This window comes from Centroberyx affinis, unplaced genomic scaffold (assembly GCF_046629955.1).
Source record: "Centroberyx affinis isolate AG114_WGS23_722 - 3 ecotype Tasmania unplaced genomic scaffold, CSIRO-AGI_Caff_v1 ptg002370l_1, whole genome shotgun sequence".
Lineage (NCBI taxonomy): Eukaryota > Metazoa > Chordata > Actinopteri > Beryciformes > Berycidae > Centroberyx > Centroberyx affinis.
In genome coordinates, this window is record NW_027280628.1 from 290038 (window position 1) to 345822 (window position 55785).

Genomic DNA, 55785 nt, shown 5'->3' on the forward strand with positions numbered 1-55785 from the left:
TGCGCTTTGGCTGCGTGGAGGACTGTTGTGAATAATACTATAAGGATAAAACACTGGTGTTTGTCTCGGTTACTGCTGGGTACATGCAAATTTTGATAAAATTCTACAGTAACTCTCTCTCATCATGATAAATGGAATGTGGTTGAAATATGAAAACACTATATGTACATTTTAACTACTCAGAATATGCTTTTATGAGTGCTGTTTTCCACTCATCGAGGCATCCTTAAACCTGCGCAGCCACCCAATGGAGTCCAGCTGTTCAGCATTGATCCCTCCGTGTTTTCTGAGGCACTGGCCCGGAATGTGATGTTATTTCATTACTGAGGCAGAAGAGACAAGCTCGGTCTCCTCCCCCAGGGTACCGGCCACTCTCTTGGACAGGAGCACAGTATGTGATCATAACTGAATGGCTTAGTCAGGCTAGCTCAGTCGCCTATGGAAACTCCAAATCAAGCGTGGAGCAGGGAGAAACTCTGGAGTGAGGAGAGAGGACTGGAGTACGCAGCAGTGACAGAGGCTTGAAAGGCCCGGGCAGGACAAACTGAGACAAGTGCTACATTAAAAACCTCATCGTCATCAGCAATGGACCAAGACGACAGAGAACTTGGAGTCTTTACTGTCATTCAGTGAGTAATGTGCTGTGGATCGGAGTTGTTTTGTAGCCTAATCACTTTCAAGGTCAATCTGTGTTGATTTGTCACAACTGTCGTATCCCTAACAGGGAAGGAGGAGTGCACTGATGGCATGGCAGTTACTGTATATAAAGTTTAACTGTAATGCAGGGATGTAGCAGAGGGTAATCCCATTTTATCTCAGTTTACTTACCTCTTTATAGAGTTTACCCACCTTTGTAGATGTGGATTTTTATGATATGGATTAATGATCTTTTAAGGGAAAAAGGCATAAATTAATGCTTTTTAAAACAGATATATAATTAGTTTTTGTTTATATTAGTGATTATGTTGTTTGTGGATAATAACTGACTGGAGGTCATGGATTACCCACCTTGTTATTTACAACTACGTCACTGATAATGGCATATGTTTCTGTTTGATCTGCAAGTTTTTCATTTGAGATTCAGAGCTCTTGCCTTTTGAAAATAATTCAGAATATTGAATTAACCTGGTATCTAAAATTTTTACAAAAACTATTTGTGTATCTCCACACGTGATTGACACTAATTGCATGGTTATACAATATTCTCCTCTAAAAAGATGGTGGTGTGACATTGTTGATTATGGGTGTTTAATGGAATGGCAGTAATTGGCTTTATCATTGCACCCTCCACTTGGCTAATGCAAATGTGTTCTGTTGGTTAATACAGCAACAAAACTGCTATCCACAGCATTAAGTTTGAGAAAAGTTAGAAATCAGTTAGTAATTTATCACTTAGTAGAATAATTTACATAAGAATTTTATGAAGTAGGGAACAGTTTGCACCAAACCTTGACCCATCATTAACTCACATGAGCATGTTTAGTAGGCTGCACATTAAACAGGGATGGCTTCAGGTGTCAACAGACAGAGGCACTTTGAGAGATTTATCATCTTGGCAATATCTCCATTATGTTGTTTTATTCATTACATATAGAAAGGGCTTTAGCCTCCCAACAGTTACTTTGAACTTTATCAGCAGGTGTACTGAAAATGGCAAACCAAATCCGTAATCTTTTTGAAGCATAGCTATGAACCGAGCCAGGTAACACTTCACTTCTTATCCCAATTAGTCACACCACTCAATATTCATGACAAACCACTGTTCAGATCTTTAAACTTCCTCCCAAAAGCTATTTAATTCAGTGAATAAATCAGCAGTGGCACATGCATAATTAGTGTGGCACTAACAGATTGGGCATGTTGAGTTGCTGGGGTTGCTCATAGGCAGATGGATGTCAACGAACACACACAAACACACCGACACACTGCACAATGAGACATTAGGGGCGAGTGTGGTGTCAGAGAGCAGTGTGCTGTGACGGCTGCTGACACACATCTGGTGGAGGTCCAGGGGGCACTAGTGTCAGGTTAGGATGAGAGGGCAGCCTATAAAAAACTGACAAAGTGACACATTATCTCCGTACAGCACAATCAAGTGCAGGCCTCCATGGTGGTGTATGATACATTATAACACTTTATATGAAAAGATTTGGCTTCACAATCTCATTCTATTTTAAATTTCTGAATAAAATCCAGTGTTCTGATATTTTTGAATGTTAAGTATAAGTGTATACCTATAATACTTAGCATACTGAGTGATTTAAGCAAAGTGATTATGCTCTGCTTATTTTGGCTTTTCAAGGCGAGCAACGTGATCCAAAGGCTGGACTTGCAAAATTTAAGCACTGTTGGGTTTTAAGTTTCCAAGCGTGGTCAAATGACTGAAATCAGCTGTTTTCAAATGAGCTCAGAGAGAGGAAAGTTAGGGATCGGAGGGGCAGCAGGATTTTATTGGTCAAAGCTTGAGCCATAGTCTCCTTAGATCTCGCTTCTGCCTGACCCTAATATCCTCTGCCACTCATGCTGGCCTCTGGGCCACAAGCCCAAACAGGCAAACAGAACTGGCCAGAATGCGCTGAGTCTCTCAATCCTACAGCCATAGGACACTGTGTGCAGTTAAAGCAAATTGTCAGATATGTTCTACTCACTGATCAGTGCAGCCTTGAAGTCCTGTTTATGCTTCAGAAAAAGATGACTGCCCATACCATTCCAGAGATGTATCATCAGCTGAAATGTTGCGTGTGACGTGATTGACATCATGATTCATTGCACTTTTTAAAAATGTTGTTTTTTGAACTTTTGGATCATTTCATTCCTCAGAATTACTGACAGCCTGATGGTGAGAATCAAGAGTCCTACTACTAGTGCTACTAATACTTAATACCTAAAGAAAGGATATGTTTTTTCAGCAGAGGTTCAACTTCTCAGCCATCTTGTTGCATCTCATCAATGACAGCAAACAAATCATGAGCCTGACTGGAGTGGAAATGACAACGTTTTTTATTGCATGTATCACTCTTAGCAAAGGCACATTGAGTCACCCTACAGAGGCTAACAAGTTGTGGCATTTTAATATAGAATGGTTGCTACTTGTCTGGGAAAGCAGTTACAAATCATAGCTTTAAATGCCTTAATCTGAACCTCCAAATATTCCTATTCTATCTATCTATCTATCTATCTATCTATCTATCTATCTAGCTATCTATCTATCTATCTATCTATCTATCTATCTATCTCTGTCTGTCTTTCTGTCTTTCTATCTATCTATCTATCACCACGTTGAGTGTTGTTATTGATGAGATTATTATTATTCTCTCCATCAGAGAATCACACTCATGGTTTTCTCGAATGTCGGTATCTCGACTATAGAGGTGATACACTGTATCATGTTGAGCCTATGCAAATCTAGACTCAAGACTGGTTTCCACAGTTTTAGAGGAGACCAGTAGGCCATATTTACGAATAACAGTAGGGAAAAATCACTGCATTCAAACAGATCGTTTCACAAGTGGCTTAATGAGAATTAGCATTAGAATGTTGAATATCTTTTTTGGGCAAATGTGAAGTCAGGTTTGTTTAACTGTGTGTTTCTTGTTGACACATCATGGGGCAGAGTAACAGAATAAATTGCCTTTACTACTGTGAGAAGTTCCTTTTATCAAAACTGTCTGAGGAAAAGAAGAAGTATCAAACCGCCTTGGATCAAAGAGGAGCCTAACTGGCTCTTGCTGGTTTTTGACAGAGGTGCCTCATCTATGGACTTTGATTTATGTGGGTGATTCCTCCTCTGTTGGATAACAGACATGGTGATTCCTCATGTGGAGGTGGGGCTGAGAAGGGTGATGTTTCTGAAGTTATAGTTTGTTGGATGATGTCTGTTTTTAAATATTCAGATCTCTACTACTTATTTGCTAATATCTCCAAATCAAAAATGATCAAAATACTACAAAAATCTAAAAATGACAATGTGAAAATGAGTTTGCCAAGTAGATGGAGAATGATATGAAAATTTATGGAAATGTATTACAATCTGTGAAAATATCACAGAGTAAATGAGATGCTTGAAGCGTGCCACTAACATGCAGCTGACTAGTTGAATAGCTATGAATCACAGTAGTCCTCCTCTCCTCCCCTCTGGACATTGATTAATCACACATACTCAGCTCTTAATATCCTTCATGAAATTTCATGCTGCATATGGCCGGCTAACAATCCTGGTGTTCTTTGGAAAGGCAACAGTGCCTTGATATCATTGTATCACTGTGTGTGTGCCTGTGTGTGAGTGTGTGTGTGTGTGTGTGTGTGTGTGTGTGTGTCTGTGTGTTGGGTGTTGCTAAAATGGATTTGGAAGCCTCTTCTTATGAATAGCCCCATTGAGAGTTAACATTTAGTAGTTAAACTGGTTTGAAAGGTCAGAACAAATTCAATTCATGGGCATCTTAAGGTGCAGCTGTGCAGCGGAGACCTTGGCGAGGCAGGAGAATACTGTAGGCTCCTCCTGTCTCTCCAGCTGCTCCCCCTGCTCCTCTGTGGCCTTGGTGCTCATATGCATGTGCACATCATCATCCTGTCAGTCTCTCTGTCTCGCTCTCTCTCTCTCTCTTTGCCACACCTCACCTCACCTCAGTACCCATGCTCCTGTGGACCCTCTTCTTCCTCTTCTTTCTTTCTGAAAACACACTAGATGGTTGGGGATTGATGAGGCTGGCCTTTGCGCAAAGAGAGGGGGGATTCTATAGGGAGCTGGCTGCATCCATCAGCAGTAATTCATGTGCCTCTACAACCCCTGCTTCCATACCCCCCCCCCCCCCCCCCCCCAACGTCCTCTTGCATTCCTCCTTCCTCTCTTTACCACTGTCACCCCTCATCCCTCCCTCCCTCCCTCAGCCCCTCTCTCTCTCTCTCTCTCTCTCTCTCTCTCTCTCTCTCTCTCTCTCTCTCTCTCTCTCTCTCTCTCTCTCTCTCTGGCTCCCTACAAAGCTGTTGTTACTGTGCGGCTCCTGCACATCATTCCACTGCAATGGAAATTAAATGAAGGTGGCTTAACGCAGCTAACAGAGGCATGCTTTGAAGGATGTAACCGGGGGAAGCTGCACTGCCAGATCCTTTTCCATGGGCTGTGGATTTGCGCTGCTGAGGCGAGGACACAGCAATCACTCAGCCATGCAGAAGCCCAGACAACAGGACTAATCTCTCCACCTGACTTGTGGAAGCTCCGCTTTTTTTCTGAATTATTTATTCCCTACTGTTAAAGACAGTGGGACAATGGAGCCGGAGTGAAGTAGATGGTAGATTTGTAGCTCTGACTGCAGTCTGCAGCACACATGGATGTGTTCAGCTTTGTGAAGATGCCAAAGCTGTCAGGGTGAGTCCGATGGATGCTGCTGTGTATGTGCCTGTCTACCCCTGCATGGCATTTGTTTAATAGGTGCTGTGTGAAGCATCATTTAGAGAGTAAGACAGGAATTAGATAAACGTGTAGAACGGGTTGGTGCGTAATTTAGGTAGAAATTGATGAATGCGGAGTTCATTGAATGATTATGAGAATAACTTGTGCAGTCATGTATGGTGTTATGTGGGATGAATGAGCAAGTGAGGTAGATGGGAGTGGGGGAACAGGGTGGGTGTACTCACCCACCCACTGGATGGTGCTTCATGGGTATAAACTTGGCACTCTATTTTGTATGTCCGTTTCGTTATTGTTATTTTAAGGTTTTTCGATGTCATGCCAACCAAGGATGCACTATGAAAAGCAACTGGAGATGCTTCAGATTTTATTTTGTGAACAATACTTAAACTACTTTACTTTTACTGCTTTGATTAAATGCCTATAGGTAAATAAACAAGTGTACATGATCACTTATTCAAAAGAGAATTTGGGAATTATAGTATAAACCTGTCTTCATAACAGCTTCATAGTCTTCATAACAAGTGTGTTCTGTCAAAGGTCATCAGAGGACCATCATTTAATATGAGTGGCCAAGTTCACATATCCATAGCCTTTAACAGAATATGGGGATGAGGACTCACAAATTCAAGCTGATGAAGAACAGTTAAAACCTGATATTGCAGCTTCACTGCTTTTATATTAAGAACGAGCTCCACATTATTGTACAGTTAACACTCTTAAGCTTATTTGGCCTCATTTGGTGAATTTCAGTGTGACAGAGAATTGGAATCAAGGTTCTTTAGTAAGAAGTGATGGCAGGTAAACAAGGTTGTTAATGTTAATGAAACGATCCTGAGTAATTCATTCATTTCCAAGGCAGACAGCTCACCTTATGCACCCATGGGTCTGCTAGATTGTGTTGATCTGCCACAGTGGACAGTAATCCTCCTAGGGGATTTGGCTCCAGCAGCAACACCACAGGCCATTGGTTGTGAGAGCAGTTGATCATAAATGGGACATGTTTAATCAGATATATATCTCATATTGTGGGATGCCCATTCAATGCATTCCCCTTCACTCATGAGTCATCAACTGAATTTGTGTATTACTGCTCCTCAGTATTCTGTTTCTGTTCTGTTGGAAGAAAATTACAGCTTGTTGTTTTGAAGGATTCGTGCAGGAAAACAGGCGGTTTGGTAGGTAGGGCTGTTCTTTCAGATGAGATTGTTGCTTTTGAGTTAGTGTCCTTGAATGGCAGCATTTATGATGTGGCTCCCAATGGACCACCAGCGTCAGTGCATCCTGTCACTGTTAATAATGCCACACATAATGTTGTCCCTGATTACTGGTTAGCACTGCTGCTACACAGGCTTTTTTTTTTCTCTGCTGCTAGCAAGAATTTGAGTCGACAGGGTGCTATTTTGCCATGGCTAAGAGGACCTTTTTACACAGTGAACCATAGTATGTGCTTCAGACATCCATGAGAACAGGGATATTTCCCCTCGTCGCCTGCACCTTCTGCCTAACAACGCTCCCAGATGTCTCTGCTGTCAGAAACAGGAGCATGCTCTTGCTTTGATATTCTGCATTTTTCACTGTGTTTTTCACCAGTTTGATGTTCTTTTTTTTATTCAAAACATACTTAACACTCACCTTCTACTTCCTCATGCATCTGAAGAAAAGGTTGAAATGTTTGACCATCGCTGTTTAAACTGCTGTCTTGATCTTGCAGTGTAGAACTGCGGGTTAAGCTGTGGGGGAAAGTCTGAGTGGCAATAGATCCTCTGGGAGTTGTAGATGGTGTATAACTGACTCCATTGAGGAAATAATGCACACAAAGCAACTACGTATGGAGAAAGTGTCAACTGTTATGCAATGACTAACTGACTGAAGTTGGAAAAATGTCTGTGTGTAGGTGTATGTGTGCGTGCATGCATGCATGTGTGTAAAAAAAGGTCCAAATTGTTTGCACTATATAATGTTTGTGCAAAACTAGTTGTAAAAATGCCATGTATGAAAAGACGGACATGTTCATTAAACTGGTGAATATGAACATAAACTATTTTCTGGATAGCGTTGGAGCGAGTGACGAGTCCTCAACATGAAGCATATGGAAGAATAGTTAGAGCAAAATGAGTTGGACTGTTGTATGTGTATTGCTGTTTGGTTCGTTCCTGGGTGTGTTTTTCCGACAATAATTCATAATTCAGTCAATCTATTATGTGAGCAATGGTTAGGTTTATTTTAACTGTGCAAAGTTTCCACACAGAAGTCACTGGACTGGACAGAATTTGATTAGCCTAAATGTTCATCAGCGTACAAGAAGACCAAAAGATTTGTCTTACTTGGCTGTTCAAATCAGAACCTCTCAGGGACGAGGAGACCAGAAATGACTTGGGGTTAGCAATGGGAGCCAGCTGGCTGGTGAAAGAAGTCTCAGGCAACCATCTATTTTGCTCTGTCCTTTAGAGCTTTTAGCATAAAAGCAGTGAATAGCACAATGAGGTGCAGGAGAATCCAGAGCTAGCTCAGTGCCCGCAGGCTAAGTTCATCACTATATTCAGTTAATACTTTACATAGAGTACTGTGGAGCAAAGGGGGCCTGGGGAGATTACAGTGGAATAAAGAGTGATATGATTTATGAAAAGACACAGATGTCCTCCTTTACTATTGTGTATGTCTCTTTGTTACAGCCGGCTATATATTTTTAAGCTTGATATTAATAGAATGGCGGAAAGGATCTACCTAGTCACAATTTTGATTGAACTCGTTTAGAGTATAGGTTCATATGGGAAATCTCATGGGTGCCTTGAGAGGCAAGTGAACACTGAGGCCAACTGCATCTTGTATCTGAGGTGTGAGAGCTGTGAGAGTGTATTACGTTCAGCATAAAAAATGTCTGTCCCTAGACAGACATTTGTGTGTGTGTGTGTGGGTGTGTGTATGTGTGTGTGCATGCACACACGCACGCGTGTGTATGTACAAGCATTCACATGCATTTTCCTAGACATTTGCAATCCGCTTTCCAAACCATTATGATCAATAAACTATGCCAACTGCAATGGTATGGTGTATTTTATTACTATATTATTATATTATTATAGAATGAGGATGGATGTAATGAAAAACATTGATTTGTTTGTTTGAGGTAATGATCTAACATTGTAACTGGTGTAGCGCCAGGCTGGTTCCTGGACAGAAAGTGGTGCAGCAGAATCCAGCTCCAGGTTCCACAGGGAAGATTGCTGTTTGTTAATACTGTGCCATTTGCTATTTAACAGGTATGCTTGGAGACAGCGGGACTCACTCACTTACTCACCATAAAATATTAGGAGGATCTTAGTGGGTGGGTTGGTTCCCGAATGCTGTTTTATTCCCACCTAGAGGAGATTAGCTAACCACAAAACCATTCTATATAGAGACACCAGAGAGCTGCTCAGGATAGTGCTGTTGCCCATGGCAACAATATCAGCTCTTCCAAAGACAAATACAGAAATGCAATATTCAGCTGTTTTGGAATGATGGTAAAAAATACATAGACAGTCTTGTCCAGAAGCAATTTTCATTGTGTAATGGATTTCAAAATCGCTGTATAATGCTAGTACTATCAATACTATATGGGGCAAACTGGAAACGAAGTTCTCAGTTTTACTGTGTTGGTGTGATAATTATGAATTATTATGTGACTATCAATTCTTGATCATTTGCTTGACACCAGATTTTGTCTTCTCCATTGTCAAATTAACTGTGAAATTGTCTTGGCACAAAAATATATGTATAAAAATATGTAACATTATGGGTCAAACTTTAATATGAGCATGAAATTGAGTAATTATGTGTAACTGTTTGGTCTACAATATCTTTGAAATCACTAAAAGTTGTGCTTTTTCTCTTTGGTGGTGATACTTTAGCAATGAAGTATAAATAGCAATAAAGTGGATTGGACCAGTGTATATCGTGCTTTCATATTGAGCAAAGGGTTTAAGTGGAGCCATGGCAGCGCTTGGGCAAGTCAAACGGAGGGCAGATGTTTTCCGAGACAAAAGGCAGCACATCTCTGCCCCCAACAGGATGCAGGCAGTCTGAGAGGAGCAGAGGAACACAGCCCTTAATCAGAGTGGTTCCTCTCTGTCTGAGCCACTTCTCTGCTCCACTCCCCAGCCTCCTCCCAGGGGATGGCCATCTCATCTGCTGTCTCTCCACAGATTACATATCCAAACAGAATTACATTAGCAGTCTCTCCCTGCATAAATATCTCGGTTTAATTCAAGAGCACTGGGAAAGCAGTGTCATGGACTGCTCACCATGCCGCTCGCGTCACTCATGTAGCCTTGCACTCGCTGTCACAGGGGAATTGGAAAATACACCTTTTTCATGTTGTTTGACTTAGGGATGAAGTGAGTAAATGTTCAGTGTTTGGTGATAAAGTAGACAGCGGAGTTTACTGTCACTCGCTCCTCAGCTGCCACAGATCAGCATTTGGATTATTCATTGATTTTAGTTGAGATTTCCTTGCATGCTGCGCATTTAAGAAATCTATTTGTGATTGTAATTGTGAGATTGTATTAGTTGTGCGTATGTGTGTGTGTGTGTGTGTGTGTGTGTGTGTGTAAACATGTAAGAAAGACAGTTGGAGGAAGGGTGCATCAAGTTCACTATAAATAGTAATTTAGTGGCAACCAGAGAATGTCATAGAGCAGCTCTTTTCACTGCACAGCTGAAAACACACTTAGCCATTTGTATTTATTTAGTTTTTTTGAGGGGCGGTGGGAGGGGGATGGGGGTGGGAGGATTTACATTATATGAAGTAGAAACTTTCTGGAATGTCGCCAATGGCATGAGACATGAGGGAAGGGCTTGTTGATGCAGGATGGCCTGTGAGACTGTATCCATCCATCCATGTGTACATTACTGTACACATTATGCCATAGTCTTCTCTATATTGACCACTTTGGTATAAAAGGATGTGTTGTTAGATCCATGATGGCAGATAGGCACTTACAGTAAAGGACAATTGGTATTCATATGGCTCTTTGGCCTGACAGAAGTCAAAGAATGATTAATTTTTCACTAAACGTTTCACCTGGCTCTCAGGGGAAAGAACGCTCTGAATCGCCCATGAAAAAAAGATATTAGGAATTATCCTTTAATCCTCAGTACATGGTAATGGCGGGCATGCGGTACCAGAGCGTGGTTTCATATAGCCAACACTCATGGAGATTGTCTATGTAAATTATTCAAACACAGTTGAGTGTCTCAGTGTTAGAATCCTCTTGTTAGTTACATCCCCCATTAACAGGAATTCAGCCGTCATAACACACTAAAATGCCTTCTTACAACTGGCTTGTAAAAGAGAGAGAGAGGAAAGTGAAAGTGAACTACTGTGATAAAGCAAGGATCACATTGTTCATGCAATTTTTATGAAGGACTGAAAAGTGATCTTTTCTCAGTCTTCACTGACAGCAATATAAAACTAATGTATTCAAAATTATAAATTTAGATAAATTGAGATTATGGACAAAGACGCTGTTCATCCTCTTACAAAGATATTAGGATAGATGTATGAAATTAAGCCTATAAATGAAATTGTGTTGTAATCTCCCAATTTAGATTATAAACTGACTTTAATTGCCATGGCAACAGAAATTTGCACTCTTACTTATTATTTTCTGATTTATTATGTTTTTATTATGTGCTTTTAACAGTTTTCTTTTTCTTTGCTGAGGAATTACTATATACTGAGGAATTACTAATATACTATAAATCATTGTGTTTCTTATTTAAAGTTGCTCTCAGTGTCTGCTAAGGATCGCTTATTTGGTTGCTACTGAATAAAAACCTTGTCTCAGATCTAATATTTAATAGGGATTTTTTTGATTGTACAAATTCAAAGAAATAAGCAAAATAAAAAATACAGTCATTACGCCTTTTGCATTTTTAAGACACTTTGTCCCAAGAGAAATCCATGGGGAGCCTACATTTGGTTGGGCCATAAAAAAATACTACTTCTTCTTCTTCTAATTCTCCTCCCTGTGACTCTTGGGCAACCTGTTCATGAATTGTGTAGCATGGCTTACCCACTTGGCGCTTGATTACTCAGTCCTACGTGACAGTGCAGACATTATTTATTAATGTTTGCTGGGGAAGATCGGTTTCACTGTCCACCAGTGGGTGAACCTTTTCAACTTCTCTGTAAGATATTATTCTGCTGCGGCACTTTGGCTCAATAGCGTAATGCATTTCCCGTCTGCAGACAAAAGAAATCAAAGATCACAATATCTATGACCATTAAAAGAGAAATTGTGGCTGAGAGGAAGAGAAATGGATTTTGTGGTACTCTTTGTCAATTCAGAATGGTATTTTGAAGGCACATCATCTGAATCTGTGAGTAGAACGCTCCATTATCTTTTAGACTTTTACAGAACTGTCCAACTTGTCTGTGGTCACTTTTTTAAAGGTGGAATCCTGGAAAAAATAGAACAAGTATAATTGATATTCAAGGATTCTTCGAACTTCAGGACATTTCCCTGTCGTTCTGTACATTACATCTGAATCCATTTGATTTATTTTCAGCAGCATTGTGTTAAAGACTAAAATGTGTGAATCTGTTACATCACACACTGCCTGTGTTAACATGGCTGTTAATGCAGGGTAGAAGTGGGACTCGTCAATGAGATGAACATGGCCCCAACAGTGTCAGACAATATCCAGTTGTGTCCACACATCATTTGAGCTGGAGGAAATATGTTCTAAATATACACCACAGAGGCCCGCTCCCAGCTAATGTACTGTAGGTCAGATAAATCCATATCCATGTGGAAACACTAATACCCCCCAAACACACCACTGTGTTGGGACAGAAATCAGATTGCATCCTGTGTTTGAGCCTAGCCTCAAATAAACTGCACTGCTGTGCAGTAGGTAACATCAACACTATTTCCAGCTGCCTTTTCTGTGTGATTGTATTATGAATTAATTATGATTTAATGCATCCAGTAGCACTTTAAGTGCATTTCTGATGAGGTAAAGTACCTCAGAACTGTTTTTAAGCTTTGGTTGCATTATTTTATAGAGGTTATACTAGATTGAAGTGTAGCCTTTACAATGTTTCATCATGTCTTCTCTCAGCCTATGCATTGCGCTGATGAATTGGCAATATAAAGGCTGTTATTCATACATATCTTATGAAACGGACACGTGCACACACACAGGGAAGCATGCACATGGGCACACACACACATACATATATACAGAAACACACACGCTTTGCACACAAATTATTCTCATCGGTACAGTAACTGGGGAAACATTAAGAGGGAAAGAAAGAGGGGCTTTGAATAATGAATGCGAAGAGCCCTGTAACACGACAGACAAGCCTTTGAAGTGACATAACTTACTGCCACTGCTTTCATAGCATCACCACTCTGCAGACACAAAGACAGAGATAAAGGGAGGAGAGGGAGGGAGAGACAGACAGACAGAAGGACAGACAAAGGAATCGAAAGAGAGAGAGAGATTTTTGTCTTTTTAACCAGTTAGTCCTTCTGAAAACCTGCACTGTGCCAACTTGTAGCATCACGTTTTTTGAAAAAGGCTATGACTGTGAATTTGCATTTTGTTAGACAAATGCGTATTTTCAGCACTGTAATCAAGATTTCGACAGGCTATCTTACTCATACTCGAGGCTTTTATTAATTGTTTCCTGAACAGTGGGATAACTCATTCTATTCTCCCTGATAAACTCTGTAAACTCTTCTTGGAATCGAGCGTATCAAATAACTACCTTATATGAGAATTCCTCTGGGCTTCGAGCTTTATGAAGAATCTGCTGACATCTAGAAATAAAACCAATTTCATGCCTCTCAAAGCACAAGAGTGAGGCATGACAACTCCGCCTGTGTGTCTAGGTTACATAATTAATTTGATTTGCATTCATTGACTGAGCCCTGGTTAGAGAACACTGTTTATCACATTGAAATTAGACATTCACTTGTCATTAGTTTTGAATGGCCTCAGATTACGCTGTGACTCATTTATTCCTATTACGATTCGCACAGAGCATCGCATTACTCTAATGAATATTATTTTGAAGCTGGTTTTGCTTTTCTAAGTTAGAGACAGATGTGTGGAAGTCATTGGTAACACTAGTCCATATCAAGTATGAGCTGTTTTTTATAGGATACTGCTGGTGTGGTTACGCAAGTAGAGTTTAATGAGCTAAATGGCACCGAACATTATGATATGCTGTGGACCAATGCATTAGGGATGGGATGATATGCTTATCTCACAATACGATTCAATACGCGATATGGGCTTCACTATTCAATACAACCACGGTATTAGGTAATAAATACAAGTTGCACAGTCAACAAAGTATGACTGGGCAGAATTACATTTATTTCTGAGACACATCTTTCTAGCGATGGCATTGGCTTGATTGTTGATGTATTTACACTAACTATTTTAGTTGAACTGACCTTATTTTATCTATTGCTTGTCTACTGTTATACAGTTTATGTAACTCCCTCCTTCTATTAACTAATGTATGTCAATCTAATGTATAATGTCCAATGCCTGTTCTTTATACTACCTGCCCAGGGACTACGGATGAAAACTAGCCTTCTTGGCTAATTCTGGCATATTTTTTTAATGTGCACTGTCCCTGTCAAATAAACTATTAAATGAAATCAAATGAAATTAATGAATGATAGAATGTAAACAACAATTGAAAAATGTCATTACAAAGTGCAGATAATACAATTTTGATGTAGAGCTTGTGAAATTGTGATGGGCAAGCCGTCTCATTTGTGATTACTACAGCAGAATAAAATGGTGCTAATATCGTGATTCCTTTTTCTGCCTCACGATACGTATTGTCACATTTTTGTATTGCGATATATTGAATTTCGATATATTGTCCCATCTCTGCTATGCGTGATTTCTTTCACCCTGTGTGCCTCTCCAGCCACAGGACCAAATCCTCGGGCTGGCCGCCCCCTTCAGGGACCTGGAGCGCTTCACAGGGACCTCCCAATGGATGGGACATGGGCTCCAATAGAGAGGGGCGTGACTGCTACATCAAGTAAGTGACCAGTGTTTAAAGAAACCGAGGGGGAGCGCTCTCTCTCCCAGATGTTTCAGAGGCTTTGCCACCCTGTGATTATTCTAGCCACGTCACTGCCTCCACACTGTCTCCATCTGTGCATTCAGAATACTGATTCCCTGTTCCTTCCACTGCTGCGCACATACTGCCCCTGCCTGCGCTCACTCTCTCTCTCTCTCACACACACTCACTCATGGTACGAAAACCATCCTGATCTCGACCAAGCAGAGAAGAGCTTGTGTGTGTGTGTGTGCGTGTGTGCTGCTACTGATGAAGACCTGCACAGGGACTTGTTTTGATCTGAGAGTCTGCATGTATCTGCAAAGATGCCGGGTTGCAGTGTTATCAGCATAATCGATCCTTAGGCACTTCTGGATATCTGTACAGCAGGTAAAGAGAAACTCTCTCTGCAGTGGCACAGTATGTCGGTCTGTGTGTGTGTGTGTGTGTGTGTGTGAGCAGGACATTCCAGTGTAACAAGTGAGTGTTTGGTTGCTTCATCTGTTATTCCGTTGCTGTATGGGGATACGGCTGAGCTTCTCTGTTTTTCCTCTGCTCTCCTCTCTCACTACCGATGTGCAAGTGTGCATTCAAACGGGAAAATATTACAGCCTTCATACACCACATTCTTCTACACATACTGGATTTTGACTTTCTGCTTCCCTGTCTTTTTTTCCCCTTTTTATATGTCTTCTTGTGCAGATGAGAAGAAACACTACGGTCTTATTTAGATAATGTTGTCTGTTTTCTTTCTCATTGGATATTTATCATAGTGGAATGGAACATGTAGCTGTGTACAGTGATTTGCCATGTTGTTTTACTGGAATACATTGTATATGTTTCTCTCTAATGGGGAAACTATGTTTATTTGAGTGCTATGCCCAATAGGAGGCAGAGAACTTATCACACATGGGTTATAGCACAAGAAGCGTGATGTCAGAAGAGTTACATAAGAACTAAGGAGCAGTGGAAGTGCTGGATGCAGAATGTGTCTGGATGAGGCATATCATAGAGGCTCTTTTGGCTCCAACCTTAGCTTGCTAAATTTGCAGAGGACTCATAAATAATCTAGTGCATGTGTCTGTGACTGTCAGTAGCCATCTGAGTTTGTCAAGGCTCCAGTGTTCTGATACTAAATTGTTGTATTTCTTAATAAAACACACGTCTGCGTGACAGGGAGACATGAATAAAGCAACAGCTTCCATTTAATATGTACAATGTGACACACAGCATTTAACAGATGCAGCAATGTAGTGCAGGGACTGCTGCAACAGTGTTCAGTGGAATAGATCAATATCAGAAAAGACGGTTGGAAAGCAACACATTTAACAGTCTTCTCGTTTAATGGGTCTGATTAACAAATTCTTGGTATTGAGCATGAGCATAGACAGATGACAATGTCTGCAGAAAGCTAAGATGTCAACGTTAAATAAGTGAAAAGGGGGCGCCCCATTGGCTCACTGAGTAGAGCACGTACCATAAGGCTCAGTCCTTCCCGCAGCCACCTGGGTTCAAATCTGGCCTGCAGTCATTTGTTGCATGTCCTCCCCTGTCTCTCTCCCATGCCTTCCTGTCTCTCTCTCTCACTAACTCTGTCAAATAAAGCATAAAAATGCCAAAAATAAATCTTAAAAAAAAAAACTGAAAAGGTGGTTGCATCCGTCTTCACAATGGCTTCATCAAAGCATTTACAACATTTATTAGCTTAGCAAGCTAGGCCTCGATTGAAGGCCGTTCTAACAAAGAGGCATTTGATCTGTCAGGCAGTAGCAGCTGATGACCAGTCCGCTCACAAGGAGGAGCGACACAGCCAAAATACATCAATAAGCATTAGTTGTGATTGCTCAATTTAAAAAGGTTGTGTTCCACTCGACAAATATAACCTCTTCATCACCAACAGCACTAACAATTTGGCAGCTATGTCAAAGCAACCACTCAGAACAAGTGTAATAAGATATTGCTTTTGGTAATGAGCTTTCACCAAATTTACCAAAATGTACCTTAGGAAAACGAGAGTGAAAATGGCTCCTTGTACAGTGACAGTAAGCCCAGCATTTGTTGCTGTGGCTTATAGTCACTTGACATCATTCTTGTTCATCTTTGTGGTGACTGTGTAGCCCACTGTGTGGTTCTTGAGTGCTGTATAGAGTATTGTGAAGCTACATTAGCAGCTAATGGGGATGATTAGGGACCATTAGACGCAAGGCTGTCAGCACGTTGGGAGGCCAGCCATCTTTAGCAGGTGGCCATGGTTGGGGCGGAGACAGTACACTTCCTGAATGCACAGGTCCATATGGTTTTGTTTGCGCACAATCTGTTGAGTTTGTCACAGAGGTAAAACTGACACACAAATCCAAACTGAATGCGCCTCAGCAACACCTTGTGAAATTCAAGGTGATGCTTTTCATTACTCAGTGCTTTTGTAACGGCTTGTGATACGGTTACTATGTGTTGTTGGGCAGCGTATGTGTCAAGGTTGCCACCCACCATGTACTGTATAATACAGAATCATCTCATAATGTTCAGAAAAATGTTTTTGTACAGTATTTAATCAATATGAAATGTGATTTGAGCCGTGTTTTTATGCTAGGCTGATAAAAGTGAGGAAATACACAGTCAATAAACTATTTAATGCAATAAACTATTTAATGCAAAATGATAGAGTAGCAGAGAAACAGAGGACAAACAACAGGTAAGCGCTCTCCCTTTGGCTCTGTTTGGGTGCACAGCACACTCACATACACACTGTGTATGTGTCTGTCAGTGTGTATGTGTGCGTTGGTGTGTTTGTGAGTGAGCGTTTTGCGTTGGTTGTTGCTGTGATGGTAGGTTATTGTGACTAAGGGCCCTATTTTGGGGGAATTGTACACTTTTTGAAGAAAACCAAATTCTCCATACATCTTAAGGACATTTTTAGCTATAGGTCCAATGCATTTTGCCTGTAGCTTCCTGGCAGCCACTTTCCTGTCATAGGGACAGAAATGGACAATACTGTATATTGGTGCAGTCAGCCCAGTGCAAATTAAGAACCTGGGTTGCCTAAGTGCATCAGGTGAGGATATTTTTTAAATGATATATGGAATTGTAGGTTTAAAGTGGATATTTTATCTGATAGTTTGGTCCAAAAGCTACAGTGATACACTCTGTTGTCTGCCATTCACAGTGTCCTGCAGTATGTATGTGTACACAGTGTGAATGCTAAAATAGAGAACCGGCTGATTTTAACAAAGTATCTCTGGATTACAACTTGTTGCAGAAGTGTAACCAAGCCCACCCACTGGCTGACTAGGGGCTATGTGGCTAGTGTGATTTTCAACAGAAACAAAGAGCGAAATGTCTTCCAACAATGAAACAATGTAGGCCATCAGTGAGAGCTGTTTGCAAAATCTACAGTATTACAGTAATACAGTATGAAATTAGGATGTATTAGCATGTAGCATTTTAATATCATCACCACATTCATTTTCAGACATTATTATAATTACCGCAAACAAATTAGACCATCAACAAGAAGATTGCCAGCCTCTATGGTGTTTTATATTGTGTGCCATATTGCATTATGGCACAAAGGGAGATTTCTTTACAGCACAAAACAAGAACAGTTTTTACTTTGCAAGTAGGCCAAATACACAACTTTATTCCAGTTCCATTATTCTAAATGCAGTTCCATTATTCTGCACTTCATGTTTGAATGCATATTTGTTGTTATCAACGGCTGTTATCAGCTGTTATCCTATCTTGCACATTGAAACACATTGAAACAAGAATTGTATCGCAAGGGAGAGGAAGGAGGGATAAGTAGCAACATTCTCTTTGCAACAAGACGCAACATGGTTTATGGGAAATGTGGTCTTAATTTTGAGAAACGGTAGAAATGCTACTCGTAGCTCATTTAAGAAGGCAGTATAGTGCTGTTTCTTAAAACTGAGGAAAGCATCAACAATCAAAATGTTTTCGTCCTCAGCTGATTGGAGAAGGGCAGTCATGATGTTATTTAATCTCATTTAGACCATTGTAACTCCCTGTACACCTGCCTTGGTCACAAGTCAACCTCTTGTCTTCAGATTGTACAGAAAGTAGTGGCTAGGAATTTGATTGGTGCTAAACAAGGAGACCATATCACTTCATTTCTACCACCTTTATACAGGTTGCCAGTGAGTTGTAGAATACATTTTAAGATTTTACTGATTACTTTTAAAGCTCAGCATGGTCTGGTGCCTACTGTAGCTACTGTATATTTTAGAGCTTTTAATTGCTGAATTAAGAAGAGTCTTTCTCTGAAATATCACTAGAAATTCACCCAGCTTTAAACATCTTGTTTTTGCCTTTTTAAAAGTGGCAAACTCAGTATGTTTGTGTTGGTACTGAGTTTTATCAAACATACAGATCTCTCTCTCCTTGTGCCTTGAAAGATTAATTGTTGGTATTTAGTGGTGAATGGTACATGTGTCAAGAATAACTGTGAATTACACACTGCCTTGTCTGCCCACAGCATTAATTAACCAACACTGCTGGCACCATGGAGAGCTGCTGCTGCTGCTGCTGCTTTTGCTGCCAGAGTGGGGACAAACACTGTAAAAACATACAGATTACAGAGCATGTAAAAGCTATAAATTTCACATTTTCTTGTTCTCAGGAGGAGGTAGATGAAATTGGAGCAAAATTTGGGTAATTAACTCAATAGTACCAGGTGAAAGAAGGCTCAAACTGCAGAGATCCCTGGTTTGCAGCCAGCTGGATTTCTAAAGTTGTAAAGTTAGCAAGGGTCACACTGAGGCAGTCAGGAGATTGTCACAGCATGCCGGCACTCCAAAACATACCTGTCCTGTATCTTTATCAGAGTGCAACACCTTACGAAGGCAAAATCCTGCTTGGTAACATTCAGTCATAACAGCCTGACAAAGTGCTGAGGAGAACAGTGTGTGCAATCGCTGCCGTTTTCTTTGCAAGTCACACAGTGGGTATCTGCAACAGGAAAATACAATTGTTGGAGCTTGATTGCATCGCCCACATATTCTATTTTTGAGGCATCGCACTAGTTTCTTATTTCAAAGAATATGTTGCTTTCTAGCTCTTAACATTTTGCGGAATTAATCGTCAGGAAAACATCCAGTTTCTGCATATTTAAAAACATGAAATTTACTGCTGTCCCCTTTATTCACAATATTTAACAGCCTCTGAGTCACAATTGTTGCTTCTTAGTCGTTCTGCTAGATTCTATTGGTTCAGCATGCATATTCTGGGTCATGAATGCTTTTGTCAAAATACATATTCAAATCCAGTCGCTCTATATACAGCCATATAAAATGGCCTAGAACAGTTTCTTTGTCACTGACATTCAAACTCATAATTTGCTGAATTGCATAGATGTTTGATTTATAACTACATTAACAATATATAGGATATAGGTTCAACATACACAGTATATTTGTTTCCTGCCCACCCACCTTAACTACCACTCTAGAGATGGTCATGCTTGTCCCCTCTGTCCCACAGCCACGTCTCTCAGAGCAGCTCCCTGGAGGAGGTTCGTCTGGACGGGGACAAGTTTGTGCCTCCAGCCCCCCGGAAGGTGGAGATGAGACGAGACCCAGTCCTTGGATTTGGCTTTGTGGCAGGCAGTGAGAAACCTGTGGTGGTCCGCTCAGTCACACCAGGTAAAGTGGCCCAGCCGTATGGTGGATTTTAATACACCAGTGAGTCATTCCACCTGAGGCCATTATCAACAGATCCTCCAATGGAGAAGGAATCCTAAAATGTAACTAGAAAGGGGAGAAGGAAAAACCCACTCAAGTTGTGCTACAGTGATGAATCATTGATTTTAACAGCACTCAATGAGTAAGCATCCATTAGAGCCTTGGGCCCCGAATGCAGGAAACCAAGAAAATAAAGAAGAATGGTTTGACCTTCTGCAATTTGTACCACTTAACTCTTGTTTGGTGTGTGTTGGCAGGGGGTCCCTCGGAGAGCAAGCTGATCCCAGGAGACGAGATCATCATGATTAATGATGAGCCAGTCAGTTCAGCACCCAGGGAGAGGGTTATTGACCTTGTCAGGTGCGACATCACGCTAAGATGAGATGCCATTTGCCTCCTGTTAGACCTGTTGTAGATAATTATACGTATTCTGTCTGTCTTGTTTACCTTGTGAAATGTAATGTTTTAGATTCTTCCTCCCAGTTTATGCCTTATCTAAACTATAGCGGGAGTGCCCAATTATTTACTCATCTCAAAAGTTGGACAAATTGAAGATGCCCATAGATTTGCATAAATTCACGCAATTGCTTGTCCAGAATAAATCAGCCCTGCAGTGAGTCTGTCACTCTTTAAATGCCTGTATCTATTATTTGAGTGCTGACAAACCCAAGATATTAATTGGATGAATGTAGTGCAGTATTGCAGCCACCTGCACCATTCACCATGATTCAGCTGGATGCGGGTGTTGGTGTTTTTTCATGCGTCTCATTAGATTAATGTCATTGACACAGCTGAGTGACTGGCTGTGAGTGTTGGGTCCTCGTATGACCTGTGCTGCAGTCTGTAAACAGTAGATTAGTGCAGTGAAATATACCCATGTGCAGGCCACTCCATCACAGCCCCTTTCGCCTTAACTGGGCTCTGTCTCTGCAGTAAAATGCTGCGCTATAGCTTTAGCAAGGCAAGGCCTCCATCTCTGGGACACAATGCTCCTTTTGCTGCCGCCCAATATGGTGTCTATCTCAACAGTAATGATCATTCCCCTGTGTACACTGATCAACTGAAACTTCTGCTTATTGATTAATCACATTACTTTGTCCATGAATTTAGGGGAGCAAAGTTTAAATCTTTAATTATGGGTTTGTTTGTGCGTGTTCTCTGCAGGAGCTGCAAGGAGTCCATAGTGTTGACAGTTGTTCAGCCGTACCCAGTGAGTCTCTCCATCTTCAAAGGATTAATTCCCAAGAGGAATACTTTCCAATAGGCTGTTTGTGTGTGTGTCTGATTATTTTGTTGACTTTGTGAATACAAGACATGAATCATGCCCATATGTCTGTGCTGGCACTGTATCAGTAATTCTGTAGCGGAGTGTTATAGCCTGGCTAACTCAAAGGGAGTGCAAATGCTGCAATCTTTCCAAGTCTTCTCATGTTGTAGCGTCAGATCCTCGCAAGACCCCAGATGAACCTGCTGCGTCAACAATTACTAGAATCATGGTGCACCAGATGGTGATGGATACAGTGCCAAGAGCATATATTCTTGTTTACAGTTCATGAAATAAGTCAGTGTAGATGGAATTCTGCATGAATTCCCACCAAAAATAAAACAAATAATTTCCACTTTATATTGAGAAGTGTGCTTGCTCACTGAAAATAATGTCTAAGTTGTGTTCCTAGGAGTTGCAGAAAACATCATGAATATTAGTCCAAACACTGTGACATTAATTACAATTATTTATACCATGCACAATTTTCTAAACCTTTTGAACTGATTGTTTTGAAATTACATCCTTACACAGTTCATTTCAATTAATAATGTTTCTCAGTATCAGGAGTGTTTCAGGGGAAATAGCATAATAAGTGTTATTCTCGGAAAATGGCTTCCACTTAAGAAGTGGCTATACTTGAAAAAGGCTTTGGTTTGCAGAAAAAAAGGGAGTGCGGGATCCCATAAGACACAGAAGAACGGGAAGAGCAGCTCTTCTAATCCGGCCTGTAATTGCTCCCGTTTACCAGACATTGCTTTGCAGCCTTAGCGACACACCGCCAGTGGGGGTGTCCTTCCTCCCATGCCCTTACACAGGACCACTTTAATTACATCAGTACAGAGGGGAGAAATGGGAGGTTCTGATGAAAATGCTTATGTTAGAAGAAGGCAGCGTGTCCTTGAATGCTGTGAAGCTGTAAAAACGCATGACTCATCACACATGACTGTGGCGTCTCTGAAGGAGCCAGACTTGTTACTAATTGTGCTTTTGTGCTGTGTTGTTTTTTTCCCCTCTGTAAGTCACCCAAATCAGCGTTCATCAGTGCAGCCAAAAAGGCCAAGTTAAAGTCTAATCCTGTTAAAGTCCGCTTTGCTGAAGAGGTCATCATCAATGGCCAGGTCCCCGTAAGTCACACTGGACACTGATTCATTCTGTACACATCAAGGTTGTGAATAGGGGATGATTACTGCTGACTTGAACTCTTAAAGATGCCAAATGAAAATGTTAGAAATCACTAACTGTAAAAAGTACACCTCCTTCCTCTCTTTTTCTCCTCTTCTCTCTCTCCCCATCACTCCTTTCAGCCGTACTGACATGAAATGTAGTGCATGCAGGCTTGATTGACAGAAAAAGAGGGACACTTTCTTGCAGAGAGCTTCCGTGATTTGTCAGATGATTCACATAGAGCAGAGGTTTTTGAGAGAGAAACTACAAAGCAAGGAGGCTGTCAGATAGTCATATCCTCTGAGAATACTATTACAGACAGTATCTTACACCCTAATAGCAAGTGACTTGTGAGGACAATGTATCAATATGTTAGTTTTTTATCACTTTTTAATCTTTTCATGGCACATTTTGAACAAATATGTCATCGGAATGGAAATTAAATGAAATTTGAAAAATCAAAATATGTCATACACATGTTTAATTATGCTTCATTCTTCACAGTCACTTTCACAGCAAGCCCCTGAATGTTCAGTAATTTTCTCTCAGGGATAATTTAATTTACAGAATTTCCCACCCCAACTCCCACTGACACATTTGAACAGTATAATCAACCAATCAATGTGAATAATTGTGATTTATGTCTTATTCTCATTCCATCCCCAGGAAACAGTGAAGGACAACTCCCTTCTCTTCATGCCAAATGTTCTGAAGGTGTACCTGGAGAATGGGCAGACCAAATCGTTTAAATTTGACAGCAACACATCCATTAAAGTAGGTGCTGGAAGTTCCATGGTTCGCTGTGAGACGTTCCAAAGGGTATTGCATAATCTAAAGTGATGTTCAGTTTAACTATTAAATTATTCATAGTTGTACTGTAGATTCTGAAGTACAAGTTCCTTTCTGCATTGTGGCCTACAGAAGCTTATCTGTACTTTAATTATGATTCAGATCAAAAACTCAAAAAGCAGTTTGAACTTAATTAACTGTGGTGCAGGGAGAAGTTGGCAAGAGATTCAATGTTCAGAAAAGTATTTTTATACCATTTTATACAGTTGCGGTTGAAATTCAGAGTGTTTATATTTGTCATATTTTTGTGCATGCTCATCCATGAAAATTATGTATGGGTATGACATATGGCATAGCACTACATTTTGCATTCACTTGGTAGAGTACTGAGCACATGGAAGCTGCAGTGTGTGCATGGTGCACATGTTGTATTAATTATGAATCTGTCTATGTGACAGGACGTCATCTTGACCCTGCAAGAAAAGCTATCCATTAAGAGCATCGAGCACTTCTCTCTCATGCTGGAGCACAGAGCTGAGGGATCTGCCAGCAAACTCATGCTCCTGCATGAGCAGGAGATGCTAACTCAGGTGAGACACTTCACTTGCCGCTGCTAAATCGAGTTGACTCATACACTCAATGGCAAAACAGAAGGAGGATATTACCCTTCTCTTCACTGTACAGTAAAATACTCTTACCATGTGTTCATAGTACGACAAGGGAAAGAAATTGAGTCAGAAAATGATCAGATATATAATATATAATATATATAATATATGACAGGTTGCCTCCTGCAGATGAAATGTTAATCACTAGTGTGTCTTTACCTTCTAATCCATGTAATAATGCTTACACAGCCTGTAATTTGACATGTAGATCACTCCTGGACAAAGTTAATATTACAGTAAATATACTCAGTGTAATTGTATGCTGTGCCCACTCAGTTAAAAAATAAATCTTTAACAGTGTGTAAGCTCTTGTGGTTAGGTATTCTGCAGACACAAACATGTCATGACTAATTGGACATTCCTTATCCTTAACTTGTGCTCTAGGTGACACAGAGGCCAGGGTCACACAAGATGAAATGCTTTTTTCGCATCAGCTTTGTCCCAAAGGACCCTGTGGACCTGCTCAGGAGAGATGCAGTAGCATTTGAGTACCTCTATGTTCAGGTGAATATCAGCAGATACAAGACAGCCAGGTGATATCCTGCAGATGTTTCTATGTTATGGTGGATATATGGTGAATTTATCTTTGTGTTATGTTCTTATAGAATTATCAAAAATATCCCAGAACTAGCGCATATTGTAGTCTATATTGTTGGCCTTAGCCACCATATGGTTGCCATAGGGGTTTTGTTGTCTTGCATTTTGTGGTAAGTAAGAAGAGTAATTGAAGTGTAACCTCCTCCTGTCCTCTCCCCCCTCTGTCTCCTCCAGAGCTGTAATGATGTGGTGTTGGAGAGATTTGGGTCAGAGCTGAAATACGACACAGCCCTCCGTCTGGCTGCCCTGCAAATGTATATTCTCACCATCAATACCAAGCAGTCCCAGAAAGTTTCCCTCAAATATATTGAGTAAGTGGATTGGGTTTCACACTGCACCATGCAGGTCAAGACTCAACTGCAGGTCTCCTAACTATAGAGCCCTTTTGTTGTTTCTGCTGCCGCTACTAGTGAGGCCAAAATGCTGTTACACAATCACATGATAATGATCTGACTAGTACTGTTCTGCTGCAATGCCAGATTACACATCCCTCCTGGTTGCTGAATGATTCCGATTGTATCGTGTCAGTTAATCAATGCACCACCTCTGGGTGAAGTAATCGATCACTAGTCAAGAATGATGACTTGACTGTTTGCATAGTGCTGGAGTGACCCTCTCTAATCAGTATGGATTGTGGCTCTGCAGGAAGGAGTGGGGTCTGGCGTTGTTCCTGCCTCCTGCAGTGTTGTCTAGCATGAAAGAGAAGAACATCAAAAAAGCCCTCACTCACATCCTCAAAACCAACCAAAACCTGGTGCCGCCTGGAAAAAAGGTACAGTGTGTCACCCCAAAAAACCCCAACCCAGCTCTCTCTCTCTCTCTCTCTCTCTCTCTCTCTCTCTCTCTCTCTCTCTCTCTCTCTCTCTCTCTCTCTCTCTCTCTCTCTCTCTCTCTCTCTCTCTCTCTCTCTCTCTCTCTCTCTCTCTCTCTCTCTCTCTCATCCCTTTCAAAATTTCCCTTCTCTTTGCACCATAACACATTTGAATAGACTCATGACTGCCACCTAGTGGAAGTGCTAAGAGCCTAAAATAATACTGCTGGGTGGTTGCTACAACAGATAATGCTGCAAATATTTTTTTCAAACTTCATTTACAAAATTACATATTTGTTGTGAACTCATTTAACCAATTTCATCTTATCTTACGTTCATTCCCCCTTCCAGCTGACTGCCTTACAGGCAAAGGTACATTATCTGAAGTACCTCAGTGACTTGAGACTGTATGGAGGACGGGTGTTTAAATCCACACTACTCGTGAGTGAATACATCTTGTTACCTCCTATCTTATTCAGCTGATGCGTGACACAATGGTGCCAAATTACATTGCACATATTTGTATGTAGAAAAGAAAGGCTGAATTTTTGGTTGCCTCTCTCCCCCCGGTTTACAGCAAGGCGAGAAGCATACAGAAGTGACTTTGCTGGTGGGGCCCAGATACGGCATCAGCCACGTGATCAACACCAAAACAAACCTGGTGGCTCTATTGGCTGATTTCAGTCATGTCAACCGCATTGAGATGTACACAGAAGATGAGAAGATGGTTAGAGTGGAGCTACACGTTCTGGACGTGAAGGTAAACATAAATGTGCAGCACCTTTCAAATGAAAATACGTGTAGCATAGAGAACATTCATAAAACCTTATGAATATTCTCTGTGCTGTTCCTGCTGATTGCTTTTGCAATAATACTCCAGTATTATCCTAACCAACTCCAAGTCTATAGTCTGTTCAGCAGTCATTATAATCTCATTCTACAGCCCTGCTCTCCCATTCATTGTGTGCTCATTGTCGTCTGCTTATCTCCCTCTTTCACAGCCCATCACTCTCTTAATGGAGTCTGTTGATGCAATGAATCTGGCCTGTCTGACTGCTGGCTACTACAGATTACTGGTGGACTCTCGGCGCTCCATCTTCAATGTGGCCAAAAGCAACACAGAGAATATGTTAACAAGTATGTCTGAACTGATCGAGTGTTAACATTTAATTCATAACATAGTATGTGGTGTGCGAATATACCTATTCACTTTTGGTTCCTCTTTGCAGGTCATGAGGCAAGAGCAAAGCAGAACTATCAGGCCATTGAGTGGACATACAGTACACCCTATAAAGGATGTGAGGACAGAAGCAACCAGAGGTGCAACCGAGATTTTTCTGACCAGGAGTGTGAATACCTCGACCACGGGAGATGTGAAAGTGAAATTCCCCCGGTCTACATCACTGAGATCCACCAGCCCCAGCACTCCATGCACATGGCAGAAAGAGCAGAGCGCTGCAGAGCCCCTCACCCCCAACCCTTCCTCAATGTCCCAAGGCCCAAACCCCAGGACTCTCCCAGGAGCGCCAAGGTCTCCTTCATATTCGGGGACCCTCCCTTAGACAGTGTAAACCCCCAGAATCTGGGCTACCAGAGACTGATGGACGAGAGCCCAGAGATTATAGACAATCACAGCCCCATGTACAGGCGTCTCGAGGAGGACTATAAGATGATGGATGCCATGGAAGACGGGGAGGGGTATCAGTACACCACCAAAATCTTTGGTCCTACCGAATGCATCGAGGAGCCTCTGCTGCGGGACATCTGCTACGCGGAGACAACGGATGACGCAGAGGATGAGGATGACATCAGCTGTGAAGAGGACATGGTGATGAGTGACACTGACAAGCCTACGTTCCTCTCGCTCTCAGGGTCCAGCGATGACATCATTGACCTGACCTCCCTCCCGCCACCACCGGAGGGTAACGATGAGGAGGACAATGACGTGCTGCTGCACTCCCTTAACCTGGCCATCGCTGCTCCTCCTCCCGGCTTCAGAGACAGCTCCGATGAGGAGGAGCAGCAGCAGGGGCCCGGCACGCAGCCCCAGGGGAGCTGCAACGATATCCCGGTGTCTCTCATAGATTCAGTGCCCACCCAGGGAGCGGAGGGCCAGGGAGAGCCTCTGGACGATGCAGTGGTGTCCACTTTACAGGCACTCGAGGCCCTGGCTGCATCTGAGGAGCAGAGTCCCGCGCAGTCAGAGAGTAGCACAGGTTCTTCTTACACTATTGTAACGTTTATTCATTAACACCACACAATGTTCCAGCCATTCACTTTTGATTTGTTCTTGTTGATGTTTTTTTTCAATAAAGCCCATTTTGTTCTATGTTTCCATTTTGTGTGAGTATTTCTTCATTCATTTGAACATACATGTAACTGTCTTCATTACTGCATCATTCATTTTGTTGGGATTTGTTCTTGTTTTGTGGATCATTTTGTTTGTTTTCTCATTTGTAAATTTCAATGAAACATCTTTAGCATGCATTATAAAAGCATTTTGAGTGTCATTAAGTATTTGATTGATATTTAATAGAGATCATAATTTAAATTGAAATGTTGTTACATACTGTAGTTAGTCATTATATTGTCTGTGTTATAAGTAATAACATTTACTCTATAGTATACGCTTACATACTAACTTACATTGTCATTACATTAATTTCAATTTTATTACAAAGTCATACTGTTAGCTTTATATTTTGCTTACTCCCTAATTTACATTTGACATTGACATTTTCCGTGTGCCTCAGATGAAGTTGTTAATAAGGTGTTTGTCTTTCTGTGGTACACAGGTGTAGAAATATCACGAGCATTTAGTCCCGAATCCTCCTCAGATTCTGGCAACGAGACTAACTCCTCTGAGATGACAGAGAGCTCGGAGCTGGCCACCGCTCAGAGACACTCAGAGAACCACTTGAGGATGCATGTAGCCATGACAGAAGGATACCACACTCTGAATGAGGAAAAGGCAGAGTTCATTACACCTAGTGAGGGTGGAGGGGGAACCATGCAGTACAACCCCCAGGAGCCTCATGGGGAGGAGGCAAAATCATCGGCTGTTTCCTCCTCCCAAATACTTCACTCGGACGGTGGTGAGATGGAGCCAGAGACCATGGAAACAAAATCACTGACTGAATACTTCACTAAGATGCACATGGGCTCAGTGATGACCAGGCAGACAGGGAAACAGAGAGAGGCAGAGAGTAGAGTTCAGGGAGAGTCCTGCGAGTCTTCTGATAGAGCCTACATTCATTCTCAAGAGCCAAATAAAGAGGAGCCACCTCATCTGGTGGGGAAGTATAATGCTTTCACTGTGAGAGATTCTCATTACATGAATCAGCTTGATTTGGGGCGAACTCATTTTAGAGAGAGGCACCAAAAATGGCAGCGAGTGCCTGGAAACAAAATGGCAGAGAGTCTCTCTCCAGAATGTGTGAATGACTCACAGGCTGCCCATGCAGACAGGTTGGCAATAAAGGAAGGGAAACAGGACTGCGATGAAAGAAGCCAGCAGTTAAATGCTCATCTACGATCCCCTTGCAAAGGGCCCCACACTGCAGAGGACACAAATTCACAGGATAATGAGCAGCAGCAAATCAAGATCCCGGGAACTGAGCAAGACGTCACACGGTTATATGAATACCACCTGAGCAAGCGCATGTCATCAATGCAGAGTGAGGGCATCCACTCCCTCCAGAGCTCACAGTGTTCCTCCATAGACGCCGGCTGCAGCACAGGCAGCAGCAGCTGTGTCACTCCCATGGATTCTCCCCTTTGTGCGGCAGAGAATATGCATGTACTGTCAGACTCCTCGCTCAGGGGGCTGAGTTATATAGCTGCTGAGGAGAAGGCCTATGGGCCCCCAGGCCAGGGGAAGGCCGGTCATCCCATGGACCCCACCCTTCTGAGGAGGATCCACGCAGCTACTAGTGCTGAGCCAGGGTTTGGGACCGCACGGGATGGCAGCCATAGAATGCCCAAGATAAAAGAAACCACAGGTAAAACTAAACAGGGAGGTGCTCTCTTTGATCTATGTTTGTCTAAGTGGATGTAATGAACAGAAGCGGAACACAATGAAGCACTTGTTGAATTATTTAGTGTTCAGTATGTAAGTAGCAGCTGTCAGCAGTAGCAGACTCATCACAGGTAAATAAGGGCATCAATTTTAGAAAGGGATGCATACTAAGTCTGTTTTCACATTCTTGTCTACTTACAATACTAACACTTGATTTATGGATAATCTAGTTTTAAGAGATTAATGAATGGAGGGAAATGTTATTATAGATCAAAGTGTATGGTCAGAGGGATGCTTAACAATTCTCTTTGTTCTCCTACTACCCCTAGTGTAGCTTGCACACAGCTGAAGAAGGTTGGGAGAGAAGACTCATCCTTAGCTCTCTGCAATGAGACCAACGCCACCACCACAACCACCTCACCATCATCTTTAAAGAGTAGCACAGAGCCCAGAGGGCAGACACAGGCTTGCCCCGAGCCCCACCCACATGCCCTGGCTTTCCCCTCTAGCGTACCCTCATGTGACCCTACAACAGGCAGCCTCAGGAAGCCACGCAGGGTTCGGATGCTGAGGAGGAGCTGGAGTACCTTAACACCAGGTTCTAGGAGCTTTGACGCACTGTTAGAGAAGACCAAAGCCACACTTACAGGGAAGAGTGGTGTGCAGAATGTCCAGTCTCAAGATAACCCAAAACTACAGGGGAGATTTTCTGCCAAAACCTTGCCCAAGAGTTGGTCCCATGGCTCAGTTGCCTCTCACTCCTATGGTAGAAGGCTCTTCAGAGGGGCCTCCATGTTGCTGCCAGTGTCAGCTGTGCCAAGGCTGGATACAGCTGCCTGGAAGTGCCATAGGCCGTTCAGTCACTGCTTCCTAAGAAGAAAGATGAACACTGATGGTAATGATGAAGACAGAGAGAAGCCCTCACATCGTCTGTTCTCTCTTGGCCAGAAACAACAGCAGCTCACACCCACCCTCAGCACAGTCTTGAAAGGAGACTATGAAGCGGAACAGTGCAATATGGCCAGTGCTATGAATGACATGAGCCTTAAAGCAAGGCTGGCTCGTGTGAACTCAATGAAGGGAAAAACCTACAGCCTCCCCACAGGATTTGCAGATGCACGGAAGGACGCCTTAGAGATGATCAGCTTGGTGCGCTCCAGTGTCGGCCAGCTGTCCAGGGGTGAGAGGCCTGAGGTCAGTGAGGCTGACCTGGGGAAGTTCTCCCAGCTGCTGTCCATGCAGGCCAAAGCACTGGGCAGAGCCTGCAGTCAGATGGCCCTGGAGCACAGCAGTCCTGAGGAGTTACTGCTTACTCTGACGCACAGCTTCCACACACTCTGCTGCCTGACTCAAGCCTGCATGTCACTAGTGGAAGGCCTGAGCATTGAGAGCCAGCGTCGTGAGGTGGTCGCCAAGGTGGATGAGGTCGTCATGAACTATGTGTGTCTGCTAAAAGCTGCTGAGGTGGCATCGGGAAGCTCCTCCAGTGACCAAAGTGTGAATGCATTGACACATCACTCTACCACCATGTCTGCTATTATAAACACACTAACTCACTCACTGAAAACACTGCTCAACAAATAAACTATTGCTCCCTTGTCCTGATTATTGATTTCAAAGCCATACATAAGAGACATGGGTTTAACAACCAATGTGAACTGCTGTGAAAAACTTTGCCTTGTGTATACAGTATTTTATTATGTAAAGTAAAAATTAATTATATGAATCATAATGAAACTTTTAAATAGATTATATTAAGGCCTCTATGAAGAATAATAAGAACCCCCCAAGTATATTATCTAATATTATATAATAGGGATTATTTTAATGAGTTATTGATGATCTTTGGGGGCTTATCATGTAGATTATTAAAACCTTATTAGTACATGTACCTTTGTTATAAATTATAAAACATATTATGTTGGAAAAACGCATACAATATAAAACAAACAGCTCGAGACAAATCATTGCGCAAGACAAGACATGATACAACAAAAATAGTACATATGACTGTAATCTTTTCATTTGCTGGATTCACCTTGATTTTATGAATACTTTGCACAACATCACCAAGTACTTTCCTGTTATTTTTTGTCAACATCATTAAAAAAAATATTAAAAGTTTTAAAAACTTTAACCTTAAGTGATTCCTTGTCTCTGTCTTTTACTGCAGACTTGTATGTAGGTCCTGTACCAACCTGTCATACAATACCAGATTTTCTTTGTTTGTTTTCTACTGTACAGCCCTAATACTACATGTAAATCCATAGTTATCATTTCCCTTTTCAATTGTTCTCTGAGGCAAAAGTATAAAAGGCTAATAGAATGGCTCTTCTAAATTGTAGAAGTTTGTTCTTAAAATTGCATTATTCTTACTGAAAACTTGCTTGACCCATGTTTGGTTTTATAACTATGTTTAATAATTCATAATTTTACCATTTACTCAGGCCTGGGTGATGGTAATGCTTTTTGCATTAATGATGACAATGGCCTGTTTCACTGTGAGGGCTGTGGAGTGTGTTTGCATGGTGGTATCTGTGAGAGTAGACAGGCACATGTTGCATGTTGATGAATACATGCATGTAACAAAGACTCTTTCTCCTCACCTCCTTTTCACTGCAACTGGCCAGGCCAGATGCTTTTTTCTAAAACTACAGTACCTGCTCCTGCATTGGGTCTCTCAAATTAAGGGCAAAAGATACATACTGTCTGGACAGAATATGAGTGCTAGTGAATGTTATTCAGACAGATGACCACAGAACAGCAACACATTACACAACTGACTATTGTTATCCAATTAGTGGGTTCACCATGTGACTACCAGGGAGGGAAGTTTGATGTGGTTTGATGTGGTTGTTGTATTGCTAAACCTAAGCATGAGTTTCACTTTCCCCTGCAGGCTAAACAGAAATGAAACAGGGGCAGCTCTACCCACTGGTTGCTACTGAACAACCCTGAACCCCTCTGAACCCCTTCAACTGTGCTATTGTAAGAGCAAGAGACAATTATTTGGAAATTACCTTTGATCTCTGTCCTATGAAGCCTATTTGTATTATTATATTAATGACAGCATAAAACTCTTTGCAAATAATCATATAGGCTACAGCAGTCAGTCAACAGTTAAACTAATTTATTTTTTCAGACATAGCAAAAGCTGGGAGATTTGGATATGTCTGACAATAGGGAAGTGATTCTGGCTACTTATAGATACAGTAACCCAGCCACCTGTTACTTTCGTCTTCACCAAAAGAACCACCTTACAACTGATCATCAATATCAGACTTCTTGTAGCACTTGATCCAACTTGACAATAGAGCTCATTGTACCTCTAACTCTCATGTGAACCATGGTCTTCAACCTGGTAAGTAGCAATAACCTTCACATTACTTAAATATTGCATGGCATGTGAAAATTCAAATGCTAACAAATAAATTGCATGTTGACTTGGAATGAAGGGACTGTAAACTACCTAGAGAAATGGAAAATGAAAATGCCCTCACACAAGCTTCTAGTTGTATTATGAAGCTGCATGTACATGATTTACTCAGAACGTTGGTTTTAGCATGTGATTCTTGATATTCATGACAGATTTATGTCCTGCTGAATAGTTGATTATGAGTATCTGCATTGTGATGACTTGGTAATGTGACTGTTCCTTTGCCCCCGCTCCCACCCACCCTGTTGCCAGAGGACAGACTGTGTTTCCGCACAGGTGTGTGTGGCACTGCTGTGGTGTTGTTTCTCCATATTGGCCGCTACAAGCTCATACCCAAAAACCCTGCCATGTGATGTTAGCGATGCCAGCAATGGGACTGTGGTGAAGGTGGACTGCACTGAGAGAAACCTCAAAGAAATCCCGAATGGCATCCCAGGAGACACCACCAATCTGACTCTCACCATCAACCACATTCCTAGTTTAAACTCCACTTCCTTTCAGGGTCTGGAGAACCTTACTGAGATTGACATGAGGTGCAACTGTGTGCCCATCAAAATTGGCCCCAAGGACCGTATGTGTACAGAGAGTGTGACAATTAAGGAAAATACCTTTGCCAGCCTGAAGAATCTGCGAGCACTGTATCTGGATGGCAACCAGCTCTCTAGTATACCTAAAGGCCTGCCTCCAAATCTGATCCTGCTGAGCTTAGAAGTGAATCACATTTATTACATTTCTAAAGAAAACCTCTCTGAGATTAGAAATGTTGAGAGCCTTTACCTCGGTCAAAATTGCTATTATCGTAACCCATGCAATGTTTCCTATGAAATAGAGGAAGGTGCCTTTTTACAGTTCAGCAATTTGACATTGTTATCTGTTAAGTCAAATAACTTATCCTATATTCCACCCCTACTACCCACAAGTCTAAAGGAGTTGTATCTCTATAACAATAAAATTGAAGAAGTCACAGAGGAGGATTTCCAAAACTTAACTAATTTGGAGATTCTAGATATTAGTGGAAACTGTCCCCGTTGTTACAATGCCCCATTTCCATGCGACCCATGCCCACACAATTCACAGCTTAAGATCAGCGAGACAGCTTTTAAAACTTTGACAAAACTGAAGACACTGCGCATGCATAGTAACTCTCTGACATATGTGCTTTCTGAATGGTTTAACAACTCTAAAGAGCTGAGAGTGCTTGATCTCTCAACAAACTTTTTAGCACAAGAGATAACATTCACTTACTTCCCAAAAGCTCTGCCCAAACTGGAAGAACTGGACCTTTCATTTAACTATGAGCTCCAGAGGTACCCTGCAACACTGAAACTGAGTTCCAGCTTCTCCTGCCTCAAATCCCTTAAAATACTCAGGCTAAGGGGCTTTGTGTTCCAGCAACTAACCCCACAGAGCATCAGTCCCTTGAAATCTCTACCGAACCTGGAGGTTGTAGATCTGGGTACAAACTTCATTAAAATGGCCAACCTTAGCATTCTGATGCAACTGAAAAGCTTCAAAATAATCAATCTGTCTGACAACAAAATATCTTCCCCCTCTGAGGGACAGGCGTTTGTTGGATTTTCTGGAGGAGAGTCCTTTTATGGGTCTCCCATGTCTGGTGCTGATGAGTACCAAGGTAGCGAAGTGAGAGAGATTCATTATTTTAGATATGATGAATATGCACGCAGCTGCAAATACAAAGATAAAGAAGTTGGAACAGTTAATTCATTTGTCAATAGGAAGTGCAGTCAGTTTGGGAAAACTCTGGATGTAAGCAGAAATAACATATTCTTCCTCCACTCAAGATTTTTAAATCTTGGTGAGTTGAGATGCCTTAATCTGTCTGGAAATGCAATGAGCCAAAGTTTGAATGGCTCTGAATTTACTTATCTAACTAATTTACAATATCTGGACTTCTCATGGAATCGCCTAGACCTGCTCTATCCAACTGCATTTCAAGAACTGAAAAATCTAGTCATCTTGGACATAAGTAATAACAACCATTATTTTGAATCTGAGGGCTTGACTCACATGCTTAATTTCACTAAGAATTTACCAAAGCTTAAGATATTACTGATGAACCACAATAAGATCTCTACTTCCACTAACACAGAGCTGGTGAGTTTGTCTCTAGAGAGATTAGAGTTTAGAGGTAACCGTTTAGATTTGCTGTGGAGAGATGGTGACAGCAGATACATCAATTATTTCAAAAAACTATTTAATCTGAGTGTGCTAGATATCTCCAATAATAACCTCAATTTCATTCTGGAGCAAGTGTTCAATGGTTTGCCAGACACACTATCTGAGCTTTACATCAAAAACAATAAACTAAAGGTCTTTCTTTGGGGAAAACTAAAAGTTCTACATTCTTTGAAAGTCTTAGATCTCAGTGCTAATAGCTTAACTACTGTTCCAGATATGCTTTCCAACTGCACCAAATCTCTCAATAAGCTCATTTTACATAAAAACCAAATTATACGACTCTCCCCAGATTTCCTCAAGGATGCCTACAGTTTAAAATATCTGGATCTTAGTTCCAATCGTATTCAACACATTGAACAGTCTAGTATTCCAGATGATGTTATTAACAAGATGGACATGCTACTCTTGCACAAAAACAGATTCCTGTGCACTTGTAATGCCACTTGGTTTGTGGCATGGCTCAACAGTACCACAGTTACCATCCCTAGACTAGCCACAGATGTGACCTGTGCTGCTCCAGGGGCACAAAGAGGCCATGCTGTCATCTCAGTGGACTTGATGGCCTGCCAGCACAACTACCTGTCAATCCTCCTCTACATCCTGATGACTTCCCTTGTCCTCAGCTCCCTCACCCTGTCCATCTCCAGCCATCTCTTCCTCTGGGACGTCTGGTACATCTACCACTTCTGCCTGGCCAAACTCAAAGGCTATGGCCGCCTGTCCTCGCCGAGCGCTGCCTATGATGCCTTTGTGGTGTACGATAAGAAGGACCCGGCGGTGTCAGAGTGGGTGATTAAGGAACTGTGTGTTCATCTGGAGGAGCGCGGAGACCGTTGTCTGACATTGTGCCTGGAGGAACGAGACTGGATCCCTGGATGCCCCCTGATCGACAACCTCTCCCAGAGCATCCACCAGAGCAAGAGGACAGTGTTCATTCTCACCAACAACTACATAAAAAGTGGGAGCTTCAAGACAGCGTTCTACATGGCCAACCAGAGGCTACTGGATGAAAAGAATGACGTTATTGTCTTGATCTTCTTAGAGAAAGTACCATGCCGTTCAAAGTACCTGAGATTACGGAAGAGACTGTATAAGCGGTCTGTGCTGGAGTGGCCAAGAAATCCTCAGGCCCAGCCATACTTTTGGTTCAGCCTGAAAAGTGTGTTGGCAACAGAGAGTCACAAACAATATAGTAATCTCTTTAAGGAGACACTTTAAAAAGACTCAGCAAAGATCAAGACATTCTGTTGGTGACAGTATGAAATTTAGTTCTTCATGAATTTTAGATTGTCCTGAATGTGGTTATGTTAAGATTTAAATGTACACATATGAAAATTCTGACAATATTAATGGTTGATTGTGTGCTGGGGTTATTGTTAATTCTCTGCTCAAAACTCTCACCCATAAAAAAGAAGAACTACTGAAAAAGTAATTGTTTCCAAACACCATGGATGTTTTTATCATTTAATAAGTCAGAGGAAGCAATGAAAGCAACATTACCAACCTACTCCAAAAGAGGGAAGTAAAACTGGTGTACTTCTCCAATACCCAGGATCCATCTTGTTATTTGCACCAGTCAGCTCAACGTCTTTACATTTGGTTTCAGCCACAGGGGGATTTTTTTGTAAGTTAGAGATAACGAACACAGACATAAAGTAAGCTTTCTCAAGATATGACATGCGCTGACACTGAAAACAGACGTAGTTCTTTATAAATACTTCTTTATTAATTTTACTTGATAGATTGCAAAGCACCTGAACTTTGCCTCTTCTCAAGATAGTCTTTCAAGGATCATAAAGAATCAATACATGAACGATGGTGAGTTTTATTGATTACTACAAATTTTACTGTAATTTTGAAGCTTTGGTCATTGTAGATCACAGTAAAATAGATTAATGTACTGTATAAAAAAAATAAAACATTTTGGTTGATTTTAAATCAGAAAAGCTTTCATTTTTTCATCAGCACATGTCACCGTTTTACTGGGGAACTGTATGTATTATAATTGAAAGCTGGACATTTCAAATCTGTCTATGTCTAGCTGATTTTAGAGAGTGTAATGCGATATGGCATACAAGTATGGTATGGTAACCTGTCAGCACAGTTAAAGTCTAAGCTTGCACGTCTCATCCAAACGGCCATGAAGATCATAGGGAAAAAAGAACATCACTATCTTCAGTCTTTATATGAAAAATCTGTGCTCAGGGAGGCACAGAAGATTCTGAATGACCCAACACACATCCTGAACCCAGAATTCGAGGTGTTGCCCTCAGGCCGACGGTTCAGGATGCCAAATTGCAGACTGAACCGGTACAAGAATTCATTTATTCCATCCTCCATCAAGATATTAAATAGCAACAAGTAGGAGTACTATATTATTTTATTATTTTAAAGAACCACTGGTTGATTATACCTGCTTTTATTATTTGAAACTATTTTTTTTTTTATTATTACCTTTATCATTCTAAAGAACTACTGTCTCACACTCAACATGTGAATTGAAGCACGTTTTGCATGAGTTTGTATGTAGGATCTATATACTTGCGTGCATGTGCATTGTGATGTTGTTGACAAATGTGTTGTGTGATGCAGTGGCTTGGAGCCCAAGACAAGTTTCCCTCTGGGACAATAAAGTATATCTTATCTTATCTTATCTATTATAATCTTTATTTTGCATAATGATTCTGTGCAACATTTGCTAATGCTAAGAAATTTTACCACTAGATATTGTTTTTGGTCCAATCACCTTTATTTCCAGTCCAAAAACTTTTGACTGTTTGTATTGTTTGGTGAAAATTGTTTTGCATTTTTGATTACGGAGTGTTGATATTGTGCTAAAAAAATAATAATAAGATTATCTTTATGAAAAGGAATTCTATCTCTATTGTTTTCCAGTGTTAAGGTTTATCTGCAGACTACTGCCACCTGCTGGGTACTTTTGGTGCTATTCTGAAATAGAAATTTCCCATTATTAAAGCCCAATACTTTTACTATTATGTAAACATTATTACATAATACAGGTGAAAGTAACTTCAGTTAATGATTTTTGTTGTCTATCTACAGACTACTGCCACATGCTGGGCGCACTTGGTGCTATTTGCTCTCTGCTGCCATTATGGGATCCAGCCTGCTGCATGTAAGCCTAAATGGATGTCACCGCAGTTTCCATGTGATGTCAAAAACGAAACTGCCTCTATGATTGTATTTCAATGCGGAGGGCGAGATCTGGAAAGAGTGCCTGAAGGAATAACTAGTAATGCAACTAAGCTGGACTTATCAGAAAACTACATTGAGAATATAACACTTAATGCATTTTCTAATCTGGTGAATCTGACTGTACTCAATCTTAACTGGGTAAACCATAACAAAGGACTGAAAACCATTGCTGAGAATGCTTTCAAAAACCTGACAAAGCTGCATGAACTGAGACTGAGTGGCAATCGTCTGGAGAAAGTTCCCAGCAATCTCCCTCTCACTTTGGAAACCCTTGAGCTAAACAGTAACAAGATTATGTTGTTGGATAACAGGAGCCTTACTGGAATAATGAACGTGACAAAACTATTGATATCCAAAAACTGTTATTTCTGGAATCCTTGTGGGCAATCCCTTAATATTACGAAAGACAGTTTTTCAGTTCTGACCCAACTGCAGGCTCTGGACTTGTCCTTTAACAATTTAACTCAAGTTCCAAAAGGAATACCCAAATCAGTAGACACATTAATGCTTGCTTCTAACAGAATACAAAACATTTTGTGGGATGATTTCCTTGAGCTACCTAATTTACGAATTCTTGAAATACAAGGGAACTGTCCGAGATGTGGAAATGCTCCATATCCTTGTGTTCCTTGCCCTAAAATTTCTCTTAACATCCATCCTCAAGCATTTGCCAGTCTCAGACAGCTTGAGACACTGCACTTAGCAGGGAACTCACTGAAAATCCTTGAGACCTCTTGGTTTGAGAGTCTGATCAATCTTAAGCAGTTGTTCCTCTCATTTAATCTTTTAGACATCGCTATTGTTGGTGAGATGAAATGTTTAAGCTACCTTCCCAAACTAGAAAAAATGGATCTTTCATTCAATTTTGGTTTAAAGGTCTACCCTCCAACGGTAAATCTTTCAAAGAATTTTTCAAATCTAAAGTCACTTAGAACTTTGCATTTAGAGGGTTTAGTCTTCCAAGAAATCAGATCAGAAACACTCAGTCCTCTGTATGAACTCAAAAATCTCTCTTCATTGAATTTAGGGACTAACTTCATTGTTCACTGTGACTCCAACATATTCAGAAATTTCTCCCACCTGAAAATGATATACCTAGCAGAGAACAGACTGTATCCCATTTTAGTGAACAGTGCTCCAGGCCCCCATAAGGGAAGCAATCTGAAGTCAGACCGTTCTATTCCACCGCTCTTACAACCCCATCGAGACTTCTCTTATGAGATATCACACAGCCTTATCAAGCAAGAGTGCTTTGACTCTGGACGTGTGCTAATCCTCAGTTCAAATAATCTCTTCTTCATTACTCCAACACAATTTGAGGGCTATGGAGACATTGCATGTCTCAACCTATCGGGAAATGGATTTTCGGCAGCACTAAATGGAACAGAATTCTCATCATTGCCTAATCTGACCTACCTGGACCTGTCATTCAACAAGATTGATCTGGCCTATGACAATGCCTTCACAGAATTAAAGCAACTAGAAGTACTAGACCTTAGTCACAATCCTCACTACTTTAGAGCATATGGGATAACACACAATTTAAACTTTTTAAGAAATCTACCTGTTTTGAGAGTATTAAATATGAGCCATAATTACATTTCCAGATTAACGACAAAGGAGATGTGGAGCAAGTCATTAAGTGAGCTTCATTTTCAATTTAATTATCTAGGGAAACTTTGGAAAGAAAGGGATGGCACGTACGACAATATTTTCATGAATCTTACGAATTTGACAATTTTAGATATATCCTTCAACAAAATTACAAATATTTCAAAAAATGTTTTTGAAAATTTACCACATAACCTCATCATACTGCGCATAAGTCATAATTTGCTTAATGATTTTGAATGGAGTCAACTACTGGGTTTCAATCAACTTCAGATTCTAGATCTAAGCTTCAATTCTTTATCTTATGTACCAGAAATAATTGCAAACTTCACCCACACTTTGAGTGTGCTTGACTTGAGTCATAATAAAATTTCCCACCTGTCAAATGGATTTTTACAGGGTGCTAAAAGCCTTAAGACTCTTTGCCTTAACCACAACAAACTGACTACTATCAATCAATCTATCTTCTTACCTGAAAATCATATTGAAAACTTGTTCTTGCAGAACAACCCATTCCAATGTACCTGTGATTTATTCGATTTCATTCTGTGGATGGAAAACGATGACAATCATATCAAGATCCCTAGACTGACCACTAATGTGAAATGCGACACACCAGCAAACAAAAAGGGTCAAGTAATGATTCTCTTTGACATTAACCAGTGTGTAAATGACAATGAGGCATTCTTAATCTACAGCCTCTCAAGTGCCTTCATTATTGTTACTATGTTCATGGCAACAGTAGCTCACTTATTTTACTGGGATGCTTCCTATGTCCTGCACTACCTGAAAGCTAAATTGAAGGGCTACCGTTCCTTGAACTCACTAGACAGTGTTTATGATGTCTTTGTAACTTATGACACCAGAGACCCACAGGTCTCAGAGTGGGTGATGGAGCGCTTGCGGGTGAAGTTGGAGGATGAAGGAGAGAAGTATCTGCCTCTGTGTCTGGAGGAGAGGGACTGGCCCCCTGGAGTCCCATTGGTAGACAACCTCACTCAGAGCATTCAATACAGTCGCAAGACCCTATTTGTCTTAACCGAGGCCTACGTTAGGACCGGAGCTTTCAGGCTGGCGATGTACCTGGCCCACCAAAGACTACTGGATGAGAATGTGGACGTGATTGTGCTACTGATGCTGGAGCCTGTGCTGCAGCACTCTCACTTCCTGCGCCTGAGGAGGAGGCTGTGTGGGGAAAGTATCATCGAATGGCCCAGAACGGCAGCTGCAGAGCCGTGGTTCTGGCAAAACCTGAGGAACGTTGTCAGAGTAGACAACCAAGTGATGTACACCAAGACCTACTCTAATTACTTCACCAGCAAGTGAAGCAGGAGTCAGGACAAAGATCATTGAAGACTGTATCTGAAGACTATCTTATGAAATAATTTTGTATCTTTCCTTTGCGCACAATAGCTTCAAGACATTATTATACATCAGCCCTAATGTGGTCCCTTTTGACTTTATCAGTCTACCTGGGGATTTATAGAAGCAAATTACTCAGAAATTATTTCATTGTTTTTGGTGATTCAGTTAAAATGAGGCGTAATTTATTGTGATCTGTGTGACCATGCAAGAGTATATTGTATGAATAAACTACTTCTTTTCAAATATCTGTCATTTTGTTGGCTCAAATATTGTATTTGGTCTTTCTCTATACCACAATGTTTCAAACAGGTTACACTGGAAAAATAGCTAAAATCTTTATTTAAGTAAATAACATTGCATGTTTCTGCATTTCAAACAAAGTTAACTGTCAGCTAATGTAAGGTTTTATGTTTAGACTAAATCATCATATAAAAAACTACAGTGTGTTATATAAAGTCATATTTCAACTTCATAAAACCCAAAAGTACTGGAAACACTGCAGTGACTTTGGGTTAAATATTTTAGCAGTTCAGGGCCCAGCTGGTCTTTGTCTGATCTTTACTGTACCTCCAGGTCTCCAGTCTGTCTGTATCTACACCTCTGATAGTGAGTCTGCCCAAGCGTTAGTAGGTATTACCATATGTATCCACATGGTGTCGTCACTGATACCGTTTCAATAAGGTATTGTTGCAAGTTGAACCAGATGGGTATTTTTAAATTTTGTACATCATATGCCCTATGTGGCTGGAGTTAACATTTAAAATCAGTATGGCAATAACGACGTGTTCTACGGAGAGGAATAAATAAATAAAATGTTTTATTTGTTTAATCAGATACAGCTGGTTATAGTGGGATTGGCTAAAATTATTATTTTTTGTCCAACTAAATGCAAGACTACACGAAAATTGATGCATCAATCGTTTGGTCGGAGGATATTTAAGTGATTTTCATTGCTCTTATTGCAAAAATATATGTTTGTACAAAGTCTGGTTTAGAAAAGGTGAACGTGACGTCACGTCATTATTTGCATACTGCGGAGTATTTATTCTTTGATTGAGGTTTGCTGCCACACACTGCTGCTGCGCCATCGAGACCAGGACGTAGCCGACACACATCTCCGACTCTCCGAGCACAACTGTGGTGAGTATGTTCATTATTAATATTACGTGTACAAGTATATTATAAGTCTGCTTTTATCTTTTAATGATATTTATGATATATAGTCTCCGGGGTTACTGTGTTTTTCTTCATCGTTTCCCGATTTTCTAGTTCAATATCAAACGGTGTCGGTTGTTCATTAGCCTATGTCAAAAGCCATCTAAACTAATCTAGTGAGTGTTGAATATCTAGCCTACTCGAAACAAAATGTTGCAGAATTACGTAGCCTATCAAATGGGCGTACTTCAGTGAAATGGCTTTCTTCTTCGGTCTGTGTAACGAGTCAAATACTGTTGCTAGTACCTAGAAACATCTATTTGGCTGAACATGTTACAACGTAACACAACCTTAAATGTGCCGTGCATTGAGCCTCAGAGTGTGTTGAAAATAGGGAGTTTACCACAACAGTTGAAGCAGTCTGCAAGTTTTTTGAGACGCTGCCAAACAGGGCGGTGGTTCCTTCTCTGAGCCTGCAGACGGCTCAGAACTGATACAAAGCTTTTCTCAAGGAGCTAACCAGTGTTGAAACACATGCACAGACGGCGAATTGAACGTGTATTGTTTAATTAAACAGTCTTGGTATAAACCCCTAATTTATCACTTTTTCTGATTGCCAATAAGGCCATAGCCTATTAGTATAAGCTCTGTTAATTTTGACCTCAACTACTGCATGCTAAATTAGGACATTTCGGTGAATGATAAACTCGCATTTAGCCTGCTCAAGTACAACTACATTTAAATCAAGTCCTTACTGTCCGACTGTCTTCTTTTTAGAGCCCCTGCAAACATGTCTGACAAACCTGATGTTGCGGAAGTCACCAGCTTTGACAAGTCCAAGCTGAAGAAGACTGAGACGGCAGAGAAAAACACCTTGCCCACCAAAGAAAGTAAGTACTATGCCTGGGTTTAGGAAGGTTTTTCTTTTTTTTTTTCTTGGTTATGTTGCATACCGACTGATTTTTTTTTTTCTTTTTTTCAGCCATTGAACAGGAGAAGACGGCGTCATGAAGACCATCCTCCTATGCACTGTACATTCCACAAGCATTGCCTTTTTTCAAGCTGTATAACTGTATCCCAAAGTTTCAGTACTATTGGACAAAACGATGACTGTACAAACCCCACCCACTTCCCTAGATCCCCTTTTCTACAGCAAGAAAATGACTACTGACTGGCAGTCTGTGTAAAGGAAATGTGGCTTGATGTCGGCATGGGGTCTTGGTCATCTGTTCCTGTGTCTGCATCTGGTTCAAAGTGTGGAGGAGGAGGGATGTGATTCAACAGTTGAGGGATCTACACTCTGGCCACTTCTGAAATGCTCACAAAGCAAGCAATGTTTGATTTTTGTTAAAATTGTTTTGTAAGAGTTAAATTCTGGAATGCACAAGTTTGTTTTGATATGCAAATAAAAAAAGAAACTGTACACTGTTTTGTAGCAGGTTTTTCTTGATTTCACACTTGCAGGAGTAAAGTGGAATAAGTTATGCCAACTTTCCTTGCAGTTTTTGCCAGGCTGTTGCATAAGAATCGCATTAAAATGTAACAAACTGGCACATTTTGTGCTATATATATATATATATTTTTTTTTTTTAAATGCAATATGACTATAAAGGAAGTTTTCGCTAACTTTAAACTGCTGTGTTCTCATTGAAACCACACTTGCAGCATTTTTATAAGGATGAGTAGGCATTGCTTCGGTCTGTGCAGCCAGTGCTGGCACAATGTCATCACAGCTGACCCAGAACTGCACCCATGGCAATCCTCAGTGCAACGGCTTAACAGCTTGCTCCAGTTAAACATTGCTCCGCTTGGAGTTGGTTTGGTAGTGGGGGAAAAAGCCACTGAGGTCAAGATTGACCTCTAAACTGGTTGCTCGAGCACTTTAGGGTTTAGAGTAGAGCTGCAACGATTAATCGATTAGTTGTCAACTATTTTGATAATCAGTTTGGGTAACTTTTTAAGAAAAATAAGTCAAAATTCTGATTCTAGCTTCTTAAATGTGAATATTTTCTGGTTTCTTTACTCCTCTATGACAGTAAACTGAATATCTTTGGGTTGTGGACAAAACAAGACATTTGAGGACGTCATCTTGGGCTTTGGGAAACACTGATCGACATTTTTCACCATTTTCTGACATTTTATAGACCAAACAACTAATCGATTAATCGAGAAAATAATCGACAGATTAATCGACAATGAAAATAATCGTTAGTTTCAGCCCTAGTTTAGAGGTCCTCCTGTGTCAAGATGCATGATAAGCTGGTTACACTTAGATTAACCCACTCAGAGGCCAAAAGTCTGACTTCATCTTTTTGTGACCTGTACCTGGGAATTTGAATCAATGAGGTCACATCATGCTCAGGAGGATTCAGAACAATATTGGACACAAGTCACCTGTAACAATATGTGGCAGATAATGTAATCCAAACAAAAGATATGCATCAAATTCTTCCAGTGGAGAATACAGTACTTGATATGAACTCAGTTATTCTATAACTAGTGTGAATAAGATTTCCCCCATAGTGTCCCTCTCTAGCTGCTACTACCTCGAATGTTATTTATTGATTTTAGTTCAGCGTTTAATACTGTGCAACCCTACCTGGTTTTAGAGAAGCTGAAGGACATGAGTGTTAACACTACCCTAATTAGATGGTTTCATTCTTTTTTAATTAATAGGACACAGCAAGTGAAGGTCAATGGGACGCTGTCAGAGATCAAACACAGCAATACAGAGGTCCCACAAGGTTGTGTTGTATCACCTATACTCTTTACATTGTACACTAATGACTGCAGGAAGGTACACCCCAATAATTATATCATAAAATTTGCTGATGATACTGTGATTTTGAGCCTTCTCCACAAGGACATGGACCCTTCTGTGTACCACAATGAGACAGACATCTTCATCAAGTGGTGTGACACCAACCATCTCATTTTAAATGCCACCAAAACACAGGAGATGGTCTTTGACCCGAGGCAAGTGACTGACCATGAGTCAGTGGTAATCAAAAAACAGACAATCATTCAGGTGTCCTCGTATAAATACTTAGGTGTCCACATAGACAACCTTCTTTGCTGGAAAATACACATTGATAAGCTGTGCAGAAGAATGCAGCAGAGACTTTACTTTTTAAGGCGATTGAGGCTGTATGGAGTGAGCAGCCAGATCATGCTGATGTTCTACCGGGCAACCCTAGAGAGCATCATTAGATATGAAATTACAGCATGGTCTGGCAACCTAACAGTGCAACTGAGAAGCAGGCTTGCCAGCATGCACAAAACGGCTATGAAGGTAATAGGGAAGAAAGAATATGAGCCCATACAGAGCCTGTACGAGCAGGCAGTCATGAAACAAGAAAGAAAAATCATTGTGGACTCTCAACATCCCCTCTTCTCTGAATACGAACCTCTGCCATCAGGAAGAAGACTCCGCGTGTCAAAGTGCAAATCAAACCGCTTGAAGCTATCGTTTGTTCCAGCCTCCATCAAGCTGCTGAACTCTAATGCTAAATCTTAGTGCAATAGAGCAATGTGCAATAAATACACAAGCACTTTAGCACTTAGCACTTTTGCACTTTTATTCCTAGTTTCTTTTTAAGCCGTCATGTTGTCAATGTCAAATGTATAGTTAATGTCTTTTTTTCATGTCTTTATGATGTTTTTATGTGAAGCAACGGATTGTAGCACTGTGCCCAAGACAAATTTCCCCTCAGGGACAATAAAGTTTACTCTACTCTACCTAATCAAACCATCTGAGCATGACTAAGGCCAGCCAAAGCATGTGCTCACTTCCTGGATTGAGTAAGATGCATAGTTGTACCCATCCCTAACTCGCCACTTTGTTGAACTTCAATACAGTAGACCAATCTGGCATGTTTTACCTCAATCTAGGCCCAGCTAGCCTTTGCCTCATCTTGCCTTGCCTGGAAAAATGAAGGCGTTCCCAACCCAACCTTTCTCAAAATGGGCCTTGCAGGCCCGTATAGCACACAGCAAGACTTCCTTCCTCGAAGCTGCAGCAGGCCAGCTTGTTCAGCCAGCTCAGAGCAGGAGCCGTCCCTGGTCCCTCCTCACTCTGCTGTAGCTACAGCAATTTCCCACAGTGAGGCTAATGAAAGCACTTGTGAGAAACTCCTCTGCCTGACAAGAAGGCCCTCGACTCTTCAAATACACCTTGAGTGTTGGGTCAGAGTGGAGGGCTGCCTGCCAGAGGTATAGATGCTGACTTTTGTTGTCCAGTCAAAGATATTATCACCAACTGTGTGTTTTCTTCTGCATTGTTATAAAATATTTGCAGTAGTATAACATTGTATACTCCTTTTGATAGGTTATGATAGAACAAAAATGAACAGAAAACATGGCTGACAGAAGATGTAGCTGCTGGTAACACAAAGACTGCTCACTGAGCTCAGGAGGCGGCTGGGGTTTTCCTGTGTCTACTGTCAACTTCCTCCCCTGATGCCCTGTATGGTAATAGGAGGTGACAGATACACAGTGTGAACAGCCTGAACCTGATTGAGGCTGGCCCAGAACGGCAGCTGCAGAGCCGTGGTTCTGGCAAAACCTGAGGAACGTTGTCAGAGTAGACAACCAAGTGATGTACACCAAGACCTACTCTAATTACTTCACCAGCAAGTGAAGCAGGAGTCAGGACAAAGATCATTGAAGACTGTATCTGAAGACTATCTTATGAAATAATTTTGTATCTTTCCTTTGCGCACAATAGCTTCAAGACATTATTATACATCAGCCCTAATGTGGTCCCTTTTGACTTTATCACTCTACCCGGGGATTTATAGAAGCAAATTACTCAGAAATTATTTCATTGTTTTTGGTGATTCAGTTAAAATGAGGCGTAATTTATTGTGATCTGTGTGACAATGCAAGAGTATATTGTATGAATAAACTACTTCTTTTCAAATCTCTGTCATTTTGTTGGCTCAAATATTGTATTTGGTCTTCCTCTATACCACAATGTTTCAAACAGGTTACACTGGAAAAATAGCTAAAATCTATATTTAAGTAAATAACATTGCATGTTTCTGCATTTCAAACAAAGTTAACTGTCAGCTAATGTAAGGTTTTATGTTTAGACTAAATCATCATATAAAAAACTACAGTGTGTTATATAAAGTCATATTTCAACTTCATAAAACCCAAAAGCACTGGAAACACTGCAGTGACTTTGGGTTAAATATTTTAGCAGTTCAGGGCCCAGCTGGTCTTTGTCTGATCTTTACTGTACCTCCAGGTCTCCAGTCTGTCTGTATCTACACCTCTGATAGTGAGTCTGCCCAAGCGTTAGTAGGTATTACCATATGTATCCACATGGTGTCGTCACTGATACCGTTTCAATAAGGTATTGTTGCAAGTTGAACCAGATGGGTATTTTTAAACATATGCCCTATGTGGCTGGAGTTAACATTTAAAATCAGTATGGCAATAACGATGTGTTCTACGGAGAGGAATACATAAATAAAATGTTTTATTTGTTTAATCAGATACAGCTGGTTATAGTGGGATTGGCTAAAATTATTATTTTTTGTCCAACTAAATGCAAGACTACACGAAAATTGATGCATCAATCGTTTGGTCGGAGGATATTTAAGTGATTTTCATTGCTCTTATTGCAAAAATATATGTTTGTACAAAGTCTGGTTTAGAAAAGGTGAACGTGACGTCACGTCATTAGTTGCATACTGCGGAGTATTTATTCTTTGATTGAGGTTTGCTGCCACACACTGCTGCTGCGCCATCGAGACCAGGACGTAGCCGACACACATCTGCGACTCTCCAAGCACAACTGTGGTGAGTATGTTCATTATTAATATTACGTGTACAAGTATATTATAAGTTTGCTTTTATCTTTTAATGATATTTATGATATATAGTCTCCGGGGTTACTGTGTTTTTCTTCATCGTTTCCCGATTTTCTAGTTCAATATCAAACGGTGTCGGTTGTTCATTAGCCTATGTCAAAAGCCATCTGAACTAATCTAGGGAGTGTTGAATATCTAGCCTACTCGAAACAAAATGTTGCAGAATTACGTAGCCTATCAAATGGGCGTACTTCAGTGAAATGGCTTTCTTCTTCGGTCTGTGTAACGAGACAAATACTGTTGCTAGTACCTAGAAACATCTATTTGGCTGAACATGTTACAACGTAACACAACCTTAAATGTGCCGTGCATTGAGCTTCAGAGTGTGTTGAAAATAGGGGGTTTACCACAACAGTTGAAGCAGTCTGCAAGTTTTTTGAGACGCTGCCAAACAGGGCGGTGGTTCCTTCTCTGAGCCTGCAGACGGCTCAGAACTGATACAAAGCTTTTCTCAAGGAGCTAACCAGTGTTGAAACACATGCACAGACGGCGAATTGAACGTGTATTGTTTAATTAAACAGTCTTGGTATAAACCCCTAATTTATCACTTTTTCTGATTGCCAATAAGGCCATAGCCTATTAGTATAAGCTCTGTTAATTTTGACCTCAACTACTGCATGCTAAATTAGGACATTTCGGTGAATGATAAACTCGCATTTAGCCTGCTCAAGTACAACTACATTTAAATCAAGTCCTTACTGTCCGACTGTCTTCTTTTTAGAGCCCCTGCAAACATGTCTGACAAACCTGATATTTCGGAAGTCACCAGCTTTGACAAGTCCAAGCTGAAGAAGACTGAGACGGAAGAGAAAAACCCCTTGCCCACCCAAGAAAGTAAGTACTATGCCTAGGTTTAGGAAGGTTTTTTTTTTCTTTTTCTTTTCTTGGTTATGTTGCATACCGACTGACATTTTTTTATTTTTTTTATTTTTCAGCCATTGAACAGGAGAAGACGGCGTCATGAAGACCATCCTCCTATGCACTGTACATTCCACAAGCATTGCCTTTTTTCACTTTTTTCAAGCTGTATAACTGTATCCCAAAGTTTCAGTACTATTGGACAAAACGATGACTGTACAAACCCCACCCACTTCCCTAGATCCCCTTTTCTACAGCAAGAAAATGACTACTGACTGGCAGTCTGTGTAAAGGAAATGTGGCTTGATGTCGGCATGGGGTCTTGGTCATCTGTTCCTGTGTCTGCATCTGGTTCAAAGTGTGGAGGAGGAGGGATGTGATTCAACAGTTGAGGGATCTACACTCTGGCCACTTCTGAAATGCTCACAAAGCAAGCAATGTTTGATTTTTGTTAAAATTGTTTTGTAAGAGTTAAATTCTGGAATGCACAAGTTTGTTTTGATATGCAAATAAAAAAAAACTGTACACTGTTTTGTAGCAGTTTTTCTTGATTTCACACTTGCAGGAGTAAAGTGGAATAAGTTATGCCAACTTTCCTTGCAGTTTTTGCCAGGCTGTTGCATAGGAATTACATTAAAATGTAACAAACTGGCACATTTTGTGCTGAAATATATATATATATATATATATATATTTTTTTTTAAATGCGATATGACTGTAAAGGAAGTTTACACTAACTTTAAACTGCTGTGTTCTCATTGAAACCACACTTGCAGCATTTTTCATAAGGATGAGTAGGCATTGCTTCTGTCTGTGCAGCCAGTGCTGGCACAATGTCATCACAGCTGACCCAGAACTGCACCCACGGCAATCCTCAGTGCAACGGCTTAACAGCTTGCTCCAGTTAAACAATGCTCCGCTTGGAGTTGGTTTGGTAGTGGCAAAAAGCCATGGAGGTCAAGATTGACCTCCAAACTGGTTGCTCGAGCACTTTAGGGTTTAGAGGTCCTCCTGTGTCAAGATGCATGATAAGCTGGTTACACTTAGATTAACCCACTCAGAGGCCAAAAGTCTGACTTCCTTAATCTTTTTGTGACCTGTACCTGGGAATTTGAGTCAATGAGGTCACATCATGCTCAGGAGGATTCAGAACAATATTGGACACAAGTCACCTGTAACAATATGTGGCAGATAATGTAATCCAAACAAAAGATATGAATCAAATTCTTCCAGTGGAGAATACAGTACTTGATATGAACTCAGTTATCCTATAACTAGTGTGAATAAGATTTCCCCCATAGTGTCCCTCTCTAGCTGCTACTACCTAATCAAACCATCTGAGCATGACTAAGGCCAGCCAAAGCATGTGCTCACTTCCTGGATTGAGTAAGATGCATAGTTGAACCCATCCCTAATTTGCCACTTTGAACTTCAATACAGAGTAGACCAATCTGGCATGTTTTACTTCAATCTAGGCCCAGCTAGCCTTTGCCTCATCTTGCCTTGCCTAGAAAAATGAAGGCGTTCCCACCCAACCTTTCTCAAAATGGGCCTTGCAGGCCCGTATAGCACACAGCAAGACTTCCTTCATCGAAGCTGCAGCAGGCCAGCTTGTTCAGCCAGCTCAGAGCAGGAGCCGTCCCTGGTCCCTCCTCACTCTGCTGTAGCTACAGCAATTTCCCACAGTGAGGCTAATGAAAGCACTTGTGAGAAACTCCTCTGCCTGACAAGAAGGCCCTCGACTCTTCAAATACACCTTGAGTGTTGGGTCAGAGTGGAGGGCTGCATGCCAGAGGTATAGATGCTGACCTTTGTTGTCCAGTCAAAGATATTATCAGCAACTGTGTGTTTTCTTCTGCATTGTTATAAAATATTTGCAGTAGTATAACATTGTATACTCCTTTTGATAGGTTATGATAGAACAAAAATGAACAGAAAACATGGCTGACAAGATGTAGCTGCTGGTAACACAAAGACTGCTCACTGAGCTCAGGAGGCGGCTGGGGTTTTCCTGTGTCTACTGTCAACTTCCTCCCCTGATGCCCTGTATGGTAATAGGAGGTGACAGATACACAGTGTGAACAGCCTGAACCTGATTGAGGCTGACTGTGGCAAGCGGCCCTAAGGCCGTGTGTTCTAATATACATAAAAGGCAGAAGCAGAGTAGCTTCCTCGCTGAAGGGGAAAACTGCAGTTTTCTCAAGTACAGGAGTTCAATCTTTCTTTTCTGAATAGGTTTTGGCTGTGAAGCTGTCTTCAAAAAACAAGTAAAAAACGAGTCTGACAAGAGGCATATTAGAAAAGGTTAGATCAGTGCACCAAAGGCAGGCATGCGATTGTACGGAGATGGTGACACATTTTCCCATGCAGGATTATGTTCATTGCATATGAGTAGTGCTGTGAGTGATGAGTGCTGTCAGTCCACCAAAGCCTTGCTCTTGGTGGCCTCATTTCATGTGTACACCTAGGTATTGTTGGGGGACGACTCAGTCAGACCTCTGGACATCTGTCACTGGAGGCTGTCACAAAAAGAAAGAATGAGGAACTGTGCTACCTCCTTCTGCTGCACAGGGATTACAGCTGCATTTTACAGGGAGTATGTGGAGAGTAATGAAGAGAGAGAGAGAGAGAGAGAAAGAGAGAGAGATTACGTAACTGACTTCCAGGCCTGCAGTGTGTCCACAGAACATAACATCTGTGCTGAAACAACAACAATGGGCTCTGCTGAGGGGAGGGGCACAAGTTCATATTCATCCACTTCCCAGGCTCCATTTAATCCAAAAGTCATTTTTAGTATGGAAAAAAAACACCATGAGGACGTTAGTTATTTTCTATTTGCCATTTTTAGGACACAACAAAAGGCCACAAAATGGAAATCCCCCCAATAAGATGTGCAGGGCCACTCTGCTAGAAACTTAAAGTAATAAAGCTATGATGTAACACATGTTATCCAACAACACATGTTATCCACTTGCATGTCAGTCAAATGATTTGGTTAACCCTATCCAGATGAAATATACTGAGATTGAATGGATTTCTGAGAACCCACAATTCACTGTTGACCTTATTCATTGTCTGAGTGGTGGTACGATTAGTGGGTTACACACATCGCGATGCCAGCCCCCCTCTTGATCCCCTGCCATCCTTATGTGTTTCTAGTCACACAACAGCTCCTCAGTGTCCAACAACAATGTGTAAACACAGAGGCTGAGAGGAGCACATTAGCCAATACTACACACTGCAAGGTGTCACCATTCCAGACAGAGACACTACTATCCCCCTCGACGCTCTCTCCACACTGTCATAATCTATTTTATAACATGTTTAGCCAAATGGTTAGAGAGACGGTCCCATAACCAGCCATGTGTCCTGTTGAAGTGTCCTTGAGCAACATACCCGAACCCTTACCTGCTCACTCATTGTAAGTTACTCAGCTAGCATCAGATAAATGCCTAAAATGTAAATGTAAACATTTTTTCATTATTCTGAAGTACTCCGTGTTCACTAATGTTGTTTGTATGGACCTGAATTCCATGATGGTGTCAGCCCAGTCAAGGACACATAATTGTCCATGGAAAGGGATGCAAATAGCAGGCACACTAAAGGGTGATTGTGGTGAACTTGGCCCATGGCACCAAGAGGCCATCTGCCAGTGTTGTGACGGGCACCCTTTGGACCGGCTGTGGCTGTGACTGACTGCAGCTCTCACTGAAGAACACAGATGCCTCTGAGTCTCCCTCCGTCTCCCTATAGATGCACAGAGAAAGTGCTTTAGAGCTCTAACCACATTGGGACCGCTACTGCCCACACTATGGTGTGATATGCAGGGTGTTAAAAACAAATCATTTCTTATTCACAAATAAGAAATGGGATGCTGGTATTTGGTATAAACCTAAACAATGAAGATATTGAAGATGATATTGAAGATGAATGAAGATATTGTACTATTGAGCTATAGCTTATAGCTTACAGCTATATGTCAGAATCCTGTATCACATAAAACTTGTCCAGAAGCCCAAAATCTCTCACAGCTAAGGTTAGAATCAGGAAGGTTCAGTGGTAACCCAGATGAGGACAGAATTTGTCTGCTATATCATCTGGGAGAAATTGAAAATGAAATTAATTTTGTTGTTCTATGTTGTTCTTGTATTATGAGCTATTTGCTTTATAGCGAATTGATTACTATTTCTGCTAATTTCTTTTGGTTAGACAAGTATGAAAGAGATACCAAAATTCAATCTATTTCACAATTGTCTAACCCAAAGAAATTAGACGCTAATTTATTTTGGTTAGACAATTATGAAATAGATATGCTGCAGAACTACGTTACTAATGTTGTCTGTGAAGCCTGGCCAAAACAGCAGTGTACTTTGTGTGATGCCTGAGTCTGTTTTGGAATGTTTCTTAGACACATATTGCAGTGTGACGTGTTGATGTGTCTTGTAAGCCGATGTGGGCCGGGCACATTGGGAGGGTTCAGGATTTTTAGAGGCCTATCCTATATATAATTGAACAAGCCCCTCTTATCACATTCAAAAAGTTTTTATTTCTTAAAAATTGGAATGAGATTCAGCAGTGTTTATGCACGTAAATGGAGCAAAAACCAATACTCTCACATGTTAATAAGCATCTCTGTTCATCATCATCTCTCTGTTTGCAGCAAACTCACTCATGTAACATCATACTCTGAGAACATGAGGTTCTTTGAACAGGAAACGCTGCAGGGGTGAAAGAAGGCTAGTTCCTACAGGTTATTATTATTGCAAGCAAGAGGAAGTTACAGATCTAACAGCTGCGAGCAGCAGCATGGTGAAACACATCTCTGTGTCTGGCTCCTGCCTTATGCTCAGCCTTAAAGCTGAACGCCCAGATCCATCTTACTCACCCTGTTTCCATGGTAGCAGACAGGTGCTTTTAGCTTTCATCAGGTTTTCAGACGATCACAGAGACCGCAGTTCTAAAACCACTCAGCTCATATTAAATTACTTCACTAAGGCATATTGTTGTTCAGGCAGCAAAGTGTTGACTATAATCACCAAATCAGTGCAAGTAATTGTGATTTTAGGAATATGCTTGTGCTTCTAGTTCTCTCTTGAGACAGTACAAAGGCAGTTTTGTTATGTGGCACATTGTAGTTGTTCATGATCAGGAAGTCACATGATCATTACAGTTCCTGACAATAACTTTGACCTCTTTTGGCATGATAGTCAGTTTTTAATGTTCATAATAAAATATTAATTGCAAGTGTAACACTCCCAATGAAATTAACTGACTGCACTATCAGTTTAATGTTTAATTAAACTGTAATAAACATGGCATGTCCTTGCATAATGACAGAGAGGTAGGTTTGTGACTACAGAGTAGTATTATACACACCTGACCAAGTGTCTCTTGGTTTTTTTTTTAGCAGAATACATGCACTCAATTGCCCAGCTATGAACAAATCATAAGGCATTGCACATCTTGGAACAAATTAAGCAACAAATGTTCCATTATAATGAATAGGTCGGCTAATCAGATGGGAAAGACTGGTGGGAGAAGAAGAGCAGGGGGAACTCCAGCTATCTACAAGCCCAAGTGAACTATTTTAACACTAGCAGGTCAAGAGAATACACAACGATTCCCCTATAGGTAGAGTGGGAGTGCCAGTGACAATTTACCTGCCCAGGCAGGTTGTTCATGTTCAGGCACAGCTTTGCATTTTTTAGAGTTTAAGTATAGCTCCTGGCGATGATGACAAGTGTTGTCAAGCAAATTGAACCTCAGCCATTGGGTTTGGTTTGTGGCCTTGGATCACACAATCCATGAAAAGTTGTGCTGTTATGGAGCACCTAATGCATTACTGTGAACAAATCACAGCTGCATACAGCATGCTCAGTACAGCAGGCAATTTATTATAGTATGTGAAAAAACACATTTTTCTACAGGATCTTTGCCACCTAATATTCCATGTCGAATTGTCAAAATGCTTTGTTTCTTCCCCTCAACAGATAAACGCTTTAAGACATAACTGTGTGTTTTGTAGTGGCATATTCTGGTGACAGTGCAACAAGGAACTTCAGGAATTTCAGAAGCTGTTTGTTTACGTCACACTGGAGAATGTTTTCATCGTGACCATTTTTCATGGGAAAAGACAACTTCGCAACACTCAAAGCTATTCTTGACTATATTTGTTATTGTCAGCATTGGCCATGTGAAAAGAGAACATACTCCTGGCAGTTTAGTTTTCCTCACAGAGTAGCGTGATTGGCTGTGGAGCGATATATGTACTATAAATAAGCACAAATCATGGCATCAGTTCTTCAGACTTTTAGATAGCGGCACCATCACTTATTCATTTAGTTTAGGAAGGAGCATGGATCTGGCCAGGGCCTCTAATGGAAGCTTTCCTGGAAAAAACAAAGTGACATGAGATGAATAATTCACCTGTTTAAATTAGCAGTCTATGCAAACCAAATGGCACCAAATGGGAAGTGTCTATTGCTGCTGTGCAATGTTGCCTATGTTTGTGTCTATCACCTAGGGCTTTATTGAGGAGCTGAATGATCGCTAAATTTTCATAGA

At 41.0% G+C, this 55785-nt stretch overlaps 3 protein-coding genes across 4 annotated transcripts; all 3 read left to right on the forward strand.

The window, feature by feature from the left end:
- Positions 1-5324: 5324 nt before the first annotated feature.
- Positions 5325-31086, forward strand: frmpd4 (FERM and PDZ domain containing 4). The gene is made up of 17 exons (XM_071533467.1): positions 5325-5365; positions 14355-14471; positions 19989-20149; positions 20446-20548; positions 21353-21398; positions 22475-22579; positions 23286-23393; positions 23867-23998; positions 24461-24580; positions 24848-24984; positions 25319-25445; positions 25836-25925; positions 26062-26244; positions 26486-26621; positions 26714-27700; positions 28280-29485; positions 29837-31086. The coding sequence occupies exons 1-17, from the start codon at positions 5325-5327 to the stop codon at positions 31084-31086; spliced, it is 5049 nt and encodes a 1682-aa protein (XP_071389568.1).
- Positions 31087-36403: 5317 nt separating this feature from the next.
- LOC139656003 (toll-like receptor 8) lies at positions 36404-41533 on the forward strand. Of its 2 annotated transcripts, XM_071533469.1 has the most exons (3): positions 36424-36955; positions 38201-38273; positions 40831-41533. In XM_071533469.1, exons 1-3 carry the CDS (start codon positions 36946-36948, stop codon positions 41288-41290), a joined length of 543 nt encoding a protein of 180 aa, XP_071389570.1. In that variant the 5' UTR covers positions 36424-36945; the 3' UTR covers positions 41291-41533. The 2 variants fall into 2 exon arrangements, with proteins under 2 accessions (XP_071389569.1, XP_071389570.1); XM_071533468.1 differs by having other exon boundaries at positions 36404-36955; positions 38201-41533.
- Positions 41534-42310: 777 nt separating this feature from the next.
- LOC139656004 (thymosin beta-12-like) lies at positions 42311-43912 on the forward strand. Its single transcript, XM_071533470.1, has 3 exons — positions 42311-42469; positions 43262-43374; positions 43467-43912. The coding sequence occupies exons 2-3, from the start codon at positions 43275-43277 to the stop codon at positions 43493-43495; spliced, it is 129 nt and encodes a 42-aa protein (XP_071389571.1). The 5' UTR covers positions 42311-42469; positions 43262-43274; the 3' UTR covers positions 43496-43912.
- Positions 43913-55785: the final 11873 nt, after the last annotated feature.

What these genes read in the sequence shown, in the direction of transcription:
- LOC139656004 (XM_071533470.1), top strand. Translation starts at nt 43,275, where the DNA reads ATGTCTGACAAACCTGATGTTGCGGAAGTCACCAGCTTTGACAAGTCC. An exon ending in CACCTTGCCCACCAAAGAAA is followed by an intron (nt 43,375 to 43,466) that starts GTAAGTACTATG and finishes TCTTTTTTTCAG; the next exon opens with CCATTGAACAGGAGAAGACG.
- frmpd4 (XM_071533467.1), top strand. Translation starts at nt 5,325, where the DNA reads ATGGATGTGTTCAGCTTTGTGAAGATGCCAAAGCTGTCAGG. An exon ending in AAGATGCCAAAGCTGTCAGG is followed by an intron (nt 5,366 to 14,354) that starts GTGAGTCCGATG and finishes GTGCCTCTCCAG; the next exon opens with CCACAGGACCAAATCCTCGG. An exon ending in TCATCAATGGCCAGGTCCCC is followed by an intron (nt 22,580 to 23,285) that starts GTAAGTCACACT and finishes TTCCATCCCCAG; the next exon opens with GAAACAGTGAAGGACAACTC.